We start from the raw sequence: 62,077 nt of genomic DNA, 5'->3' as shown, positions 1-62,077 counted from the left end.
TTTCTGAACCTCAGAAGTTTGTACTGGGAGGCCTGCCAGCTTCCTTGTTCTTCATCCTCTTCAGTTCTACCAAATGCTCCCTGAGCAACGAGTGATACTGGGGTTGACCTGGGCTTCTTTCTTCCCACACTCCATTCCCTTGCCTTCCTTCCTTGACTCATTCATTCATTTTTACATTTAATTTCTGTAGCACTAAAGGAACCTTCTCTTCTGAGAATATCTGTTGGGCAAGTAGTGAACAGACCAAGTGACTAAATAAAGCTGTGAAACCTGACTTTGCTTGAGCTCCGCACCAGTTCCTTAAATCAATTTAGCATTTAGCTCTTTGGTTCATCTGACTGGTTGACAACTAACTTATGAGTAGTTATCCTTTGTCACAGGAATCCTCTTCATCAAGTGTTCTGTGAGTGTAAGTGGGACTAAGGAGTGTGCTTGCAAATGGATTTAGAGAATTGTAGGTACCTTTACATTTGCAAGGTGATGACAAACAGAAGAATGCAAATTGAAAAAGAATGAGGTGATTTAGATGGTTGAGTTGGGGTTCTTCAATCAAAGATGAGGCTTTACCTAGGAAAGAAGCGGGGCGGAGCTGTGTTTCCTGTCTGAGGCCGGCTGAACGGTACAGTCAGCTTGCTGAGAGGATGTGTCCTCACACGAGGTGACCCAGCCTGACCCTCCTGTGTGTGGTTCCCCGGACTCGAATCCAGGTCTCTCCAAACCTCAGTTGTAACTTGGCTCCCAGCAGGTTTGATTCCCATGTGATAAGCCATTTGCTAATTTTATTATTTCTAGAGAATAGGAAGTGAACTAATAGCCAGAGGCTAAATAAAGCTGCACACCCCCCCCCCCCCATTCAGTTGGTGTGTAATGGGAGGTGTATGGTGTGCTGAGGAAGCAACCAAACAGCAGGGGTTTGATACTCAAATGTTCTTGCACTCTAGGTTTTGGTACTATTGTTACTGTGGTTGTCCTTATTTCTGTTTTGCCATCAATGGTGGCAGCCACCAGTGGTCATTGGATAGGCCTTGGCCAGCTTCTAGGGCAGCTGCTCTGCCCAGTGACTGGATCTTTCCTGTTAGCATGCTGATCATACTTGGAAATTATGAGTCAGTGAAATGTAGCTGTGAGCAGTGAGGGTGGGTAGATTACGAGGGAAAGTGCCGCCAAGACTTCCTGTACCGGCCCAGGGTCATTATCTTTGGGGGAAGATAGAGACTCGCTGTGGCAATAGGAACACCTAAACTCACCTGGCATCTGCTGTGTACAAAATGGATTTAGGGAGAGTGTAGGGGCACAAATTAAAAAGGTAACAGAGTTAAATCCTATTTTGCAGACATCGGGGTGGAGCGTTGAGAGTCATGTTATAATATCACAATTATTGATACCTTCAATTTGTTATTAGTTGATGAGACTCATTAACTATTCACATTTGTCTGCCCTCATTCAACTCCTAGTAACTGCAGTTACAGTCCTATTTAAAATAATAGAGTGAGATTGGTAACATTACTGATTTAACAGGAAATTAGACGACTTACATTCACAGAGCTTAGGTAATTGATACCAACAGCACTTTCCTTGTAATTTATGCACTATGATTGATTTCATTCCCCAGCTAGTCCTAAAAGAATCTCTGAAGCATATTCATATTCAGCCATCAGATTACTGTGCAAAGGAATTAAATGAGTATTACCCTGCTTGCTATCTATTCCAGAGCTGGCAAAAAGTTTCTAAGTGGTTTGGAGCTCAGAAGTCAGTCTAAAATTATAATGCTAATATAAAAGAGTTCAGCCTCAGAGCATTTCTTTGTAAGTGACAGCTGTGAATTTATATGAAGGAACCCTCTTAGTGACAACAAGGACACAATTACAAATGGGTCAATTACTTACTCTTTTAAGAGTATTTTTATAAACTCTATGTAAATATGTATTCCCTGAAATACCCTAAAAAAATTCACTCACCTATAATAGTGTTGTTATAAATGACCCATTTCCAGATGTTCATTCGTATTTGCATCTGGTATTTGTATCATAATATATGACCTTGCTTCGTGCTCCTCCGCACCCCTCCCGAGTATAATTAACAATGCTGAGTACAGGACATTTGATAAAAAAGGAGTAAACACTAAATCTATGTATTCTTCCCCAGAAATCTCAGGAAACAATAGCAAAGAAGAGATGATAAACCTACAGTGTTCAAATAAATCATTATTATTGTTTTTTGGCTATTTATTTAGCAGAGCAGGCATGGTCTGGGCTCTAACTGCCTATTCCCACAGCTTCATTTACCACCATGTTTCCTCATCTGACTTGCAGTCAACCACGTGGAACAGCCCATAGTTCCTCATGCTCATCACCCTGTTTCAGGCACCGGGGCTGCTGAGCTGGCTCTTTCTTCTCTCTGGTATGCTCTTCCTCTGCTGCTTTACCTGGTAATGACTACTCATCCATCAAAACTCAATGAAAGGGTCACTGCCCTCCAAATCCCTCCATGATGCCACAGTCTCATTCAAGCCTTCCTCCTCTGTGTTCCTTTAGCAGCCCACGATTGAGCCCATCCTAACCTTTGTCACACACTCTCATTAATGTGATTTATGTGTTTATCATTCCATCAGACTGTAAGTTCCTTGAGGGCAGAGATCACTAGTCAAGTAACTGTGAATTGCGGCATCCATAATAATACTGGACACAGAATGGTGGTTGATAAATGTTTCCCAAATGATTTGTGAATGTAGAATGCAACTCCTTGAAAGGCCACCAGTTTATGTGATGCCACCATTTTCAAGTTCATTGTAAAATTCAATCCTAAACGTTTTGCTACATACATATAAACATACAAGCACGTATGCGTGATTGATTAAATGAGCACACAGGGCTCATTAGTGACCATTTCTACAGAGTAAAACTGGTTCAAATTCTCTAAGAAACTTGACCTTAGTGTGCTCAGTACATCGCAGGGAAAAGTGGAGTCATAGTCAGAGTTCTTGGATTTCTAGAATTGCAGGGACCCCAGGAATACCCTGGGCTGAAGATTTCTCACTGTAACGACTAGGAATCAGGTAGCCTGGAGGTCTAGAGATGTCTGCAGTATGGAATGGGCACCCTCCACCTTGAAGAAAGATTGGCTTGCTCTCTAGCATCCATCCATTCTCATTTAAAAACCCTCACTACTTGCTGAGGCTAGAAAACTACATTGCTTTGAGTCCCTTGCAGCTAGGCCTCCACCAGTCAGATAAACTCCTGTGAGACTTTAATTAATTAATTTATTTTTAAAGATTTTATTTATTTATTTGACAGAGAGAGAGAGAGAGAGAGGGAACACAAGCAGGCGGAATGGGAGAGGGAGAAGCAGGCTTCCCACTGAGCAGGGAGCCCGATGTGGAGCTTGATCTCAGGACCCCCAGGACCATGACCTGAGCTGAAGGCAGACACTTAACGACTGGACCACACAGGCGCCCCCTGTGAGACTTTAATTTAGAGGCGAGATCTGCCGGTTTGTGCTGGAGGTGGCTTAATTCTGAAGCCAGCAGTTGAGCTGTAGCTTCCTGATCTGATGGGGGCAGGGGGTCTCCTGATTCAGCAGCTTCTGCACCAGTGGAGATAGGCTTCCTCCTATGGGGCAGAAGCAGTTGGTTCTGGAATCTGGGAGTTGTGCCTGGGAGATCAGCCTAGAGCAATGTTTCTCAAACAATAGGCATACCCTGGAGATATTGTAGGTTCTGTTCCAGATAACGACAATAAAGTGAATATTGGAATATCACAATAAAGTGAGTCAAATGATTTTTTTGGTTTCCCAACACATATAAAAGTTATGCTCACACTATTTTATAGTCTATTAAGTTAATTTAAAAAATACTTGAATTAAAAAATATGTTATTGCCAAAAAATTGCTAGCCATCATCTGAGCTTTCAGCGCGTCATGATCTTTTTGCTGGTGGAAGATCTCCCCTTCACGTTGCTGGCTGCTGACTGATCAGGGTGGTGATTGCTGAAAATTGGGGTGGGTGTGGCAATTTCTTAAAATAAGATAACAATGAAGTTTGCCACATTGATTGATTCTTCCTTTTACAAACTATTTCTCTGTAGCAGGTGATGGTGTTTGATAGTATTTTACCCACAGTAGAACTTCTTTCAGAATTGAAATCAATCCTCTCAAACCTGCTGCTGCTTTATCAACTAAGTTTATGTCATATTCTAAATCCTTTGTTTTCATTTCTACAATATTCACAGCGTCTTCACCAGGAGTAGCTTCCATCTCAAGAAACCACTTTCTCTGCTCTTCCATAAGAAGCAACTCCACATCTGTTCAAAGTTTCTCATGAGATTGCAGCAATTCAGTCCCAACTTCAGATTTCACTTCCAATTCTAGTTCTTTTGCTATTTTCACTACATCTGCAGTTACTTCCTCCACTGAAGTCTTGAACCCTTCGGAGTCATCCAGGAGTGTTGAAATCAACATCTTCCAAACTCCTGCTAATGTTGATATTTTGACCTCTTCCGTGGATCACAAACGTTCTTCGTATCATCTAGAATGGTGAACCCTTCCCAGAAGGTTTTTAATTTCTTCTGCCCAGATCTGTCAGAGGAATCACTATCCATGGAAACCATAGCCTTATGAAGTGTATTTCTTAAATAGTAAGACTTGAAAGTCAAAATTCTTTTTCATGGGCTACGGAAAGGATGTTGTGTCAGCAGGTGTGGAAATAACATTAATCTCATGGAGCATCTGCATCAGAGCTCCTGGGTGACCAGGTGCATTGTCAATGAGCAGTAATATTTTGAATATTTTGAAAGCAATCCTTTTTTCTGAGCAGTAGTCCTCAATAGTGGGCTTAAAATATTCAGTAAGCCATGTTGTAAACAGATGTACTGTCATCCAGGTTTTGTTGTTCTATTTATACAGCAAGGCAGAGTGGACTTAGCATACTTCTTAAGGGCCCTAGGATTTTTGGAATGGTCAGTGAGCATTGGCTTCAACTTCAAGTCACCAGCTGCTCTGGCCCCTCATGGGAGAGTCAGCCTGTACTTTGATGCTCTGAAGCCAGGCATTGACTTCTCCTCTCTGGCTACGAAAGCCTTAGATGGCATCTTCTTCCAATAGAAAGATGTTTCAGCTACATTGAAAAGCTGTTGTTTAGTGTGGCCACCTTCATGAATTATCCCAGCTAGATCTTCTGGGTAACTTGCTGCTGCTTATATATCAGCACCTGCTGCTTCACCTTGCATTTTTGTGTTATGGAGATGGCTTCTTTCCTTCAGCCTCATGAACCAGCCAGTGCTAGTTCAAACTTTTCTTCTGCAGCTTCCTCACCTCTCTCAACCTTCACAGAATTGAGGAAAGTGAGGGCCTTGCTCTGGATCAGGCTTGGGCTTAAGGGACTGTTGTGTCTGGTTTGATCTTCTATCCAGACCACTCAAACTTTCCCCACATCAGCAATAAGGCTGTTTTGCTTTCTTATCATTCGTGTGTTCCCTGGAGTAGCACTTTTAATTTCCTTCAAGAACTTTTCCTTAGTATTCACCATAGCTAAGTGTTTGGTGCCAGAAGTCTAGCTTTTGGCTTGTCTTGGCTTTTAACATGCTTTCCTCACGAAGCTGAATCATTTCTAGCTTTTGATTTAAAGTGAGAGATGTATGACTCTTCCTTTCACTTGAATACTCAGAGGCCATTGTAGGGTTGTTAATTGGCTTAACTTCAGTATTGTCATGTCTCAGGGAATAGGGAGGCCTGAGAAGAGGGAATGTGATGGGACAATGGCCAGTCTGTGAAGCAGTCAGAGCACACACACTTATTAAGTTTGCCATCTTATATGGGTGTGGTTTGTGATGCCACAAAATAATTACAATAGTAACATCAAAAACCACTGATCACAGATGGCCATAAAAAATATAGTAATAATGAAAATGTTTGAAGAATTGGGAGAATTACCAAAATGTGACACACAAACACGAAGTGAGCAAATGCTGTTGGGAAAATTGTGCCAATAGACTTGCTCAATGCAGAGTTGCCACGAACCTTCTATTTGTAAAAAATGGAATATCTTCAAAGCTCAAGAAAGCAAAGTGCAAAACTAGGTATGCCTGTATAAGTAATGAAATCTATTTAGTGCAATGAAACAAGCACCAAAAAAAAAAAAAAAAAAAAGAGAGAGAGAGAGAGAAAAGAGAAGAAAATAGAATAAATGAAAGAGCAAAAATATCCAATTACACTGTCCCTAGTAAAAGTTAATTTGTTTTAGATAATTTGTACTTTAGTTTTATGTGTGTGCATGTACATACATCTATGTATGTGTATTCTGAGTCACAATGTAAAATGTATTTCTAGCTATGAGTCTCAGTCACAGAAGTTCAAGAACATCTGGCCTAGAGACTTACCTCTAGCATTTTCAATAATCTTCTTAATCCCTTCCTGTTTAAACTATCCAGGAGCCTTTTTTTTTTTTTAATTGTAGAACATCTGTTCTCCTGCCCATCAGGCAGCATAAAGGTATATAGATTTTCTTTTTTTAAGTTGTTAGTTGTAGCGAGAGGTACATGGCATTTTATTTCAACTGACAGCTTTCCCCTATGTTTTTATGTATTTCCCTATACCTTCTTTAATAAGGACAAGATAAAAGTGTAAGGTATGAGTGTATGAGGATTCCCAACTTTCTCTGGTTCCACAGCATGATCTGGGGACCCCAGGGGGGAATTTGTGCTGGAGCCATTCTAACAAACCCCTTGGACTTCCTGCACACAACTCAGAAGGAAGGGGCTATGCCCAGAGACAGCGGGGCTCCAGGCATCCTTGGAGGGGATGACTGGGGTAACCATAAAGGTGTTGGGTGAAGTGGTCCTGCAAAATATTGTTAATGTGATAAAGAAGCGGAATAAAGATATGACAGCAATCTGTGGAAAGTAAGATCCTGTGAAGATCAAGACAGGAACAGTTTTCAACTCTCTCTTAATTACCCCTCTGGGCAAAAAGTCAGCTGATAGCCCAGGATTAAAAAAAAAAAAAAAAAAAAAAATAGGCATCCCAACAATTCTGATTCTTCTTAATTAGCTTCATCCTTCCTTTATGGCAGCCTGCCGCTCAGAGGCTTTCCTGACGAGCGAGCCTGGCTGTCTCCACAGAGCGGACTTAGATCGCTGGTGGACAGAAGCACTACAGAGAGATTTCCTCAGTTTTCTCATACCGTTTGCATTTCATACTAGACACAAGTATTACCTATTCGAAAATCAAACAGCCCCGGCACTTATTCGCCCAACCATATTCCCAGGTGATGACCTCATCTTTTACTTCAGGGACTAAACTGAACCGTCCAAAGACTTTTCCTCGGATTCCTGTGGTCAGCAAGTGCCTCGCTAACGTGGTGCCTGAAACGTGGCAGCCCGCTCCCTCAGTGTGTGCGGCATGACCGCCCGCAGGGTCCGTCCTCAGCCCGACTTGGAAATCTTCCTCTCCGGTTGCCACCACGTGCTGCCGCGACCGGCCCTCGCTGGCCTGGGACACCCTCCCCGGCTCTAGCCGCCCGCACCCCCGCCCGCGGTCCCTCAATAGGGCGCCTTGCTCGCCTCGCTGCTGCGGGGCCTGCGCTAGCTAACGCCTCCGTCCTGTCCCCTGCTCTTAACCCCCCGAGATATTAGGGAGGACCGATAGTGACCTCAGTGAAATGAATGAGAGTTGGAATTTTGTTTCATGCCAGGTTGCAGGTCCCTCAACACTGCCACGGCGCCCTATACAGAGCAGACAGTCGGTAAATGCCTTTTGACTGGCTCAGGATATCTTTATAAATTCATGTAAAATTCAGTGACTGGGAATTCTGTGGGAGAAGTGGGGCTGCCCCTCCCCCAGCCACCCTCCTGGAAATCCAAATTTCTTAAATGAAATTTAAGAGAGCCTTAGGCTGACTCTCCTTATCTCTGCCAAGTGTTAATTATGTGTGGAATCTAAGGGGACTTCCAGGTATGGATTACAAGGGATATTATGAGGGGACATTAAGAAAGACAGCTGTGCAGCAGGATGACATTCCTTTCTAAACTTTCAAAGACCTACAATTCTCTAATTTGCGTTTGGGAGATGGACCTTTTCTCTCATACATTTCATTTGTGCTTATTGAAAAAGAAGAGATTATCTCCAAGAAAAACCCTTTGTCTGATTCGCTCTTTGCGTGATCAGGATTCAAAAAAAAATGGAAAATTCTCAATCATTGTCCCTGAACTATGACAGCTATGATATTATAGGTCCTGACATTGTCGTCTGGATCATTATTCAGCCAACACTAACCAGTGTATGCGTAAGAGTATCTCATTCCAAAATATTTCTAAAAATATTGGTTATTTTAAAAACAACCTCAACATGGGCGACCATGACACAGTAGGATAAACCGGATAGATTATTTTCTGTCCTGTGTAGTCACTTGAGGGAGTACTCTCATTGACTTAAACATTTATTCCAACTTTGTTGTCATTGCTCGAAAGGAGGCTGGGCTGTACCTGAAGGCACTTTTCCAACTATTTCAGAAAAATCACACTCTTTCATAGTCACACCTCATTTTTTTACTCTTAATCTAAACTGTATTAGCTTGCTCATGTACCTCACTCATTCGCCAGATTTGGCACCAGACGATTTGGGGCTGTTTCCCAAAAATCAAATCAAATGACGAACATTTGCTCACATTAAAACTGTTTTTGAAAAGCAAGTGATACAGGCCCTGAAAGTGATTTCAAAAGAGGAGCCACAAAAAAGAGTTTTGAGTAATGAAATGAGTGTACTGTTGCCTGGGATAGCTTTTCAAATTGGGATGACACTCATTTTCATGTGGCAGAGTTCATACATCTCTTACAATCCATCTCTTCATCTTATATTCCTATTTGATATTTGAAAATGCACTCTGAACTGAGGAAATAGTCTTAGTGGATGAAGACTCTGGCCATTTCTTAAAATTTGGGGGAGAAATTACATCCTGCTAAATTGAAAGGCAGATGAGTACAAGGGAAAATATCATTAAAAAATTCCAGATTGGAAAAAAAAAATACCAGATGGTGGGAAGTATTAGAACCATATAAACCTAGATTCAAACCACCACTTTACCAGTACTTGTTTGCCACTTTGGGCTTGTCATTTAGCCTTTCTAAGAGACTGCTTCCATGTCTACACAAGGGTGGTCTGTTAAACGGCACTTAGGTAGATCCTTTCATATGGAGCCTGGCAAATAGTAGAATTTTAGGCGCTCGAAAATTGCTATCTTCTTTCTTTCTCTTGGAGAATTTAGTAGACAGAACATAGTTTGTAGAAAGAAGACTCTCTAGGACTTAAAAGTCCCAAGTTCTAGTCCCAATTAATTAGCTAGGTGACCTTGATCAAGTCACTCAAGCTTTCTGGGGACTGGTTTTCAAAGTGCATTTGTAAAATTATGATATTATTTACTGTGGCAGTTAATTTTATGTGTCAACTTGGCTGGGTCATGATGACCAGATACTTGGTCAAACATTCTGGATATTTCTGTGAGGCTGTTTTTGGATGAAATTAACATTTTAATCCGTAGACTCTGAGTAAGGCATATTGACTTTCATAAATGTAGGTGGGCTCCATCTTATCAGTTGAAGCCCAAATAGAAAAAAAAGACTGACCTCCCCCAAGCAAAAAGGAATTCTGCTAACAGATGGCCTCTGGACTTGAACAGCTATATTAGCTTTTCCCTGAATCTCAAGTCTGACTGCCCACCCTGTAGATTTTGGACTTGTAAGTCTCCATGATTATGTGAGCCAATTCCTTAAAATAAATCTCTCTCTCTCTCTGTCTCTTTCTTTCTCTGTCTCTCTCTCTCTACCTTTCTTTCTATATACATATCCTACTGGTTCTGTTTCTCTGGAGAACTTGGACTCATACACCTCCCTCAAAGGTTTCTTTTTTTGCCACGGAGAAGAATAAAGAAGTCATGTATGGAGCACAGCCTGCTGCAGTCAGGCTGATGGCCCCAGCTTAGGAAGCATCAATTTCCTTTTCCCTCCCCTTTGCTTGTTGAGCCTCAGTTTTCTCATTTGGAAAATGAAGAAGTTAGACTCACTAGATAATTTCTAAAGCTGCTTCAGCTAGGAACATTTAAGTATCTACACGAAACTAATTGCTTGGGCTGTAATATTCAAATACAGTCATGTCTAAATTGGGTTTCTGCCAAGGAAGAAAGGCATGTGGGGTGTACAAAGACTATTTATGTAGAAACAAACCCTTTCAGAGGTGTGCGAAGAGTTAGGGGGATTAAAGGGGAACTCCTGGTAGTCCTATAAATATTCTTATAAGCATTGATGCTTTCTCGGTGGTTGGAGGAAGCAAAGCATGAGCTCTTACTCTGTGCAGAAGTAACTGGGGAAAGTACCTATTTTACCTGTTAGCACATTTATGTGTGTCTCGGTGCACATATTCAAGGGACTAATTGCAGAGCGAAGAGTCATTTGATGGATTCACAAAATCTATGGCATCAAGTCGAACAACAACACTAACCTTCGATCTCTGAAAATTTAGAGTTTGACATGGTATTTGTTAGAAGGAGAAAAGAAGCGCCCCAGGTTGTGTTATAGCTATATTCTTAGCAATTCATCAGAAAAGTTCCCTAGTGTATTTTAGGACATAAGTGTTATCTCCTTTCTTAACCATGAAGTAGCGAGATACTTAAACATACTGGCTGGAGTACTCTGGGTCTTTGAGTTTTTTGATGAAATAGTTGGGAAAATCCTTTGAAAGCTCTATGGTGCTACATGAGGGCAAGTGCTTATTATTCTTACAATACACACTCAAGTGATACCCGTAGTTTGAGACTCAGGTGAAGGAAGTCTGGCTAAGAGGGCCTACTCACCCACATTGGAGTTCCATATTTTCTTTCTGGTGCATACAGGGCAATCTTTTCAGGTAGGCCAACGAGCAAAGTTAGCAACTGCTCACATAGCTTGAACTGAGAGGCTCAGACACGGCTTCTTGCTCATCAGTCCAACTGCCCACAGCCTGTCACCTGGGCTCTGGACCACCAGCCTCTATGCTACTGTACTCCATGATGCATCCAGAGCCACTTGAGGCACATTCACTGTCATGAGAGCTCATTGCTTAAAAACATTCAGTGTTAATCCATTGCATATAAGATAACATCCAAATAACTTTGCATAGCATACAAAGCCTTTGAAGTATATGACCTCTGCTTATTCTTCCAGTTCTGTCTCTGCTGTGATGATTGCCCACTCTTCTGTGGCCCAATTCTGGGCTCCAGTCTGTAAACTTTCATTCTCAAACTTCCATATTTATTCAGCAAATCTTTAGTGCAAGCCTACTAATGAGTTCTCAGTGCTGGGGACATATCAGGAAATAAAACGGAGCCCACATTACAGGGAGAGACAGATGATAAACATTATGTAGCATGTTAGAAAGTGATGAGAACTATGGGAAAAAGAGAACAAGACACGGGGACTTAGTTGTGCTGAGAATGGGAACGGGAGTTGCATTTTATATAGGGCGATCAAAGTAGGACTCTCTGGGAAGACAAAAGAACATTTCAATTATGTCACATTATTATAATGATAACTAGCTGATAGAGGAGCAAGCCATGTAAGCATCTTGGAGAACAGCCTTCCAAGCAGAGGCAACAGCTATCTTGACCCTGGAAATGGTTATTGTGTTTGAGAAACAGCAAAGATACTAATGTGCTGGAATGCAACGAGAAAGCAAGAAAGTAGAAGGAAATTGGGAGGGGGTAGGTGGTAGGACCAGACGGTAAGGTCTTGAATGGCACTATCAGGCCTTTGGCTTTAACTCTGAGTGAAATGGGAAGCCATTGGAGGGTTTTGTGCGGGAGTGACATGACCTGACAAATTTTCAAAGGACGCTTTGGCTGGTGTGCTATGTACAGACTGAGGTACAGAAGTGGGGAAACCAGCTGGGAAGCTGTTGGGGTAATCAGGTAAGAGAGCAATATGGTTTAGACCAGGGTAACAGCAACGGAAGTAGTAAGAGGTAGTCAGATAAGGGATCTATGTTAAAAGCAGAGACTACAGGATTTGTATGTGGACTGCTTCAGCATTCAGGAGACAGAAGATGGGTAGAGTGGAAGAATCAGCAAGGAGATTGGGATGGTACAACCAGTTTGGGAGTGGGGAGGGAGAGGGGACAGGTGAAGGAGGCAGTAGAGGTAGCATTTTAGATGTGAGGGGAAGAAAGTATTTCCAGAAGGAATCAGTAATCAATTATATCAGATACTGCTGCTAAGTTCACTAAGATGGTCCTGAAAACTGCCAGGTAAGTTTAACAATACGGAGATCATTGGTTACCTGGAGAAGAGCAGTTTGGCTGGAATGCGGTAGTGAGGAGTAGGGGAGAATGGGAGAAGAGGAATTGGAGACAGTGAGTCAAGACAATCCTTCTGAGCGTTGATTAGCAATAAATGGAGCAGAGTAATAAGGAATAGCTGGAGGGATAAGTGAGGTCAAGAGAGGGTTCCATGATCACACGGGGTAGTGTCATGCCTTCATGCCTCTCTTCTAGACTCTACCTGGTGGACTTCCACTTTTTCTTGAGAGCTAATTTAGCTATGTCTACACTGAGCTTTCTCTACTGTCTGTACTCATTCATCAAAAAGGACTCACTGCGTACTTGCTATGAAATAGACCCTGGTCTGTGAGCTGAACAATGAAAATGAGCAGGATAAGATCTGATCAGATCTCTGCCTTCCTGGTGGTTCTATTCCAATGGGGAGACAGAGAATACAGAATCAAGTAAGTAGAGAAATAAGAGAAGTGATCACTGTAGATTATAATAACTGTTTTATAGGCCATGAGCTGGGTCATGTGAGAGAAGGTGAGGTGCGATGGTCATGGGAGGCCTCTCTAGGGAGGTGACAACTAAACTGAAACCTGAAGAATACTGCTATGGACGGAATGATTTTGTCCCCCCCCCCAAATTTGTATGCTGAAGCCTTCATCCCCAATGTGATGGCATTTGGAGGTGGGGCCTTTGGGAGGCAATTAGGTCATAAGTGTGGAGCCCTCGTGAATGGGATTAGTGCCTTTGTAAGCTAGGACCTGAGAGAGGTGATCTCTCTCTTTACCATGTGAAGACACAGCAAGAAGGTGTGTGTCTGCAAACCAGGAAGCAGGCTCTGACTGGACACTGAATCTGCCAACACCTTGATCTCAGACTTCCCAGCCTCCAGAACTGGAAGGAATAAATTTCTGTTGTGTAAGCCATCCAGTCTGCGATGGTAGCCAGAACAGAGTAAGACAGACACTGAGGAGCCAGTCCCAGGAAGGGCCAGAAGAATCTTCCAGGCACAGAGAATCAATTCCAAAGGTAAAAGCCTTCAGGTAGGAAGGGGCGGGTGGTGGAAGAAGAAAAGGAGGTCTAGTATGGCTGGAGTGGCATGAGCTGGGAGAAGGTGGTGTGCATGCAGTACGGGACCAGATTATAGAAGGCCTAGGATGCCTGCACAGGGGTCTGAGTGTGGGGAGAGGAGGGTGGTTTTGGTGGGTCGTGGCCGTGTAGATGGGGACAAGTGCACGGGTGGCGATACTTTTGGAGGTAAAGAAGCTGGTAGATTGGATGTGGTGAAGGAGAGAAAAGAACAAATCAAGGATTGCGTCTATGGAGTGAGCAGCCAGGTGGATGTGGCACCGTTATCTGGAAGAGAAAGAGATTTACAAGCAGGAGCAGGTGGGGGATGATGTGGGGGTGGGAGGAGAGAACTGGTTGGAACACAGGCATCAACGAAACCTGGAGAGAACCTGTTTCAAGAAGCTGGAAACTGTTTAGGGGCCTGGGTGGCGCAGTCGGTTAAGCATCCGACTCTTGGTTTCAGCTCAGATCCTGAGCTCAGGGTCGTGAGATTGAGCCTGGCTTCGGGCTCCGTGGCGCAGAGTCGGCTTGGGATTCTCTCTCTCCCTCTGCCCCTCCTGCTTGTGCGCTCTCTCTTTCTCTAAAGTAAATACGTAAGTTAAAAAAAAAAAAAAGAAATTGGAAACTGTCCACCAGGTGCAGTGCTGCTGAGAAATGGTGAGGAAGGGAGAGCGGGAATCAGTCTCAGTGCTGTGGCTGAGCACTCAGTCTATGGCCCCCAAGCTAGTCTAACCTCCCTTCATTTCTGCCTTTCTCCTTCATTATTTGACAGATTGTCAGAGGCTCAGGGCTTCCTTTGATGTTCATCTTTGTATCCCTGGGCTCAACAGGGTGTCCAGGGAATGGGGTAGATTCAGGAAGAGTTCCCAGTTGGAAATAACCCTAGGAAGGAGACAGCCAAGGTGCTATCAGCTGAGAGATCAGCTGTCAGATGCCAGAGTGAGTGGGGAGGGCCCTGCCCTCTTCCCTGAAGAGCCCGCCCCAGAGCCCAGTGTAACAGATTCCACTCAGTGCCTCATAGGCTGAAAAGTGTTCCATCTTCTTGGAACTGGAAAGGTTGTTCATGATAAGGCAGGGTGGGAACCTGGCTCACTGACACACAATTAGCCAGCTTTTGTCTTGGATCTGACTGGAAGTGACTCAGAGGCTGGAAAAAACCTTTTGGAAACAAATGAGGGGGGAAAAAAGTAGGTTAAGTCACTATAGCATTTTCTCAGATAAAATGTGCGTCTGCTGTCCCATAAATGTTGAATACTATGCATTTCTTCAGCCTCTCTCCAACAAAAACCCAGGGGGAATTATTAAGCCTGATGATTCACTCATTTTCTCCAAGAATTTTATTAAATGCAATTTAGAGGGGATAAAGTTTCTTCTCTTTTGTCTTTCTATTCACTTGAATAAACCCTAATTACCACTGGGGCAGAATAAATGGGCTTCCAGAAGACTGCAGCAATTGGTAATGTTTCCCCTTTAACAGGTGGAAGGCTCCTGTTCCAACAGCTACCAGGGTACTTCCTGTCCACTCACCTTGCTCAATTCAATTTGAAGAGTATTCATAGAGCGCCTTGTCGTAAGGCACTGATACATATACTGGAGGGTGTAAAAGACACAGACAGCTTTGCCCTTTGAGGGTTTATGGTAGGGGTGGGGAGCTAGTCTTGAACTCAGCTAAGATACTGTACAAATTAGACAAATAAATGCCACGGTGGTGTATTAATTAGAACTTTTTTTCTTGTGGTTGCACATAACAAAGATGCAAACGAAGTTATAGAAAATACGGGGTTTCCACAGGAACCTGGGCAGACAGGACCGTGTCAGGGACACAGGAGCTGGTCTTGCCAACATCAGACCCCTCTCAGCCTCTCAGCTCTGCTCTCCCAGCCTGGGTATCTCTGTCTCTGTCTCCATCTCTAGCTCTCCCTTTACCTCTACCCCTATCTCTGTCTTCAAATTGGCCTTCCCTCCACATGATGGGAAACAGGGTCATAGAGAAGGTTCCCAACTTTATAATATCTTGCAGTTTTAGCCTTGGGGAGAAATGGACTTTTTCACTTCCAGTTTCAAAATTCCCCAAGAAGGCTTCTGATTGGATTAAGATGGGTCAGTTCTTCACTTCTGGACCTACCCCAGGTGGCGAGCCAGGAAAGATGCGGATTTGGAAAGCCGCAGTGAATGATCCAGCTTAGGTCAGAGCCACGTTTCCCACTCCCATCCCCACCCAGCAATCAAATGACCTTCTCAGTACCCTATGCTGAGGCAGCGGGCTCCACAAAGCCGGGAAGGTAGGGGGAAATGAAGGGTCCAGCACTTCTGCTGACTGTTGTTTTTCAGAAAACACCCCAGGGGCTCAGGCTTAAGAAGTGTAACTCTACTAAGGAAGGCAAAGGACTGGAATATTTTTTAAAAAGGAGTCCCTTATGAAACCTGGCTTTCATTTAATCCTCATGATGTGATTGAGGGGATTACTGCTACGCACTTTTTACTGCTGAGGGGTACAGAGAGGTTAAGCACTCTGTCCGCATTGACACAGCTAGTACGGGGCAGGGCAGGGGTCAGAACCCTGCGGTTCCACAGCCTCCGTGCCGTTTGACCAGGCGGGTGCTCCACAAACACAGCTCGGTAGGGAGAGAAGGCAGGAGCCCCCCAGGAGGAGCACACAGTGGGGGTGGACAGAAGCTCTGAGCCCGCCCTGGACCTGGAGGATTTCAACAGGTCTAGGAGAGGGAGGAACAGAGGGGCAGAGCTCGGCCAGCCAGCGGGCAGGGCCTGGGCACCTAGTCTCAAAGGTGAGACCCGCAAACCCCGCTGGGAAGACTGGAGGAGGTGGGGCAGAAGCTGTGTGGCCTGCAAGAAAGGTCCAGGCCCAGTGGAGAAGCCACGCCCCAATTTGGAGTGCTTCCCTCTAGATCCCGGCCTCTAAATGCAATTCCATTTAAGGGCAACTCAGCCCGGTTCACACCTAGCCTGGAAGATGACAGATTGCCCTGTGGTCAGTTTGCAGGGTGAGTGGGAGCCTCCAACTCTGCACCTGCACTGCCACCACCATAAAGGAAGACAGTCATTTTTCATAAAATGTCACCACTGCTGAGGTGCAATTTACAAGGGGGCCCTCTGCAGAGGGAAACACATTATGGAAAGCGACCCCCAGATCTGCAAATTCACTGCAGCGGGGGGCGGGGGAGGGGAGGCCCCGGGTGCAGAGTGGAGGAGGGAGCAGGGAGGCCCCCCCTTTTACCCTCTGCTCCCCGCTTTGTAACCGGCTCTGCCACGTGGTTAAAGCTTCCGGGGGTGAGAAGGCGGCCTCAATTATTTCTGCTTGGGATGTGCTGGACCAAACGTAAACAGCGGAGGAGCGGGAGCCGGGAGCCGCGCCTGGGCCAGGCTGCAGCGACCCTGCTGCCGCCGCCGCCGCCGCCGCCGCCGAGGAGCCTGAGCACCGAGCTGCCGCGGCGCCTGCGAGCCGCCCCTCCCCCGCCGGGCCCGCGAGCCCATTTTCGCTTGGCCGGTCCCCGCGCTGCCGGATGGATTGCGCCCCACCCCCGCTCCTCTGCTCAGTCATTCAGACTTGGAAAGTCAATAACACGCTGACATCATCAGGGGTTTGTGTATTATTACACGGCTACTTTCCAGAGTACCTGGCATTATCTAAGAGAGGAGCACTCCGGCTGCCCAAGAAAGGGCCCGGACTCGGGGCCTGGCGGCCTCGGGAGGGGTGGCCACCCGGAGCCAGGCCTTTTCTCAGTGGGGAGCGTCTTCGGGGCACTGATTAGAAACAGATTATGTGCTTTTGCTGCACTAAATGCAGATGCACTTTAGATATCGATACATGCTTCATTTTGGCTTGGGGTGCACTTACAAATCATTCTTAAGTGACCTCTATTTCTACCAAAGACATCTGTCCACTTGGTCTTTAAGGAGCATTTTTAGTGATCCTCACAAAGGAAAAAAAGGAAAAGTCATTTTTTAAGACAGGAAGCCAAAGGCTGATTCTTCTGAGACTCTTGGGGTTTTTTGGTGTGCAATTCTCTCTTATATAATCGCCATCACGGGTGATTAGGTCTTCTCTTTCCCTCCAGGGCTGGACTGGGTGGTTTGGTTGCTGTGTTTTTCTTAAGCCTCACGCAGAACAAACACACATAGAAAACATGTCCCAGATTTATGGTGCAAAACTGCTCTCCAAGCAAATTGCCTTAGAAGAGTGTCTCAGTTTGAAGGAGGAAAATAGATGAATTTGTTGTTAATTAAGACTCCTTATCTTACTACTCTGGCATTTCCTTTTCCTAGAACGAGTTTTTAAAAATAATTTTATGTATTTTAGATGTTCTCTTCCCTTCCTCCTTTATAATGGTACTTGTAACAGCTTCAATAACTAGTTATATAGATTACTGATATTTTTGTTCTGTTAATACACACACACACACCAGTTAAAATATGTAAAACTCAATAACTCACACAATATAGTACTTTTTCTGTTCGGCCAAAAAGGCTAGTTCTTTCTTCACCCACACTGGGCTGATCTCCTTTAAATTTTCTTAGTATCTTAAACTGCAAAAAATGTCAGCCAGGCCCAAATTGGCTACCTGCAGAATTATAGGGGGAGAGCAGTTCTTCATTGGCCTGATCTCATCACTCTGTACCTCAGGCAGGGAGAGATCACTGATTGATATAGAAGTCTTTAACCTCCCGGGGAGGAAGCCAAGGAGCCCTGTTTCTCAACAATGTAACAATTTTCCTATGTGTACTTGGTCATTTTAGGAGAATCTGTAGTAGATTACCACCACTTCCCTCCAGATGGTCTGAAGAAAAACTCCCCCACCAGGTTGCACTTCTGAAATCACCTCCCCAGGCCTGTGCTAGACTCCTCCCACCCCCACCCTCAACTTTGCCCGCCCCTCCTCCCCCCCAGGGAAATTCCCCCTTTCCGAGGCGCAGGCCCTGGTGAGGCCCAGCCCACGAGCCCTCTGAGATGGTTCAGTAGGTGTGGGGTCTGTGGAGCCTGGAGGGCTGTGGCTGAAGGAGGGACGCCCTGGGCTGTGAGGAGAAGCTCACCGCCAACCCTTGCACTATTTACTTCGGGGCTTTCCTTCAGTTCCGTAGAGAGGCGTGTGCAGACCTGTGAGTTTGTCTTTTTGGTTGTCCAACACTTCTGTTTTCTCACCTCCTGGCCTTCTGGCCTTCACCTGAACCCCTCCTAGCTGTGAGGGAGGACAAAGATCAGTGGGTCGTTTGGGCAGAAGCTGCGGGTGGGAAGTTGATTAACAGGTCCCAAAGCTCCAGAACTAGGTGGCTGACACCTTTGTCTCATAAATGGTCAGGAAGAGGAGAGAATTCAGTGGAAAGGAACCACTTCGGGGAGATAGAGAAGCAGGAGTCTTGTTCCTGGAGGAGATCCGTATGTTCGATGAAGCAGACAGGCACACACCAGCCAAGCAAGCCTTCTGCCAGGGCTCAAGGCTTTGCTTGGGTTGGTCCTCCTGTTCTGGTGGAGGGAGGAGGGACTCCCTGTGACCAATGGTATCAGGCCACTCTTTCCACAGCTGGCCCTGTGGAGGGAACTGGTAGCCTGATGGTCCTAGGAGCCTGTCACAGGAGTTCCATGATATTTCCCCCATTCCTCTGGGGAAAAGAGGTCAGTCACCTTCAGGGCCTTTACTGCTAAATATTTGTCAGCTGGTTAGAAATGGGTGCATTTTAATTCACGGGCTTGTGTCTTTTTAGGTAATCAGTGTGAAGATTCCAGAGACTGCTACGCAGGTATCAAGACTTAATTTTGGTTTAGAAAATATAACATCTTCAAGTAGATCCTTTACTTTGATGAAGACTATGGCCACGCTTAAGCTCTTGGTGGGCAAAATTACCCATCCATCGCCTGCTGAGGGTTTTGTTTTAAAAAAATTAGAGAAATTAAAAAAAAAAAACAGATACAAAGCTACAAGCCTCATTTTTTAGTAGATTCAGAAAATTATATTCACAGAACCACTCTGCCAAACTACTATGGACGTTTCCAAATGTCCTTCTCAGTTGCTGTGTGCATCTCTTTGTGGAATGTGACAAATTGAATTCAGGGCACCTGGGTGGCTCAGTCGTTAAGCGTCTGCCTTCAGCTCAGGTCATGATCCCAGGGTCCTGGGATCGAGCCCCGCATCGGGCTCCCTGCTCAGCGGGAAGCCTGCTTCTCCCTCTCCCACTCCCCCTGCTTGTGTTCCCTCTCTCGCTGTCTCTCTCTCTGTCAAATAAATAAAAATAAAATCTTAAAAAAAAAAAACCTGAATTCAGCTCACATTTGTGTTTAGGTGGCCCTAAAGAGGGTTTGTTTGTTTGTTTGTTAAATGGATTGGAAATCCAGAGATTTCACATAAAATCCAGCTTTTCGTGGAAAGTGGAAAGCGTCTGGCCACACGGGCACGGCAAGGCTTGAGTGCGCTGAGTAGCCACTGCTCCTTTTTGTCCCGCACAGCCTGAGGCGGGTCACTCAGGACTCAAGCTCCGGGCTTTGCTGCAAAAGGCCTTTGAATCTGTGTTCCCCTTTTCCAGGTGTCCCATATTTTCCTCGCCTCCTCACAGGAAAAGACCACTCTGACAGGTCCGAGGACCTGGACCAGGGCAGTGTGATGTTGGTGTGGAGATGATATGAATTCTTCAGTACCCCAAACATTCTAGATTATAATGGATAATACACTTCGAATCAGTGTCACATTAAAGTCTTTAGATGCACGCAGATGCTACTTTGATGAAGATAAAAATTCATTTAATAACTTATAAGTGTTACTACCAGTTTTTTGTTACTTTCTCTTGGTCAGTAGATATAGAAGTAAACCTACGACTGCCTCTTTTTCTTTTTTTTTTTTTTTATGTTCAAGAGGGGACGCTCCCTCATGAAAAGGTTAGGGGCCTGCTGTTTGATAATAGTTCTCATCCCCAGACTCTTGTTTACGTCCCCCCCAAAAGAATGTTGAAATATGGTGTATCCTCGGTTCTTTTTAAAATGACAGCCACAGTTTTGCATTCTAAGTTGAAGTTGTTGGCAAAGGATAATATCCAGTGTACTGCAAAAATTGACATTTTAGAATAAAGCCGTTACATCACTTTTTAAAATGTATCCAATGGGATCCAAATACCACAGCAATCAGATACCTATCATCATTCACTTAAAAAATACATGAACAAGCTCTTTTTTAATGCTGGCGGGTTTTACATGGTTTTTTTCCTTTTTCTCTTTGAATGTATTTGGCCATCCTTACAGGGCCAACAAAATAAATATAAATTTTAATTTAAAAAATCTGTGTGATTATATGGCTTGAGGTGTTAATTTTTACTGACCATATATCGTAATGAGGTGAATGTGGCTTTTTTTCCAATTAGCTTATGTATCCATGGATGACAACAGCTACCTATTGCTGGAATGAGCATTAATTCTATTTCTCATTTTTTGTTCCCACACTTGTGTGCACGTAAGAAATGTTATCCCATAAACAGGTAGATAGAAATGGAAGTAGTTTTAAAATGACAATATCATCTCTGGATTCTTCAATTGCCATTCTTTCGTTCTTCATCTCCTGAGTCATTTGCCCAAGATCTCATGGCTTGCCCCAAATCAACTGTGATTAGATCCTATTTCAATCTTGTGAGAAGCAAAGAAGTCACCCTTTGTAGACAGAATGTTTGTGTCGCCCAAAATTCGTATGTTGAAACCTAATCCCAGGGTGAAGGTATTTCGGGGTGGGGCCTTAAGGAGATGATTATGTCATGAGGGTAGAGGCCTGGTGAATGGGATTCGTGCCTTGAAAGAGACCCCAGAGAGCTCCCTCCCCCTTTCTGTCATGTGAGGACAAAGTGAGAAGATATATATATATATATATATATATATATATATATATATTTTTTTTTTTTTTTTTTTTTTTTTTTACTTGGGTGGTGATTTTACCTCCTTACTTATATTCTATTTCTTATCATTTCTATTCTATTTATTTTATTCTTGTCTACATTCTTTCTATTCTATTTATTCTATTGCTTCTCTATATTGCCCAAATTTTAAAATTGAAATATAATTGACATATAACATTATATTTGTTTCAGGTGTACAACATAATGATTTGATATTTGCATATGTTGTGAAATGATCACCACAATAAGCCTAGTTAACATCCATTACCACACATCGTAATCATTTTTTATTCTTATGATGAGATCTTTTAAGATTTATTCTTAGCAACTTTCAAATATAAAATACAGTATTATTAATGATAATTGCCATGCTGTACATTACATTCCAGGGTTGATTTATTTTGTAACTAGAAGTTTGTACATTTTGACCCCCTTCACCCATTTTGCCCACCTTCCTGAGTCCCCCAGCCCTGCCTCTGACAACTACCAATCTGTTCTCTCTATATATGAGCTCAGTTTTGTTTTCTGTTTGTAAATTCCACATATAAGTGAGATCATATGGCATTTGTCTTTCTCTGTCTGACTTATTTCACTTAGCATAATGCTCTCGGGGTCCATCCACATGGTCTCCAATGGCAAAATTTCCTTCTTTTTTATGGCTGAACAGCACTTGGTGTGCTTTTCTTTAGTAAAGTAGGAGACAGGAGATGAAGAGATCACTTTGACTCTTTTCCAGATAGACAGTACTTGTAGAAGTTGAGGAAATTGATTCTCTTAAAGCTATCCTTTTTTGTGTCCTTCTCCGAGAGTCTTTGTGTACCCACAAGAGAATATGTGTACTCCAGTTTGAAGATAGCTGCCCTAGAAAAAAGTCAGGCCTGGGTTCTTGTGGTAAAAGGGAAATACCAAGAGGTCAGGGCTGCCAATGATTGCACTAACAACATATTCATCATGTTGGCATGGTAGGCCCAGTTATGTCTGTGGCCCATTCCATAGGAACTCCCTGTCAGGGCTCCACGAAAGAAATTATGAAGGGGATCTTTGCTGAGAGCCTCTGGAGCCCTGGGAAGGCTGCTGGTGGCTCACAGCTAGACCAGCACTAGCAGCATGGACTTTTCACACAGTTACAACTTAGTCCAGGATGTCATCAGTTCGGTTCTTCCTTTTTCACTGGGATTCTAGAGAGAATGTGCTCCCTCCACTCCACCTTCACCACCTACCCCTTAGACTGATTTAAAGAACAATTCCTGTTCCTTCCTAGCTGTGGTCAGCTGTTCTGCTGCCCCCCCACCCTCCTCCTCGCACTCTATTGCACAGACCATCTTCCCAGTTTGCTGTTGTTTTGAAGAAGGTGGCTCAAAGTAAGCCAAGAATTTTTAGAGGAGATAGCTGATAATATTCTGAGCCCTCCTTTGTTCTCTACTTCCTTTTTCTTCTCCTTCCTAGTTTTGAGACTTTGTGAGAATTTCATATATGAGCTAAAATTGCCTGTGGAGCGTGAGTCAGTCTTCACTGCTCTTGGCCATTGAATCTAATCTCACCAGTGAGAATTTTGAGGGCCTCAAGAAGTTAGGTCCACTCTTGAAGTACCCTAGGGATTTGGGTCCATTATAGAGTACACCTGAGAAATTCAGTCTAGGACACTTGTAACACTTGAAATATTTTTAAACTAAATTTAATTTTCTACAGGTATATTTGTACAGTTCTGATCTGGAATCATATGGGATTTTTTTCTAGGCATATTTCATCCTGCACCAGAAGGCTTAAATTGCCTCAAAATTGGAGGAAAGGAAAGAGAAAGGTGAGAAATTTTTAAAAATAAAATGTTTGTTGAAGTTTTCCAGCACCCAGCATATGCCAGGCATTTTGCACACATTATCTCACTAAATCTCCCAACATCCATGTAAGGTAAGTATCATTATCCCGTTTTGCAGCCAAAGAAAGTCTCAGAAAGCATGGAGGCTGAATACTTGCGCCATCTTTGTTCTATGTTTGCCTGATTGCAATGCTTATTACTCAAGCACAATTTCCCAACATATAAGGAAGAGCAGAATTTGGGCATAGATCTACTTTATAAATAGTGTGTATGTAATTACATGTGAATAAGTTTTTCTAGCGCAATATCAAGGTAGCCCAAATAGGGGTCCATTTAATCCTCCTGCTGCCTAAAAGCCACTTCTTTGGATTTCTAGTGGCACTTCAGCAAGGGATTGAAAACTAAATAAAATCTCTTGAACAATTTTTTGAAATATTTTTGAAACCACTTGGGCTGTTCTATATCTTCCAAAGTAGTGAGTATGACATTTCATTTTTCAAACGTGATTGACTTTCAAAGTTACATGGGCAATAGGATGCAAAGAATAAATCTGGACTAACTGGATCAGAACAGTGATAAATAAGAGAAAAACTCTTAAGATACCAAATACATTGTTTACCCTGACACTAGTGTCCTTCAGATTAGCAAAGCTACGTAGATTGTGACATTATTCACGAGGATGAGATTCACCCAGGAGAGAGAATGAGTTTGAGCAGAAAGGTGAGTCTGGTTTTGGACACGTTGAGCTTGAGGAACTTCTGGCACAGGCAAAGGGTGATGCCCATCAGACCTGTGGTTCTGAGACTGAAGGAGAGCTGGACCTAAAATAGTCATTGACATATAGATGGTGATTGAATCCATTGGAGAGGAGGGGATCACAGGGAGAGTATGAAACAAACCCAGAGATCGAGTAGATGGTGAGGCTGAGGAGGCAGTGATCAGACACGACTTTGGAGTATAGTTTGAGTTGTGAAGGGCAGTGGTTATGTGAGGGATTGATTGATTGATTGATTGATTTAAAGAAGGGGACTGTATCAGCACGTTTATGGTGCTGACGGTGGTAAGGAGCCAGTAGAGAGGGACAGCTGGAAGATATGAAGAGAGTGGGGACAAATAATAGATTGAGGTGGGAGAAAACGTCAGAAAGGATGAGATCGAGGGGGCAGGAAAATTTAGGATGCAAGAAGGTTTGCCCTCCACTCACTGTGATGGGCACCGGGGCTTGTATGTAAGGGATGAATCACTGAATTCTACACCTGAAACCAATATTGCACGGTATGTTAACTAGTTGGAATTTAAATAAAGACTTGGGGAAGAAAAGGTTTGTGCTCTTCTTTTTACATTCTGACGAAATAACTGAATGTGGAAACTGCTATGTCTCTATCGTTGCCCTTATAGATTGGTTGTCTGTCTAACTGACTCCCTAGCTTTGGAGCTGTTGCAGGAGGGTGCTAACATATTTAGCTCTGTATTTCTACTTCTTAACTCACTGTACTCAGTAGGGATTTGGTGTAGTAGGTGAAATTTTGGTCCTTCTTTACGCCATCAAAAAAAGGTGGTTTTTTTTTTCTTTTTCTTTTCTCTCTCTCTCTTTCTTTCCTCCTTTCTTTTTCTCTTTCTTGGAAAAAGGGTAGAACATTAGCCTCTACCTATAAGAAAAAAAATCCCAAGTCAAGAGATGGAGGATGAAGGACAACAGTTCCTACCAAGTATCAGGCCTGGTTGTCAATCCATCCAGATGCATTGCAGTGAAATTAATCGATCGGGAAACAACCCAGGTACATCATTACCTGCCGTCACTTGCCAGGTCAGTTGTGCTGGTTTGGCTACATATAAACATGATTTTACATTTCTTATTTCCACAGAAAAACCCAAAGACTGACAGTTTATGTATTCAGAATTCCCAAGTTACATACACACAACCCAGAACACACGGTAGAGATATTAAAAAAAAAATACTGGCTCACAAGAGCAATAAGAAATATTTAGATGTTCTTCACAAAATTCTTTAATTTGTTTGCCAAATGTCTTTACCACTGTAGAACAATTTTGTTCTGTGCCTCCTCCCACAGAATGTGCACTAGTTATCAATCTGCCACAGTAGGAATATAGACAGTGATAGAGAATGTGTCTGAGGGAGAACTCTCCCGACACACAGGACGGTGGCGACTCTAAATGAATCCATGTATTAGGTTCCCTGGTCCGCACACGCTTCCGAAGACTATGCATGGGAATACGAATACATCTCCAGGGCTAGAAAGTTCATGCTTGTGTGTATTCAAAGAGAGTACTCTGCTTTAAAACTTGCTGTTAGAATTTTATCCATATATATTTGGCTAGAATTACGGAAAGCCTGGCAGGATGTATTCATTCAAATTGGTTTTACTGGTCAAATTTTCAATTGACGCCTATGAGAAATTTGCCAAATGATGAGTAGAAAAATCAGGCTCCAGCCCAACATATAATTTGGAACCATCCTGGGTATTCCTGTTTGTAGGCGGCTCTTTGGCTGGTAAGCAGGCCTGGTCAATTCTATTTTAAAATGCCTCTGGTACGGATCTCATTTTCTCCATGCCTTTTGTCACTGCCTGGTCCAATTCTTCGTATCTTACCTGCCAGTTACTGCCACTGTCTTCAATGGGTCCCTCCACTCTTGGTCTCTCCCAAATCCAGTTCCCAATCCAACCGTGTCAAGAGAATGCTTTGTAAATCACCACTTCCCGTGGGGCATTTCTTTCTCTGTTTGAAAATCTAAGTGCTTTGGTATTGCTTCCTGAGTCAAGTAGGGATTTTTATTTAGAATAAAAATGTTTTATTCACATAACTAAGATTGTGTGCCTTGATGAAAAGGGATGTAAAATGTAGTGAGACTGGATCCCTTCTAGGACAATGTGAAGGATGAAAGGCACTAAGGAATTGTAAGAAATGAAAGAGATCTTTGTTCAAACCAGGGTCATCTGGGGCCTGAAGCTTCTGTGACTTGAGGGACTCTCTGTAAGAGAAAGAATAGAAAATATATCATTACAGAATTAGATGTAGGCCTTGGAAGCGTCAGTACAAGTGAGGGGCCTGGAAGCTTAAGCTTTTATTAGCTTCATACTAATTGTGCTTCTGGGTCAAACAAATGCAGCCTAATAACTGAGCTTATTTATCTTGAATTGTCATATTTAGTTCAGCGTAATATGTTCACGTGGTATTAACTTAAATAGTGCAGATGAGTTTAGGATGAAAAGCAACATTCTCTGATCCCCAGTTCCATTCCCAGAAACAAGCTGTGTCAACTTCAGTTATCTTTCCTCTGGTATTTACCCCAAAAGTCTAATAATATATGCTCATGCTTAGTTTTGTTTTGTTTTGTTTTTTTTGATTCAGCAAATTGAAATACTACCTGTTGTCTCCTTGCAATGACAGATGAGGATTTCTTGTATTCCATACCACCTCCTCCCACTGTTTGGTAATGACTACTCCTGTTTTGAGTTCTAGTCTTCAGGACCTTAGACTGGTAACTAACTTTTGTTTTAGTCTTGTGTAATTTGGGGATCCTTCTGCAATCTAACGCCACTGTGGGCCAGCATGAACCTTTCCCGGGTGGGTTTCCCTGTGGCTTCCCTCTTCCCTTCCAGCCCTGCTTCCTTTTGCAGATTTCAGCCCTTTCCATCCTTCAAAGCCCAGATCAGTTCTCACCTCATCCATAAATCTCAGCTGTTCCAATATGCTTCGGTATCTCTCTTTGAATGCTTCTCACTTGACTTCCAACACGCAATTTAGCACTTAATTATAAAGCTTATTGTTTGTTCTTGAGCCCAGCTTCCTCCCCATCGCTGCAGCCAATCACTGAATCTCTTGCAAGGTTGGCTCTCAGTAACTTTATTGAGCTGAATCATTCTGTTTCTAATCGGTTCAGGTTTGTGCACCTTACCTGTTTCATTAGATTGAAAACTTTATATACTTTCACATTTTCCCCATAGCATTAAACACGGAATAGGTGTTCAGTAATAAGCAGCTGAATAATTCTGATCTTTGGCTTCATCCACATTATCCTGTAGCATTTTTGCTGCATTTACCGGAAGATAGCAGAAGGTAGTAGAAAAGTTCCTATTTAGTGTTAACTTTGGGCCATACGGTATATTTTTTTTTCCTGCATTTTCTGTGGGAGTATAATTCTTTCTCTCCATTCAATCCCTAGGCTCCAAGGATGTTGTGGCTTTAAAAAATATCCTTTAAGGCAGTTTTTGTGTGCAGAAAAGATTACTCAGAGGTTTTTGTTTGTTTGTTTTAAAATTAATAATTAATTGTTACAAATCCACAAATGTAGCTGTTCTTTAAGCTTTTAAGTTCAGTTTAAAAATCTGATTTCTCTATTTAAAAGTTCAGCAAACTTTAATAGTCACTTTTAAGGGGGCCTTTGAGTAGTACTTGGTCCCATTTACAAACTTAACCAAACAGCCTGGAACATTTTAAATTTCATTTATAATTTAAACCTGCTTGACTTTCCTTTTATAGACTATGATTGTTTTAACTAACAAAACCCTTCCTAAGTACTTAAATAACAGTTATAAATCTAACAAATCAAAGTCACAGATGTGGGAACGCTAAAATCTCTTAAATCTTTCAATAGTATAATATTTTTACAATCACAAGTTTAAATCAATAACTCAATTATATATTTTAAATTAGAGTTACAAGGCTTAACCGTGACTTAACGAGGCTGAACTCTTGTATGAATATTTGAAATTCCAAATATTCACATATTCTTTAATGCAAAATTGTAAATATTATAGGTTTGATTTTGTTAAATATTTATAATTTAAATTAAAAATGTTGGGGGCTTGAAAAATGCTTATCCATTATGGGGGAAAATGTGTTGCCTTGATGAATTTTGGGGGTTGCCTTCCCATTTGGTGTTGGGACTTGCCTTCTCTGCTTGTTGAAGGTACCTAATGCCTGGAGATACTGGCTTGGGCATAAGTAAATCCTTATCTAGGACTAAATTAGTCTGATGGAGCCCCTTTTCATCGTTGCAGGATAAACGGCCTCCATGTGGAGTAATCTCCTAGCCAATATCCACTGGACTTAACTAACAGTTTTCCTAGCTTTGTTTATGTAGGAAGTCTGCTACTTCCCTGATCTTTAGATACGCATCTGCACTGTCCAGTTGTAGCAGGCCAAGACAAGGGCTTAGGTAGCAACCATGCTTGATTGGCTATTTCATTTCTTTGCCTCTTAAAATATACACGTCTTTGCGTCTAACTCTAAAAATCTTTCGACTAGAGAGAATCATGCATTCTTTTAATTCATTTCTTATCCAAAAAATCCACAGTTTCTATACATATTAAAATATTATCCAGTCAAATTAGGGACATGTCTCTTGGCTCTGATTGGCTTTGCAGTCACAGTGTCTGAGAACATTTTACTACCAGATGGGAGCTGGGCGTAGGTTAATACAATAAAGTCTAGAAGTGGGCATTTTGTACAAACCAGTGACACTACTCGGCTGATTCTTCTGTGCTGCAGGGCGAACAGCGAGCTGGTGATAGAGCAGAATGTGGCCCCAACTAAGCTGTTTACAACTATACAAAGTCTATAAAAGGACACAGCCGTGCTTCTTCTGAAACTCTGTCTAGAGGTCAGAAAAGGGGCTTATATCCTGCAGGGTAATTTTCATAAAATGGAGTGCACGTCTGCCTTGCTTAATGGTATGCTCAATGCCCAGGACGACAAACTGTAGGCTATTAATAAAACTATTTTGAACGGATGGATGGGGGGCTGGTTGGGGGGATGGGTGGGGTGGATGTCAGGCAGTCAGGCAGGTCCTGTCCCATGCGTGTAAGGATGTATGTAGGAGACTGTCCCTCTGGCTGCCATTTGTCATGGAGCTAGATCCTGACAAACTGTGCAGTGCATGAGGAGAACGGAAAAAGCTGATGATTGGGAAAGAATTGAGATGGTTTTATAAAAATCCAAGGTAATGCAACAGAGCAACAGTAATGACAACAAAGTAAAAGCCCTAGGACCTAGCTGTCCTGGGCAAGGAGGTCCTTAATGGTGTTCTTGAGATGATGAATATGATGTATGAATTGCACTTAAAAAAATGATCCTGGTTTTCTTCAGTCATTCTCTGATATTTTCCTATGGGCATAGATGAGCCTAACTTATGCCTACAACACCAGTGGGGATAGGTGGGCAGGCAGGGCACCTTGTTCTTGCTTATCATCACTGAAACAGCAAGCTTTCAGTCTGGTTTTGCTCCTTAGACTCTCTTAAGTGCCATACCAAGTAACATTGCAGATAGGTAGCTAAACTGGCTACAGAGAGACTGACACAGCAGCTGGATTCCTATCTTCTTATTGTACTTCTTGCTGTGTAGTTATGGGGGGAAAACAGTTGATGAACAAAGATTGACATACAAAATAAAGTCTTTGTTATCCATAGGCAAAGGAGTACATTAAATATGTGGGATGTTTTGAGAAGAGGAAGCATATGAATTACCTGATAGGGTGTGTATAGGGAGACAGATTAAAGAGCATTTCTTAAGAAGAATATAGGATTTCAGGACCTGCAAATGGTGAAGTATGAGACCTTGATCAGAAAGAAGAGGACACTTTAGTTACAGGGTTGGTCTGGAGGGCTGGTGGAAGGATTGAAGGAATGGGCGCTTGGATGGTACAGGGTACTGCTGGGGGATGAGAGTTTTTGCTTTTGTTAAGAAGCATCACTCCTTAATGTTTAGGGGATTGGAGAAGACCTGGATCTTGAATCACATTAAAGATGAAATCAACAAGTATTTTTTGGTGCACCAGTTGTGTGCAAGGCGCTGGAACATTCTGTATTTTCCCCTTATGTTTGCGTTTGCTTCTCCTGAAATGTGCGTGGAAGAGAAATAAAGAGTGGGACTATTTTTGTTTATCTTGGACCATTTTTGTCCAGGGGCCACACTGAGTCAAAGACTGAGCCAGTCTTGAAAAAAAACAGTGCCTTTGTAGACTCTTCTCCATTACTATTTTTATTCTTATAAACTAAGACTTAAGTGCCGTGACACAGTAGCTTGAACACTCCCCATGGCTCTTCACAATATGGAAATTATTGAAATGGTTTCTTTCCCATTATGCAGCCCCAAAGCAGTGAGATCATGAGGAAGGCAGCAAGAGAAAACAATATTTAGTTTGTTCTCGAAGGGTGCCGTGGGAATAAAAATATTCTCCTTTTCCCCGGAGGTTTAAATACATGGACACAACAACAACAACAACAAAAATGCAGGAACGATGCTGCACACCAAACAAGCCCACACTTCACTGCCTAATTAAATCATTTGAATCTAATGAATATAAGCAACAAAATAAATTGGCGTAGCAGTGAGTCAGGGAGTGATTCCAGTTGAAGCAGCTGCAGAGCTGGCGCTTGCCCTGCTGGGACATGCCGAGCCTTTCCGCTTTCTTTCAAGTGACGCCCTCTTGCACTTGAACACCAGGCGAGTGGGCCTGAGAGGGCGGCTTTACCTGGCAGTCTCTCAAAGGGGACCGGCCCTCCTACACACCTTCCCCTTTTGCCTGGCGAAAGCTAGGTTTTAGCAACCGGAGAAGGCTGGGGCACCTCGCCCAGTTAAGTGTGCTCCCCAGGGAGTGGGTGCAGGGGTTTCCCCAGCTGGCCTGGAGTTTGGTGCTAACAGACTATTTACAAAGCTGAAGGCCAGGTTCCTTGATCTTGGTAGTGGTAGATGGAAAAAGTTCACCGTGTTATTCCCTGTTGTTTTGACGTGAGATCAAAGATGAGCTGCGCTCTGTCTCAATGTACTAAGGGATGTTTTGGAAACATTTCGAGAACAATTTTTCAGCCTTTATCATCTCATTTGAGTGAGTTTTCCCTTTAAAACCTCCTTCTTTGCTGCTTGCACCTGCCATAGGAGGAAAAGAAAAAAACACTAAGATAAGTTGACAATAGGGACAGCCTAGTGCATTTTAATGTGGGAAAGACGATGATGTTGGATTGATTCTGACAAATATGTGCTGACAAATGGGTCTGACCACTCAGCTGGTTTGGTGACCATGGGCGAGCTTAGTTTCCCCATCTGTAAAATAGGAAATAATGATGCAGATTCATGAGAAAGCTTATGAAAAGTACAGATCAAGCTGGAGAAGATCAAGGAAAGGTCTGTTTCCTTGACTGAGAGGTGCCGACTCCATTTACAATGAACATCCCTGACTTTCTAGATGCCTCTGTGGCAGGGGGTTCCCATTTTGTAATGTAGGCAGGAAAGTCCCTTCTTATTATATGGGTTGCAGGGGTGTGGGAAGATTTCTTTTCTCACTACAATGGCAGTGAGGGTTAGGGGAGTTCCTTTTCACCCCTTTAATACTGATGGAAAGGAGGGGAAAGAAACAGTAGGGAAAGTCACTTCTGGGCAATGTTGTTCAGAGTTTGATGGGACCGGAGACAGACTCTGTTCTTGCCACCCATTTCGCGCTTCTGGAGGTGGGAGTGCTGGTCTGTTTCCAAGGCACATTTCATTGTAGTCTGACCCCCACCCCCCCTGCACCATTGTCCCAGAAGTCTTTTCAAATCAGTGATATCAACACTGGACTAGGTTCTTGCTCCTGTGCCTTTCCTTGTCTTATTAGCCATGGCTCTTAATTCCTCGTTGCAGGATATGCCAATCACACAGAAACCTTCCCATTTCTAGTGAAGGGAGATTTGAGAAACTCTGCTTCAGGCCTCTCACACAGCACACAAGAGAGTAATAACCCTCATCCTCTGGGGCTTGCTGCCTGGGAGGGCAGAATTGAGTGTGTGCGCACAACTGCGATGCAGGAGAAGCTCTGGGCCTTTGGGCTACGTTGGTACTTCCAAGAGGAGATGCAGAGTTGGCTGTTGGGTTTATTTATTTATTTATTTATTTATTTTTTAAAGATTTCATTTATTTATTTAACACAGAGAGAGAGCACACAAGCAGGCAGAGCATCAGGCAGAGGGAGAGGGAGAAGCAGACTCCCCGCTGAGCAGGGAGCCCAATGTGGGACTCGATCCCAGGAGCCTGGGATCATGACCTGAGCTGAAGACAGACGCTTAACTGACTGAGCCACCCAGGTGCCCCTGGCTGTTGGATTTAAAGTGTTCATGTTTAGGAGGTGACTGTAGGCAAGACATACAGATTTTGAAGCCACTGGCCTATGTTTAGTTGAATCCAGGAGAGCTGATGACATTGCCTAGGGAGAAACTAGAGAGCTGTAGTTCTCAATGTTGGCTGCAGAGAAGAAAGCTTTGGGAATCCTCCCTCCAGAGATTCTGATCTAAAGAACAGGTATAGAATGCAATCTGGGCAGCGGGTGCTTTAAAAGCTCCTTAGGTGATTGTAGTGTGCAGCCAGCTTTGAGAATCCCTGCTCTACCCTCGCCTTCTCTCCTCTTCTCTCCTCCTCTCGTATTACTTCAGTGCGCCAACCTGAGAGCTGTGCATTACAGTCGCCTGGGAGATTTTGAAAATCCAGATGCGCATGCTGTATCCCAGATCGATCAAAAAGGAATTTCTAGGGATGAAACTCAGGCATCAGTAAACTTAAAGACTGATGACTCCATTGGGCAGCCCATGCCAAGAAGAAGATACCAAGGAAGGGGCAGGCACATGTCGTATCAGGTAGATGCTGACTTAGCAAAGTTAACTGAGACATAGGCTCAGCACAGAAACCAGGAAGACTTACTTTATTAGGCATTTGCTATTAGTGGAGCCTTCAATACAATGTTAAGAAGAAGCAATGATAGTGATCTCATTCCTGATTTTAAAGAGGATGCTTCCAGCATTTCCTTTTTTTAAATTATTTTATTTTATGATGTTGTGTTAGTCACCATACAGTACATCATTAGTTTTTGATGTAGTGTTCCATGATTCATTGTTTGCGTATAACACCCAGTGCTCCATGCAGTATGTGCCCTCCTTAATACCCATCACCAGGCTAACCTATCCCCTCCACCCCTCTCCCCTCTAGAACCCTCAGTTTGTTTCCTGGAGTCCATAGTCTCTCATGGTTCATCTCCCCCTCCGATTTTCCCCCTTCATTTTTTCCTTCCTTCTCCTAATGTCCTCCATGCTATTCCTTGTGTTCCACAAATGAGTGAAACTATATGATAATTGACTTTCTCTGCTTGACTTATTTCACTTAGCATAATCTCCTCCAGTCCCATCCATGTTGATGCAAATGTTGGGTATTCATCCTTTCTGGTGGCTGAGTAATATTCCATTGTGTATATGGACCACATCTTCTTTATCCATTTGTCTGTTGAAGGGCGTCTTGGCTCTTTCCACAGTTTGGCTATTGCAGACATTGCAGCTATGAACATTGGGGTGCATATGGCCCTTCTTTTCACTACATCTGTGTCTTTGGGGTAAATACCCTGTAGTGCAATTGGTGGGTCATAGGGTAGTCTATTTTTAATTTTCTGAGGCATCTCCACACTGTTTTCCAAAGTGGCTGTACCAACTTGCATTCCCACCAACAGTGTAAGAGGGTTCCCCTTTCTCCACAACCTCTCCAACATTTGTTGTTTCTTGCCTTGTCAATTTTTGCCATTCTAACTGGTGTAAGGTGGTATCTCACTGTGGTTTTGATTTGAATTTCCCTGATGGCTAGTGATGATGAACATTTTTTCATGTGTCTGTTAGCCATTTGTATGTCTTCTTTTGAGAAGTGTCTGTTCATGTCTTCTGCCCATTTTTTGACTTGATTATTTGTTTTTTGGGTGTTGAGTTTGAGAAGTTCTTTATAGATCTTGGATACCAGCCCTTTGTCTGTAGTGTCATTTGCAAATATCTTCTCCCATTCTGTGGGTTGCCTCTTTGTTTTTTGTTGACTGTTTCCTTTGCTGTGCAGAAGGCTTTTTATCTTGATGAAGTCCCAAAAGTTCATTTTCCCTTTTGTTTCACTAGCCTTTGGAGATGAATCTTGAAAGAAGTTGCTGTGGGTGATGTCGAAGAGGTTACTGCCTATGTTCTCCTCTAGGATTTTGATGGATTCCTGTCTCACATTGAGGTCTTTCATTCATTTTGAGTTTATCTTTGTGTATGGTGTTAGAGAATGGTCGAGTTTCATTCTTCTGTATATAGCTGTCCAATTTTCCCAGCACCATTTATTGAAGAGACTGTCTTCTTTCCATTGTATATTTTTTCCTGCTTTGTCAAAGATTATTTGACCATAGAGTTGAGGGTCCATATCTGGGCTCTCTATTCTGTTCCATTGGTCTATACGTCCTGTTTTTGTGCCAGTACCATGCTTTCTCGGTGATCACTGTTTTGTAATATAGCTTGAAATCAGGCAACATGATGCCCCCAGCTTTGTTTTTCTTTTTCAACATTTCCTTAGCGATTTGGGGTCTTTTCTGATTCCATACAAATTTTAGGATTGTTTGTTCCAGCACTTTGAAAAATGTCATTGGAATTTTGATTGGGATACTTCCAGCATTTCCTGATCATAAATATCATGCTTTTAGTCTTTTCTCCTTTTACTATGAGTTTGTATGATGATGAATTTTTATCAGATGCCTTTCTTGCATCTATTGAATTGGTCTAATGGTTTTCTTTTTTTTTTTTTTAATCTGTTAATGTGCAGAATTACATTGTAGATTTTCAAATATTGAACTATTCCTGCATTCCTGGGTTAAAAGTAACTTGATCATGGTGTATTGTTTTTTATCCACACTGTTCCATTTGACCATGTTAGTATTTTGTTTAAGGTTTTGCATCTTTATTCATGAAGTAGAAACCTGAAAGTTACCCTTTTCCTAATGTCTGCATGGTTTTAGTATCAGGACTATTCTGGTGGTGTGAAATGACTTGGGGCATATTTCCTCTTTTTCTATTTCCTGGAAGATATTGTATGAAACAGATGATTTCTTCTTTGAAAGTTTGGGAGTATTTTTGTCTAAAACCATCTGAGCCTAGTGTTTTCCCCGTGGGAATATTTTAAAATATTGCTTTAATTTCTTTAAGAGTTATAACACTATTCAGGCTTTGCATTTTTGCTTAAAACAATCTCAGACCGTTGTATTTTTCTAGTTCCCAAACTCTCTTCTTCCTGCATCTATTTCAGATGCCTATTCAGCCAAATTTCCTGCTGTCTCCATTTCCCAATTAACATTGACTCTGAATACCCTGAACAAGGTGGCTCTTGCTTCCTCTGAAGCTGCTTTGACAAGGTTGCAAATGGATCTCCATGATGCCAACTCAAAAGGATTCTTTTTAGTTCTTTTTATCTTTTGACCTTTATGCTTTATTTTGAGAGAGTTTACCAGCTGGTCCTTCCTGAAACTTTCTACTCCTTGGCTTCTGTGACAAAATTCTTTTCTAATCTTCTATCTTTCTGATTATAAACTAAAAACTCATTCATAAGCTACTTCCTTTTTCTCTCCTACCTTTTGAATATGTTTTCAGGTTTTCATTCTTTGTCCACTGTTCTTTTTATTCCCTACAATCTCCTCCTCCTCTTACGATTTGAACACCACCCAGGGGTAGATTCAGGTTTTGTGGGGTCTGAAGCTTATATATTTTGGGGGTTTCTCTTTAAGAAATAGAATATAAAATTGGGTACAGGGCCTCACCTTGTACCCAGGGAAATAAGGGGCTTAAAACTCAAAAGCTTTATTAAAACTACAGTAAATTTGTCTCTGTCTATATCTGTAGATAGATGACTCCCAAGTTGCTGTATCTTCTTTGACCTTATTCCTAAACTTAAGACTTGTAAGTTGAAATACTTACTGGACTTACCTGTTCCACAGTGGAACTTAAGGTGGAGGTTTTAGAACATGGCCCCAAGTTATTTGACATGCCTCCCATTGAGAGGTGGGGTTTATGTCCCTATCTTTGAGTCTGGGCTTGGTATCTGCTTGACCCGCAGAATACAGAGGAAGCAGCATGGGGCCAAGTTCTGGGTCCAGGCCTTAAGAAGCTGACAGCTTCCATTTCTCAGGTTTTGGAATGTTTGCTTTTGGAATCCAGATACCCTGTTGTGAAAAGGTCAAGCAGCCATGAGAGCCCACGGGGGTTCCAGGAGGCAGCTAGCACCAACTTGCTAGCCATGTGACTGAGCCATCTTGGAAGTGGGTCCTCCAGCAACCAATCAAGTGGGCTGATCTGACAGCACTTGGGCTACATACTCGATTTCCTCACTGAGCTCTGCCCCAACTGCAGAACGGTGAGACAAGAAAATGAGTATGATTTCAAACTCTTGAGTTTTGGGGTGGTTTGTTACACAGCAAGAGATAGCTAGAACACACAGACACCTGAATTTACTCCTTCCTCTGTAAGTCCAATCATATTAATGTTGGTACCAGTGACACTGTCACCCATGCATTATATGAACATTCATTCTAAAGTTTTCCTCTCCCTTCTTCCCTCATATCCAATTCATCATTAAGTTATGTAGTTTCAGATTTTACCTCATAGGTGTTTCTTTCATCTACTTCCTTTTCTCTATCACTTTGTAATGCCCTCTGTATCTCTGGATATTTTTCAGGAGACTCCTAATATATTTTCCAGTATCCATTTTTGTCCTGCCCAAGATCCATTCCCTGCACTGCCACAAAAATGCTAACAAAATAAATTCTAAACATTACTTCTCTGCTTAAATCCTTTTGATACAATAAACGGAATAATTAAAGATGGGATATAATTATCACATTTCTCAACTAAAGAAAGATGTGAGTTGCTTTGGATTTCCAATTTGCCAGTGGTAAAAAATAAAAAAAAAAAAAACCCAGTAGACCAGTCAATGTCTGTGGGACTTGAAGGGGTACAGTTGTTAGTCAAAATTTCAATACCCAGCCAAGTCATCATTTGTAAGTCAGAAATAGAAATGCAGGAAAGAAGAATATTACCCACGTATACTTTCTAGAAATAAAATGATCCTTAGTATTATTTATAGTATTGTGTTCTATTTACAATGACATTTTTCATGCCCAGTGATGTCATGAGATTGGATAACATTGCAGTAGCCACTATGCTATTGCAATGTAAATATAGTAGTGTTAACTAATACTTTTCAAAGAGCTAATAGCTCAGCAACATTATAAGGCTAGTCTCGGGGACTAGCTGCTGTTTTGAAATCTTGTTTTAACGAGAAAATTCGTTTCCAGCTTCTATGCATCTAACTTAGCAAACAATTTTTGGAGCATAATGTGGAAGTATCTGAAATGATTTGTCTTTGTGTCACACAAACGATAGCTTGAGTTTGAACATCTTATAGCCAAGATTCATACCCTTGATATTTAAAAGATGCACATATTTATGAGAATCCTGAACAATGTTTTTCTGAAAGACATTCCTTTTATTTCTTGCTGTTTCTTCAGTTCAGTAAAATGTTTGGAGATCAGATTCTGAGGCTGTTTCAAAGTGTGACACCCAAGAATTGGCTTCAGTTTGACAGGAATTGGCATTTCTTTTTGTTTTCAAGTTGCCTTGGGTCTGAATTATTATAGAAAATTACTCTCCTAAATCAACAGGAGGCAGGTATGAAGGTTTAGAAAATGATAATATCAATATTTTAGCATTTGACAAAGAATTTAACATTTGGAGTGCGGAGTAACAGGTATGCATGGTACCAGTGACTTTTCCTGAATCACATTTTAATTACAGGACTATTTGAAATACAGGAGGATTTTTCCAGAGTAGTGTGCAAGTAATTACAGTGCTGAAGCAGTTTTTTGGGGGGAGGGATATTTTAGCTATTTGTTTTCTTTTTTTCACATGTTACCACAGAAGTGGTTATGTTGGAGCATTGGTGTATGTTCGTAGAAGACAAATTCTAACCCAAATTCCACATGCAAAATGGTTACTTTGATCCAGAAATAATTGTAACAGGTAATCCAGTAGTAAGTTTAACAGGCAGGAACAAATGAAGATAGGTACTCTTACCCCCTATGGTAAGGAGGGTTGTATGTAAGTGAGTCTTAGCTTGGACTTCCTTCTTATCTTTATTTTCTCTTTTAAAATTCTTTCTCTTCAAAATCTGGGAGAAAGAGGAAAAAAGATAACTAGTTGATTCTTGCTGTACATCTTTTTAAAAAGCATGGGGAGTCATGAAAGATATTGCATGTTTTTCTAAGGACTCAAGTTACTAGAAAACTTGAGAAAGTTTGGTTTTTGGAGCACTTAGCGTTTGTTTTCCATTGAACTGATGTGAAAGAGAGAACGGTTAAAAGAACTGTGTCAAGTATCAAATGATCCTATTGTTAAGGTGTTGAGTTGAAGTGGCTGGAAAGACTGGGGACTCAGCAGGCCCAGCTCCTGAGTTAGGCATTGGTCCCATTTTTTTCGCCTTTTTGGTTCCCGAGTCTTAGAAAAAAAATAATGTGGACAGGGAAGAGCCAGGCAGGATGGATCATGTAAATAAAGGAAGATCTCATCCTACAACTTAATTTGGTTTCAACATAACCTCAGTGAAACCACGGAAGACTCATGTAACTTGAGATTTCTCTTGCCCTGGGGCCTGTTGGTCCCTCTTTCTCTGAAACCTGGAGAAAATCCTGAAGTTCTAACATTATTTTGGTAAGTCCCCACAGTCATCTCTTTACTGTGTTATGACTGAATACAACATGAATGTTGGAGAGTGTTCTGGGTTTGTCAGCTGTGGCTCATCTTCTGTTTTCCCATCTTGTCATTAATCATCTTCTTTATTACCTAATTGACTCTTTCTAGGTCTTCTACCACCTAGTCACACACAGAGTGTCTTATCGTTGGGTTGCTTGAAGACTGTGAAGCTTACAAAGTAGTTCCCTTACTCCCTTTAACCTCACCTTATTACATAAGCAAATAGTTTGCTTAATTGTTTGCTAATACAGTCTAGGGTTATCTATGAGTGGAACTGTCCTGCCAAATTTTAAGGTTAATATGATATCACCATCTTGGAACTTTGGCCAAAATCCTAGTCAATGACCTTGTGCTGATTTATTTCTGCTAACATTGAGCTTCCTGGGTCCAGAAGGTTTAAGTAACTCATTAGGGAGTCGCAAAAGCCTTCCTGACCATGAGGCATTCCTTAAAACTATTAAATGGATCAAGTAAAATTGATTAGATAAAATTCCTGTGGTTGAACTTTTATTGATACACAGTTCATAATTTTTTTTTTTTTGAACACCACAGTTCATAATTATCCAGAGAATTGCTAAGTAGATTTGTGTTTCACTGTGCTATACTTTAAAAAAGAGTCTTACCTAAGTCAACTGTGGCTTGAGCTCTCTTCCCAGCAGCACAGTAAGTGGGGCTCTGCTTGGCTGAGGATGTACGGTGTAATTGTTGGCAGGGAATTGTAGGGTTTGGGTATTCAGTTATCAGGGTGAGAGGAAACCTGTACTTTCTCTATGCCATTCTATGATCCATTACATTTATTAAGCTTGTGGAAAAAGGTGACATTCTTTTTCACTGGGCTAGCAGTTTCCAAGAGTGTCCTTGATCTAGGTAGGGTGAAGGAGATAATTGCTGTTGCTCTCACATATGGGGCACATACTCTGTGCCTTAGTATTATGGGATATATAAACATTATTTCTAAAACTTACACCAAAGTAGGTAAATAGCTCCATTGGACAGATCAAGAAGATAATCCCTGGAAAAGGGTAAGGGAGGGGCAGAATCCTGAATGTGCAAAGTCATTTCCTGAAATGACTAAGAAAGTATTATATTTTTTTAAGATTTTATTTATTTGAGAGAGAGGGAGAGAACGAGCCAGTGAGCACGAGCAGAGGAGGAGCAGAGGGAGAGGAAGAAGCAGGCTCCCCACTGAGCAGGGAGCCTGATGTGGGACTTGATCCCAGGACCCTGAGATCATGACCTGAGCCAAAGGCAGACGCTTAACCGACTGAGCCACCCAGGTGCCCTGGCTTTGAAAGTATTTACTAAATTAACTGGAAGTGATGAGCCAAAAATGACTAGATCACATTTCCTATATCAAAAAGTATGGAGCTTGACAAACAAGGATGAGCTTTAGTGGGAAAAAAAAGTCTTTATTTTTTGCATAGCAGTGGTTAAGATGTGTGAAATTAGTATCTAGTACATATATGTACCTTTATGTATCTTCACCTTGTCTAGATGGTAAGCTCATTAAATACTCACCGAGTATCTACCATGTACATCACATTGTGTTAGAGTAGGACCTTCCATGAATTGTTCATGATCAAATAATTCTGAGGGTCCTTCTCTTTCCACCTCTGTCTGGGAACTTGCATTCAAGCTTTAAGAAGCAACTATTTGGGGCGCCTGGGTGGCTCAGTAAGTTAAGTGTCTGCCTTCGCTCAGGTCATGATTTCAGGGTCCTGGGATCAAGCCCCGCCTTGCTCCCTGCTCAGCAGGGAGCCTGCTTCTCCCTTGCCCTCTGCCCCTCCCCCCTTCCTCCCCACTCATGTGCGCGCGCTCTCTCTCTCTCAAATAAATAAAGAAAATCTTAAAAAGAAAAAGAAGCAGCTCTTCATCTCCTCTATGAAGCCTTCCCTGAATGCAACAATCAGACATTAACGAGCCCCTGCTGTAAATTTCTGTGTGTAGTACATCTGCTCCAGAGTTATCCCACCGACCGTGTTTATGTGTTAATCTGCTTGTCCTTTCCTGTTGGATGGTGAGACTGACTTCCATGCTTCCCTCCTGCCCAACCCCACTGCTACCCCAGACCCCACACACTCACTCCCCAGTGGTTGTGTGAGTTTGGCTTTTAGCTGCAGTTCAATAAACCTTGCTCAATATATGAGTTAGTATATACCAGTGAAGCAGAAAGTGATTTTCCTTCAAGGTCACTCACACCCCTAAGAGGAATGACTAACTGAACATACGCTACTACACACTTTACATGTGTTATCTAATTTAATCTCACTGCAACCCTACCAGGTTGGCATTCTTTCATTGGCTCCTTCATTTATAAGACTGTGCTGTGAAGAGATAGTAAGTAGCAGGCCCAACAGCATTGAATTAGTAAGTAGTGAAACAGGAAATGAAACCTCGCCTATCCGACTCTGAAGCTACGCTTAGTCCACAAAGTTAGGCGGAGTCCCGTAAAAAAGAATGACCTACATCTTAAAATGTCATTATTGATTTGCTTCTCTCTTTTTTTTTCTTAAACAACATACAATAGAGTATTGTACAAACACTGACTTTCCCAGCTCTGGCTACGTGCCACCTTTTAGCATTGAGTTGGAGAGAAAAATCTCTCAATATCCTTCCAGTGTCATAATCAATACACTCAGCTTCCACCAAGCTTTTGGCGTGCTAAAGAGGAGAGCATACCCAGGGTCTGAGATGTCCTTAGAACTCGAGACTCTAGGCTCAAGAGAGTCCAGGAAAACGCCCAGTGTCTGGTGGATGTGACAGGCCGATCTGAGTGTATTTATTCAGATCAACTTTTCCTGAAAGATCTGAGGAAATTTCGCAGTCTCTCAGTAGAAAGGGATATATGACCTGGAAGATGAACATGGACTACCTGTGGGGAAGAATTCCTTCAGATGGAGGATATTAACTGAGGGAACTGGTGAGCTTCTCTTTGGATAAAAAGTTCCTCCAGGCCAGGGATGATGGGTCTCCTCATAATACCTGACTCAAAGGACGTGGTGCTCACCAGACCTGCTCAACAAAACCTAAGTTTTTGTTGATAAAGAGCCATCCATCATCATTTAGATAGGCTGGAGACCTATCTCTAGAGGATATATTGTCATAAAAAAATAGACTCCTCCAGATTTGAAAATAGGTTCAGATTATGCTCAGCAAGGTTGAAGGAGAGGAGAAGCTATGGGAATCAGAATGTCTGCATAAAAGTCTAGAATCTAGACAGCATGTTTTAAAGAGACTCTAGCAGCATGGGGGAGAGAGCAGCATGGCTCTATTAATAGTTCGGGACATAGCAGGGCATACATTCTGCAGAAGAGCTCCATATGGGGAGAGGGGAAGACATCTTCTCTTACCACACCTTCCCCAGCAGCCATGCAGATAGCCTCATCGGGAAGAGCTGCCAACAGCACACTGCGAAATGACAAAAGGCCCACAGCACACCGCACTGCTAGATTGTGTTCATCGTGCTCTGCACGGGGAGCAGGAAAAGCCCACTTAGAATGTAATCACATCCACGTGTTGTTCTGTGTGTGTGAAGTTCAGCCTTCTGCCTGAGACTCTACCGCTCAAATCCAGGGAACAGGGCATAGATCTGAAGGCAGAAAAGGACATGTAAGGAAAACCACAGTTTCTCATAAGCCGGCCATCAAAGGTCATTTTCCTGATCAAACCTATTAATCTATGAGTGCAACTGATTTTTTTGAAATGGGGAAAATGCTTTAGTATCTTGGAAGCAGCAAGACAAGGATCAATTTTTACCTGAATCTAAGATCATTGCAGATGATAACCAGGCAGATGATCATTGCAGACATAATTTGAAGAGAAAGACAAGACATTTTAAGAAACACTGATATTCCCACCCTAAAGAGATAACTACTCTTAACATTTTGGTGAGCATACCTGTGGTCCCATGAAAATGAGACCATGTTGTGAATATTGTTTTATAATTTTTTTCACTTATAAATATATTGGGAGCAATTCTCTGTGACAATGTTTTTTAATTATTTAAAATAAAATTACAGAAGAAAAGTGTACCTGTCATGTCAAAACATATTTTAACACCATTTTTAACATCTACAGTATTCCACGGATGTCATAATTTAATTAGTGTTTTGTTTTTAGAAATACAACATTTCCCCACATTTCCCTTTATTATTATAAACAGTGCAAAAGAATATCAATGGACATATATCTTTGCACTAATTTATTTATTTATTTTACTAAAACTGGAAATACTGGTTTAAAAGAGATGAGCTTTCTAAAGCCTTGCCTCACTGTTTTCCAGAATGGCTTATGCACTGTTTCTACTCCTACCTGCAGTGTGGGAACGTGTATGAAGGAAGAGGTGGTGTATCATTTAAACATTGCGAAGGGCTTTCTTTCTCTAGAAATTATGTGCATTTCTTCAAGCATGTATTGCCTGAATAAGTCCTTTGATTTTGTTTTTTTTCTATCGGGATATTCGCCTTTTTGTTTTAATTTACAAAATCTCTTAATGTAGTAATTAATACATCTTTTATCTGACATCTGGGAAGGCATTCTTATTTTGTCATCTGCCCTTGAAGCGTGTGTGTGTGTGTGTGTGTGTGTGTGTGTGTGTTTGCAGTCAATCCTCATTATTTGTCCTTTCTGTGCTTGCAAATTTGCCTACTCACTAAAAATTACTTGTAACCCCGAATCAATATTTGTGTTGTTTTGTGATCATTTGCGGACATGGGCAGAGCAGTGAAAAATTTGAATTGCATGACACGAACGTCCCGGCCAAGGTCCAACAATGCAACCCTTCACCTTCTCGGCTCACCTCTCGTACTGTAAACAAGTGTCCTTTCACAGCCTATGTGGTGCCACATTTTTCACATTTTTGTGCTTGTTTTGTTGGAGATTTCCCTGCTTAAAATGGCCCTCAGGGCAGTACTGGAGTGCTGTCTAGTTCCTACTGCAAGAAGGCTGTGAGGTGCCTCACCGAGAAAACGCATGAGCTTCATTCAGGCATGAGTTACAGCAGCTGTTGGCTGGGATTTCAATGTTAGCGAATCAACAATGCATATGAAATGAGGCATCTTTAAACAGAAACACACATCAAATAAGGTTACGTATTGATTGGTTTACAAAAATGTTGGGATCCAAGGCTTGCAAGAACCCCGTGCTGTATTTCCCCCAGGAGTAATGTCTCAGTCTTTGCTAATTCAGGGTTCATGATGACTTTATAGACCATACCTACAGCAAAGAACGAGAATTGAATATATCTATATGTCTTGTTATTACTATATACATGTCATATATACTTACATATATTCTTTACATGTAGACATTTTGTTTGGTCAAATACTTCAGTTTGTTCTTTATGGATTGGGCCTTGGTGTTGTCTTCGGATTGGGAGAATGTTTATTTTCTGTCCTTCCTATTTTCCGTGTGGGGGGATCTCTGCTGGAGTAACACCTGGCTTCTCTCTGGAGGGATCCTTACCGGAGTGGTGAATTTGGGAGAAGAGATGGCCCCTTCTCCGTGAATCTGCCCCCTTCCGCAAACAGCACTCATCCTCTGGTCCTTGTTTTAGAAGCCCCAGCCGTGCCAGGTGAAGGCCCACAGGTAGTTAGCACTGCCTATAACTGAGAAAGTCCACTCCTGGGATACGGGATTAGCAGGCCCGTTGTCATGGCCGACATAAGCCGTGTTCTCCGCTCTCTGCTTAATCTGTGAAAATGTTCAACATCTCCCCGACTCCTGGATCTATATCTCAACTGGTTACAAACTTAAGGCAGGAAAAGAAGGGGTGTTTTTATAATAGCCTCCTTCACTTAAAAAAGGTCAGGAAGACGGTGGCTTCTGTTTTGGGTGCCCCCTCTCTCTTGCATCACTTGCCCCGGGGCGGGGGGGGAGGGGAAGGCAGATGCCAGGCTGTGAGGCAGGCCTGTGGACAGGAGCCAGTGGTGACAGTGTCCTCACAGCTGGGCCAGCAGCCCTTGCTGACAGCCTGACCGCAACCTGAGGAGAGACTTGGAACCAGAGCTAATCCGACCCACACAAGCAGAGAGATAACATTTGTTGTTTCAAGCTGCTAGGTTTCAAGGTAATTCATTACTCAGCATTAGATAACTACCACTCACCATTAAGCCGTGGACTGAAGTAGAGATACTTTACAAAAATGTTTTCCTAGGGTTGGGAGTAAGGTGATGGGGACAGAGAAAAGGGAATTTTTTCAATGTCGTTCAGAAACATAGCACAATTTCCAGCTCAATGTACAATGTACAGCTCACCACTTCTTTCGTGGTGAAGGGGCATATCCGTAGGTAGAGGGCACTGGTCCTCACCAACACTGTGAAAGCGAAGGTTGCTGCGGTCAGCTTTCCCTCTATCCAGGTAAAGCCCCCATGGCCTGCTGAGTATCATCATCTCCGACGTCCTAAAGAGGCTGTCCACAGCCAAGGCCTCTTCCATTCAGCTGCTGGTGGAGACCACTTCCAGCCGGGGAGGGGGTGCCTCCTAGCAAGAGTGTCTCCAGATACCTGTTTTTTCTAATCCATTAGTGACCATAATGTAGAGATCTTCTAGCAATTACACATTGGGGTTGAGTGGGAGGGTGTATCTGAAGGTCAGTTCACTACTCACATCTCACAGGGATGATGGTGTTCAGTAACGTTGAAACCCACAAGTGTGTGAACCTTTACTCTCTAGGATTCTCTTCCCCTGTCCCCCCAAAAAGATCCCTTTTCCCTTTTTTTATTTTTTTATTTTATTTTATTTTTTAAAGATTTTTTAAATTTTTATTTATTTGACAGAGAGAGACACAGCGAGAGAGGGAACACAAGCAGGGGGAGAGGGAGAGGGAGAAGCAGGCTTCCCGCCGAGCAGGGAACCCGATGCGGCGCTCCATCCCGGGACCCTGGGATCATGACCTGAGCTGAAGGCAGATGCTTAACGACTGAGCCACCCAGGCGCCCCCCCTTTTCCCTTTAAAAGTGATATATTCACACAAGGTTTCTTGTAGTTCTTCTTTGGCTTATTTTTTTTTTACTCTTAACTTTTTGTTTTAGAGGAGCTGATGTTGCTGTTGAATTTCTCTGTTTCTAAAAAAGGCACCATTACCCAGGGAAAAGGGAGCCCCTTGTTAACCCCTGATATATGTGGGAGTGGGAGGGGAAGTTCTTCTCTTGTTCCTACCAGCCTTATTTTCTGGGGGCTGAGCCCAGCTCTTATTTACCGTGGCTTATTATCAGACAGAATTTTTAATCTAGATTATTTTTTAAATTTATTATTTATTTATTTTTAAAGATTATATTTATTTTTTGACAGAGAGAGAGAGACAGCGAGAGAGGGAACACAAGCAGGGGGAGTTGGAGAGGGAGAAGCAGGCTTCCGCGGAGCAGGGAGCCCAATGTGGGGCTTGATCCCAGGACCCTAGGACAATAACCTGAGCCGAAGACAGATGCTGAACAACTGAGCCACCTAGGCACTTCTCTTCATTTATTTTTTAAGATTTTATTTATTTGTTTGAGAGAGAGAAAGAGAAAAAACGTGAGTGGGGGGCGGGCAGAGGGAGAAGCAGACTCCCCATTGTGCAGGGAGCCTGATGTGGGACTCGATCTTGGGACTCCAGGATCATGACCTGAGCTGAAGGCACTTAACTGACTGAGCCACCCAGGTGCCCCATTAATCTAGCTTCTTGAAGTGTTTGACACTCAGCATATTTTGACGTGGTCATTGTCTCTTATTTCCATGGACTGTGTCCTTTTGAGTCACGTTCTACCTCTCTGATCTACCCTTTAGATCTTTGTTGTTTCACTCAGATTTGAGCCAAAGTGTAGTGACTGTTCAATCTCCGTCTCAGTTGACTAAAGTCCTGTTGACTTCACATTGATTTTTTCCACCCTCAATGCCATCACCCATCACCTCCTGTGTGCTGGGGGGCAGCAGCTGTTATACTCTCGCCTTGTAGGAAATAAACATGATGGATAGACCCAGTTTCACTCAGGTACAGCAACAGCTTTGTAGATACCATCTATCTCTCAGTACGGAGACCCAGCGGTTGGGTGTGTGGACAGGTGCCCCTCTCTAGCATGCTAGGCTGCCATGGTGGGTATCAACACTCCAGAGAAGGGGCTGGAAGGCAGAAAGGCAGTACATTAAGGAAGAACAAGCTGAGGCTATTACTCTCAATTCATCTGCTATTACCAATATTGATCCAAAGACCTAGCCTGTGGCACGTGCTAACAATAACACCAGGCATTGGTATGCTTTCTCTGCCAATCGAGCTGCACGGGCAGCCCATCAGATTGCTGACTAGAAGTGTCCTGAAAATACCACCGTCAGAGCCATGGGTGGCAACACCAGATTTAGGATGGGTTCGTGTGGCTTACCCCAGATTATGGACATTTGAGCACTCATGCATCCCTCTGTTGAGAACAGAAAAATTACTCTAAACAGAACCACCCCAACTACACCAGGAGTATGGGAGAGATATCACTGGAGCTGTGTGGTCATTCTGTCGTATTAAAGGATAGTGGCCAGTTGGCATTGACTGGTTGGGTTGCCCAGGTGTTTATTGGGTAGTCCTGAAGGGAACCCAGTGATTGCGTGGCACAGATCTTTGGCCGTGGCTTCTACCTGGGTGGTTGGGCCACTGAACCCTGGGTTTTCCCTGGGCACGGGGGGAAGAATCTGCCATCTTCCCTCCCCTCAAGTCCAGTTGGGTACATTCTATTTTTACTGGTATAATCATTTGGCCTCTGTCTTTGTTCCCTCCATCAGCCTGGAGGACATTATAGCACACATAGCAGCCTTACTAAATTCACCCAGCAAGCCTTAAATGATGGACAAAGCCCGTCTTTCCTGAACACTGAAATGTCTCTAATGAGAAAAGCTGTCCTCCAAAATAGAATGGCCTTGGACATCATTACTGCCTCACAAGTGGCCATCTGTCCCATTCTCCAAGCAGAATGCTGTGTGTTCATACCTGATGAGTCTGCTAATGTATCATCTTTATTAAATCTGGAGACACAGGTGAACACCCTGAGTGATCCGACCCCCCCAGCCTAGTAGACTTAATAAATCAGTGGTTTCGGGCGCCTGGGTGGCTCAGTTGGTTAAGCGACTGCCTTCGGCTCAGGTCATGATCCTGGAGTCCCTGGATCGAGTCCCGCATCGGGCTCCCTGCTCGGCAGGGAGTCTGCTTCTCCCTCTGACCCTCCCCCCTCTCATGTACTCGCTCTCTCTCATTCTCTCTCTCTCAAATAAATAAATAAAATATTTAAAAAAAAAAAAAAATCAGTGGTTTGGATCATGGGCTTTTGGTGGAAAAAAAAAAATCACTTGCTTGGGGAATCATTATCTTCACCTCTGTTTTCTCTTGTAGGTGCATACATTGTTGCTGTGCTATGCCTCCAGGGCAGCCTGGGAACCAGCAAAGATGCTCCTCTATGCTAGAGTAACCCTTTGCTGACCGCTTAGGGAACATTGCAGAAGAGAGGGATGTGTGAGCTTGTAAGAGTTGGCCATGAGGGGTGGTGTTGGAGGAGGTCAAGGAGAGGATGTGACCTCTTGTTGACCCAAGAGCTGGACCCAGGCGATCCGAGGCTCCTCATCCTGCCCCTGTCCTTGAAATGTATGTTCCGCCCACCATTCCCACGGCAAGAGCCGCTTTAGGGACATAGCCTTAAGAGAGTAATATGTTATTGAGACCATCTGTACTATATACATGGCTGAACCCTGTTAAGTCCTCTATATAAACTCAAGATTTTGGCAAGTGGATGAGGAAATCTATTCCTCTTGCAGCCATCCAAGACAAGCTTCACATGTAAGTTCCCCGGCTTATTAAATCTGCTACCTACAAAAAGAAAAAAATCAGAGGGGGAAATAAAATTCAATCAAAATTAGAACCAGATTAACAGTCTATTTTTCCTCCCTTACTTGGTGTGTAACCTGCCATGTTAACCTTTAAGACTGAGTTTCGTCATCATAAAATGGTGATGATAATAACAATAAATATGAACAAATGTTTGCAGGGTACCTAGCAAAGTGCTTGGAGATGATAGAAGCCTGATTAATGTTGTTGAAATGTGCACTTTATTCTGTTTCCTTCTTTTCTACCTTGGGGTGAGATAGGAGGTATAATCTTTTGGCATGTTCATAGAATAAACATCAAAGTACTTTCCATGCATCATTTGGTAAATTATTCTGTCTTATTCCATTCTGTAAACCACTGATAGGAGCAAGGAACCATAGCCTCTGTTAGGGGCCATGACTCTTCCAAGGATCTTAATAGAAATAGTTGATCCCTGATCAGCTGCTCACAGAAGGTGTGTGATCTCACGTCAACTCTTGCAATTCTCAGTGCCTGTGCTCAAGGCTGTCCTTTGGACTAGGTCATCCTTCGCTCACACCCCCCACCTTTCTCTATGCCAGCATGGTACCTGGGAAACAGTTTTTGAGACCCTGTTTCAGTAACATCTTCGTGTAGCCATTCATGCTGTCCTTCCTCGGGTGGATGGATCACTTCCTCCTCTGGGCCCACTTTGCACCCCATTAATGTGCTTCACATAGAACCTGCTATTCTCTAAGCCCCTTACTTGTTCTTGTAACCTTTCTTTCCAGTTGCTGCCCCAAGACCCAGCACAGCATTTGGCATATAGTAAGTGTTAAAGAAATGTCTGTTGAAGGCATGGGTAATGACTTAATGAATGGTGAAAGATAGAGTAGTTATGATGGAGTCGCTATGATGGATGTTCAAGACATGCTGTCCTTGGAGTGCCATAGGATGTCAAATGGGGCCTTCAGAGAAGGATGTGGACACTGCTTCCTCTGTTTTCTGCAGAGATAATCATGTGGCTGAGTAAGGTTGACAAGTGACTGGGATGTTTGCTGAACCAAAATGCTTTGGCCTAAGTTTCAAATGGCTACATTTAAAAAAAAGATTTTATTTATTTATTTATTACCATTGAGTGTGGGTTGGACTTAGTGACTTTTCTCTAAAAAAGTAAATAAAAGAAACAGTAAAATGGTAAACCTAGAGTGGAGAAACTTGGCCAACACTAGCTTCATAGAAGATGAAGGCTAATGTCAGCTGACATCATATGGGTATCAGGTACCCTGATATGGAGTGACAAGAAGGGCAATTCACCTCTGTTATTCTTTCTAAAAGCTCCTAACATTGGTCTCATCATGAGAAAAAAACAAGAGAGAAGCTCAGGTTGGAGGAAACGCTATAGGATATTGGATCAGTCGTGAAAAACAAGGAAGGACTGAGAAACTGTCACAGATTGGGGAGACTGAGGAAACGTGAAACTCGGGGCAATGTGGCAGGTACATTGGATTCTGGAACGGTGAGAGGACAGTAATACAGAAGCCAGTGGAATCCAAATAAAGTCTGGAGTTCAATTACTAGCAATCTATCAATGTTGATTTCTTAGTTTTGACAGACCTACAATAATAACGTAAGATGTAAAATATGGGGAAACTCGGAAAGGGGTATGCAGGAACTCTGTATGACCTTGCAACTTTCCGGTAAATCTCAAATTATTCCAAAATAGTTTATTTAAAAAAAAATAAAGGAGGCAGATGTCTTAGTCACTTTATTTCCTTTTTCAACCTAAAGTCAAATGACAAAAACACCTTCAGAACTAGACAGGGGAAAATGAACCTTCGTGGCTTGCTTTGTATTGAGAAATTCCTGCTGTATTACAAATGAACTATTCTACCAAAACTTTCCAAGAGAAAAACACTCAATTAAGAAAAAAAATGGAAAGGAACATGAATATTTTGCATGTACTGTACTGACATTTTCACAAGATAAAGAAAGGTAAGTTCCTTTTTACACGGTAAAGCTTAACAGCACGAAGATTGGTAGATCCGTCCACATTTTAAAAACACTGTTGCTTTGCTTTGGGGGAAGCTTTAGTTATTATTTTCCTGGATTTAACCATGAAAGCTTTGGTAATCTGTGAGGCCAATGGGTTAACTAACTCCTTTATTAGTGAACAAGTGCAATATATTTTTAAGTAAACATTCACTTTTTTATATGCAACGTGGGGGAAAAAAAAAAAGGAGAGATAGACAATTCCCTGGCAATCTACCAAGGCCTGAGGAGAGAGAAGGTGAATTTTCTTGTGTACAGACTAAAAATACTCTGAGCTCAAATCACCATTCTAGAGATGTGATTAGGCAGAGAATGAAATTTTATAATGTTTGCCTCTTTGATTTTTTCATTTGCAGTCCAGCATCAGCGCCGTCTACATATCAGTTTTCATCCTTAAATGCGCGTGAAACCAAACCGGCGTTTTGCGGGGCTCTAATTGCTATATGATTTGATGTTACTGTGCAGTGAAGCTGTGCTAGTTAATTGTTTTCCTGACTGAATTTCCACTTCTTGTTCTCCTCCTGCCCCCATTCTGCCTGAAGGAGCCTATAAAGCCAAAAACAAACAAACAAGAATCCCTCAGAAGAGCATCTTTCACTTCCTGAAGCATCGAAGCATCGTTTGCTGTGGGTAGTGGCCCCGTCATCATGTGGGTGATAATGATGACGGATCACTGTAATCCTTAAGTGGCTTCAGCTTATGGTGATGAGGGGTGGGAGCAAAGTGAGGAGGGGTATGTGGAAGAAAAACATGGTTTCCTCTGCTTTAATGGCCTTTCCAGCATTTCAAACAATAGAATGAGAGAATCATCTCTTTGCCTCTCTTGCTAGACTCCATTCTAGTCTAGTGTTGGTGTGTGGATTTGGATTACAGTCCACTGGTACCTTGTGTGATATGCAGCGTGATTACTGGAGGGAAATTCACAGAAACAGATTAGATATTTGATTAACCGCTTTAAATAATGATCGATTTATATGGCTTCCTGTACATTGCCTTTTCATACTAATCAATAGCACAGGCAATATATAAACGACAGCCTTCTGGAATGAATAATTGATTATACAATGTTAGTTAAATTTAGAAATCGCTATTTTATTGCATTTCTCACTCATAAAACATAGTGCCAAATAGTAATTGAGCTTGAGTTAGAGTCTCATAATGTTTTGCTTCACAGTCCAACCCAGGAATTGTTTCTCTCTGAAGACCTAGAGAAAGAGGTCCCTTGGGTCATGATGGATGACTGAGGAAGACCAGGATGGGGAGGTGGGGAAGGGGGGTGGGGAAAGAAAAAGTATCTAAATGAGATTGGAAAGGAGGGGGGAGGGGGAGAAAAGAAAATGACAAACGTGATGTGGCAGGTTGCCTCTTTGGGATCCCAGTAAACCGTTTTAATAGAAATGGGCGGGAGGCAAGGAAGGGCCCAATTGAAAAATGCTGAGAAACAGGCCCTGTGTCCTCCGGAGAGCAAAATGTCTCAGACAATAAGATGGGAGATTTATTATGAAGAAACACAACGTGCTGTTTCCATCTCCCTGGTGTTTCTAAAGCCCTTAGCTTGACAGGAGAATGTAGGTTCTCGCCGTTGCAGGAACATCACTGGCTGCTCAGAGACTACATGTCTACGGGCTATGAATCAATGATCTCCTTGCCCCAGGGATAGTGTATTCCCCCTTTCCTTAGATAATTCCACCATCATCTCCAAGAAAAATGAAGAGCTTCCAGGTGGCTAGAAGCAGATGGGGGGAAATGGAGCCAGATTACATTAGTTTTAGAATTAGAAGATGTACCCTCATCCCAGTGCAGAGCGTAATAAGAGTCCTTGCAACAGAATGATCTAGAAGGGCAATACTTTCTGCTGAAGAATATATGAGTAACTGTATTTTGAACATTCTTTACAAACCCCAATAAACGTGCTTTCAAAATTGTAGCTGAAAATATAAGTGGGATAGTAAGGCGCACATGGAAGGGAAAAGAATCGAATGAAATCCAAGTGGTAAACAAGGAAAGTAAAATCTAGAGCCCTTTCTGCAAAACTCTGAGGTGTGTGCTCTTGAAAGAATTGCTCTTTCTTGCCTGGAGTATCTGACAGTGTCTCTTGAGCCAGAGTGATGGGAGAAGTCCAATATCAGCTCAAAACTACTACGGCTAGTTGTGTCTAGACTTTTCTCCTCTTTGCCTCAACCTGGAACAAACTCTCTCATTTTTTGCTCTTCATTAAATTTTAGCTCCTCTTCAAGGCCAGCTCAAATTCTGCCTCTGCTTTAACAAACCCCACTCCCAGTGTTCTCTCTCTCTCTTTTTAAAATTTTTATCACTAATGCTAAATGCTTTGATTGTAAGGTTTCTTTAATTTTTAATAATGGCTTGTCTTGGGGCACCTGGGTGGCTCAGTCGTTAAGCATCTGCCTTTGGCTCGGGTCATGATCCTGGGGTCCTGGGATCGAGCCCCGCATCAGGCTCCCTGCTCAGCAGGGAGCCTGCTTCTCCCTCTCCTGCTCCCCCTGTTTGTGTTCCCTCTCTCGCTGTGTCTCTCTCTGTCAAATAAATAAATAAAAAATCTAAAAAAAAAAAAAAAAATAATGGCTTGTCTTTTCAGCTAAAGTGTAAGTCCTTTGAGGGCAGCAATCAGATCTTGGTTTCTTTTATGGTTTCACCAATAAGCTTGTCACAGTGATGAACATATGGGTGATGACCAATAAATACTTGTTGGTTGATTGATTCAGGAACATGAAGGTCTCCTCCAGGTATTTCCAATCTTGGACAGGATATTTTCTTACGGCACATATAATCATTTAAGAAAAGTATTGGAAAGATCATGTATAATTAAATTCCAGATCACTGCCCAGGCATAAGGTAATGTGCTTAATCAGTCTGTCCATCAGGATCCAACAGGGGGAATCTTGAACACAGAATTTAGAGTGTATTTGCTTTCATAGTCTAAGCAAACAGAGCTACACTCATATGATTCCTCTTTGGCCAAATTTACCTTCCTCTTAGACTCCCTCTCCTCTGTCGACCATTTGGAACAGACCAATCAACCTGGGTTTGCTAGGGCTATAATACTGAATCAACACTAGAGATTTGGATGCCTTGAATAGGCATAGTTTCAAGAGCATTTAGGGGGCCCTAAAGGCATAATAATCACTTCATGATTTGTAGATGCGAGATAAAGGTAGTACTTAAAAATATAATTATGATCTGGACCTACAAACTGCAAACCAGTGAGGCAAACCAATGCAAAAACATGGCATAATCTTACATGTGTATAATTATATCTTTAGGACACTGCAGTCTGGAACGTTGGACTCAAGAGTGTGTGGGTTATGCTAATGGAAGTCTCGGGTTCAAGCCTGGATAGCATCATGAGTGGAAACTCAGTCCTCCAAAGTTCTCTGTTTCTCATGGGCAGGGTCTTCAGGGTGGTTCAAATGCTTTTTGGGGTAGCATTAATGTTCCTCTCTTTGCTACCATGAGGTCACCATTCACCCTTTCCTCTCATTACATGGCTTTGCTAGTTTCTGTGTTGCTACTGTCTCTGTTGATCATAGGGTTCCCACAAGCACTGTCTTGTTGATCAGGGTCTGGGCTTTCCTCTGATTTGGAATTCAGGGACTTGAATAGGTGCCATGCATCTTTTCCAACTCATTGAAAAGAAGACAACTGTTTAACTATTATTCATTCATTCATTCAGCACCTCATTCCATAAAGGATTAGAGATAGTATAATAAATGAAGGAAAGCAAAAAATTCATAGCTGTGGGATCAGGACCAAAGGAGAATATAGGTAGGAAACTAATAAACAAGGAGTGAGTATAGTATACCAAAAGACATATTGCAGGTATATAGTCCTGGAGAGTTTCTAGATGTGGGATGTAAATTTGGCTTAAGAATTCCTAGAAGCCATAACAAAGATGGAAACCAAACAGGAACTGAATTTACTCTGTTCACATTTACAAACAAAGTGACTATTTAGGAGAATACAGCTTTTCCTGATACTGAGAGTAACAGGAAATGTTTCCCCACGGGTCTTGGTAAGGAGGATACTATGTCAAGGTAGTGGAGGATGCCTTCAACAACATCTTTGTGTTAGATTTGTTTTGTCCTTCAATGTTAGATTATAATGTCCTTCAATGTCAAGCTGATGGCTGTACAGCTTGCTAGAGTTCTTGCTTGATCCAAGGCTGAAATTTGAAATGTCTGGGGGGAATTGACAGACTGCATATTCTCCAGACACCCTTCCATCAATATTATTTTGGGCAAGTGTTTCCTACCTGTCTTAACTCCTAAGGAGCAGTATAGTGAGTGGTTAAGCATGCAGACTCCCCTGGGTTCAAATCCCAGCTTTACTACTATGACCCTCAGTTTCTTTGTCATGAAAAAAGAATAATGCTTTCTTCATAGAGAGGTTTTCAACATGAAATGAGATCATGTATGCAAAGTTCTGAGCATTGAGAGTGCTCAATTAATATGAGTCATTATAATTAGACCCCAAACAGAGTGGCTTTAGAGTCTCAGTGCCTTTCAAGGAGACATACTGCACTTTTAAAAAATTGGCCTCTCTCTTTTTTCTCCCAGGAGTAGGAAGAGAATCAGAATGCCACCATGAGGCGTTGACCCCTCTTGCCGACATCCAAGTAGCGTCCCGAGGCTGAAACCATGGGCTTGACCTTTTATGCAGCTGGGCGGCAACCTCTGATGTGTTCAACCAGGACAGGCTCTCATGGACGCAGAGGCCCAGAAGCAGGTGCCAGGAAAGGAAAACAGGTCAAAACCAAGAGCAAATATTGAGCTGCTGTAGTGGAGGGGAGCATATGCACATGTGCGCACAGGCTCAGAGAATTCCGCTAAAGGCTTGGTTGTTTTCCAACTGGCTTTTATTTCTGCTCTCTCCTCATAGAGCTTTAAATTCACCAAGCTACAACCTCAGAGAGAATTTCTTAGGAGAAGAAAGGTATTTTTTAGTCTATCTAGTGAATTTACAAAACCAAGATGGATAAGGATGAATCGAAGATGGAACAATTCCTGGAGAGCAAGAGCTACTGGCTCCCATTATAGTCATTAAAAGAAGATTAACTTTATATAGCAGGTAGCAGGCGAAGGGTCCTCACCAAGGAGAGCGATAGTTCAGGAATGTAGATTAGTTCAAGAAGATAAATCCAAGGCCAGTATTCCCATGAAATTGCAGGTGTTTGTAAGAATGCTCCCTACCTTTGAAAAAGTTGAGATTTTGTTTCTCTTATTGTTGCTCATTATCTTTTTTGGTGGTGGAGATAGTTCGAAGTTGGGATCAGATGACTCAAGTGCAAGTTGTGGCTTTTTTCACATACTTTGGTAGTTGTATTATTTTAAGGAGGTCACTGTATTCCCTGAGGCCTCATCTTCCTCATCTATAAAAAGGAGGAGTTGAACTTTATTAGGTTTTTTGAATTCCAAAATGTTATGATTTGTTATAATTTTTATGATGACCTGGAGGGAACACACACACTCCTATAAAGCATTTCTTGTTGCCCCTGTTCAAGTGCAGCAAAATGCCCTGGATAGGAGGAGCTGCCTCTAAAGAAATTTCCATCTTCAGTCTGGAAATGTTTGCTATGGAATTTCTCATATTATTAAGTCCTTTGGGACTATAAGAAGGCCGTTGAATTTTTGGGGGGCTAATCTGCTACATCTATAAGACAGTGTTTTTATATCTGTATCACAGTCTTGATGTTTTCTGGGTGGAATAATTACCTATTTGTTTTATCTGTGAACATGAATGCGAGTGATGGGACCTCTGTGAAGGAGGGTTCACTTAGCAGGCCAGACACAGCACTACTCCACTCCCCACCCTGCCCCCACAGGCACATCTCTTCCCCTCCATGGACCCAGGTGTCCGGAATTCCACTATTTATTCTTTGCTTTAGGGATTTCCCTATCTCTTTGGGCTGCCCTTTAACCAACAAGGCCTTGATGTTTTTGTTTGTCTTCCTTTACCGGTCAGGATGGTCTTCCTCATGATGTGTCCAAGCACACGTGCATGGCCTTCTTCCAAAGCACACTTGCATTCCGGCATATCCCACCAACCCTATACTGAGCAGACAGGCAGCATTGAGCTAACCCAGAAAGCCAGCTCCCAGATTATGGCAATTTGCTACTGAAGAGTTTCAAAAGTTGGGAGGGCCATAAAGGTTTCAAATAAAAGCACTCTCAAGAGAAGCTGTTCAAGAAGCAGCTCATTCTTTAATTTGATTGAGAGGTGATTACTAACGTTTGACTAGGTCTGCTCCTAGTCATGATCGTATAGTCTTTGCCTACCATGAACGGACACCTTAGAAAAGCTAGACTTCTCAGCACTAACTTTATATCACATTGCTGGTTTTATTTTCTAAAGAGCCTATCTATTTTAAGAATATATTTTCTCTATTCAGTCTTTGTCTCAGTGATTAGAGGGAGGTGGGAAAATAGTTACACTTGAACATAATATCTTATTTCTTAGAGGCAGCTGGTTGCCAATTAGACAGGAATACTGTAAAATAGCAGGTGGATATTTACCCACAAACAACAGAGAACTGAGAAGACAGAGAAGGGCCCCGGGAAAGAAGTTACTATCCATAAAAAATGATTAGCAACTTGGGTTGTCTTCTTGCAATGATTGTATCCCCATATTTAGCTGAAAAGTCCTGACCTGTCCTTTTTCAACTTTTCCTATATTTAAAGTAAAACCACTCACATCTCTGCTTATATTTGCATTACTTTGGATGCTCGGGACAAGTTTGTGTTGGAACATCTCTGATGTTTACATCCTTCATTGATTCAGTGTTACCTCCTCTCTGAGCCTTCTCTAACTCTCCAGGCGGAGTTTGTCCTTTTTCCTCTGTGCTTATTTCCCTCTGTGCTGATCTTGGTGTATGGTAATTGGTTCATGTGTCTTCCAGGCCAGAGAACCTGGCAAATGGAAGATTCTCAATAAACGTTCGTTTCTTCTTAATAAGCTCAAGATGTGAATGAATGTTGAAAGAATGAGCTCTCCATCAGCAGTTGTCTTTCTGAGCCACTTTCCATTGCCATGGGGACCCCCAACTTTTGGTGCTAGCGTGATTACCCTGGCTCAGCATAGTCAAAGGACTGCTCTGTCCCATGTTCTACAACGAGGCTTTGTTTGAAAGTCATAAGTGATATATTCTTACGGTCTTTCTCACAAGGGATGAGAGGGTAAATGTCCCCCCTCCATTTAGCAACATGTGGGGCATAGCCAGCTGACTTGGCACAACCACAGCTTCTGGTGAGACGTGGCCACTTCTGCCCTGGGACTTGAGGCAGAACCTTCATGGAAGCTCCTCACCCTGAGCTCCACATTTCAAGGAGAACTTGAGCTGTCGGGCCATCAATGAGGGAGGTGGCTTTGGGAGAAGATGGAGTTGGCTTTTTCAGCTGGCCCCAAAGAGGCTGCAAGCTCATAACTAACATAGCACCTAATGCCTAACAGACATTTATTAAATATTTTAGGGTGAGCGATTGAATGAATCCCAATGCAAGACCTTATCTGACAAATGACCTCATCCTACATCAAAGCAGACTTTCATTCTCTCCCACATAGCACTCAGGAATCATGTTGACCTTTGCTGACTTCTCTGCCATTGTTATTAACTGAAAGATGCTAGTGCCCAGTTTGCTGTGAGATAACATAGATTTCAATGTGGTTTATGTGGATAATGATCTCGGGCAGGGAGGTGGTCAGGGCATCCTGATTTTGCCATGTGACTTCCCCTAGGCCATACTCCTTGGAGGGTTTCTCTTGGACTCTACTTCTGGGCAGGCAAATCTTCAAACAGGTTAGCTTCAGGCCTCTGAAGGGTTTAGAGAGTGAGTGATGCCAAGAGGAGGCTGGTTTTTGTCTGGTATCTCACTTAGATGAGGATGATGTGCAGGTAAGCAGGGAACACGGAAGAAACATCATCAACACGAAGCAGGCTTAGCCTGGGTCCTGCGATCAGTTTTGGCTTTGGAAGAGCTTTTCTGCTTGATGTTCTTTTCTGCAGAAAACTCCTCCTGCAAACCTAAGTGTCCTCTGGTTGTTTTCAACCCAAGGTTTCAGAGAAATCTGATCTTTCTTTCTTTCTTTCTTTCTAGGAAGTCCTCTTTATTGTTTGCTGAGAATGGCACATTTAACTAAAAAACAAAAACTTGTCTTAATTTGTGTTAGGCCCTGAAGACTGCCAAATGAAAGGGAAAAAATGGTGCCTTAGGACAAACAACCATGCACATTTTCTCATAAGGTTGACCTTTTCCTTGATTGATTAGCTTATTTGCTGACAGCCTGTGTACAAAGCACTAGTCAGGAAATGGGGAGATGAAGAGGGGGCCAGCGTTGGACTCAGCCCTCAAGGATCTTACAGTTGAGTACAGAAAGTAAGACATAGATATGAGTGGCTATTTTACAAGACAGGACGCAGCAAGGGCCTTTATACACAGGTTTAAAGTACTATGCAATCACAGAGAAAGAGGGCAAGGCTCTTTGCTGGGAAACACAGGGATGGGCCACGGAAGACGTGGGCCTTGAAGGGTGGTGGGTGGAAGTTCCATGACAAAGTGGGAAGGCACAAACTTCTGTTTTCATTTGGCTTGAGTACTGAATGCTTGACGAGGGTAGAGAGTGGGAGAGAGAGAGAAGAGAGTCTGAGAGAGAGAGGCCTGGGGTCATGGAACCAGAGCTACTGGATTAAGCCACCTCAGAGCCCATCCTATTTCTGTCCTCCCAGTTATCTGAGAACATGAGTTCCCTTCTGTTTTGGCCAGTGTGAGTTGAGATTTCTGTTAGTTGTTTCGGAAATTATCCTAACTGATGATAAAATTTTATTGGAAAGAGAAATTGGAGACAGACGTTGAGGAATTTAGATAACATTTCAAAGACAGTGTGGAGCCATTTAAGGTTTTTCAGCTGAGGAATGAAGTAATTAAAACTGTAAGAAGATTAATCCGGCAGATGTATGTAGGGTGGTTTAGGGGAGGGAAGAGAGTGCCCACAAGGAGGTGGTACATTCCCTACAGTAAAAGTCTACACATGTGGAATTACAGTGATTAGAGAATCTAGTCTCCATCTTAAGTCAGCTGCAATTTTGCATATTAAAATGTAAAATGAATCTCTGTATAGCTAAGGAGAAATCCCAGATTAGCAAGCTCCCCCTTGGTCCTTCAATTGATTTGCATGATGCAGTTTTTGTTTGCCCTGTTCTAATCAGATCTACATATTCTTAGTTACCCTGTGCAAGGTAGAAAGGGTGATGTATGCCTGCAGACTCCTACATGCAATAGGCATCTTTTCCTCAACTAGCAGTTTTGGATTTCCAGAAGTTTCTAGGTAGACCTCTAATACCAGTGAAATTCACCAATGAATATTCACACAAGTTTTTAAAATAAACAAACAATGAATAGCAGAGCACCTGGGACCTGATTCTGCCACTTATTTTCCAACCTTGAAAAAAAATTAATTCATTTCTTTAACCCTCAGTTTTGTCAACTGTAAAATGGGGATGGTGAAAATATAAGTAAACAGAGTAAATCTCAATAAATTTAGTTGCATTTGTAGTTGCTACTTGTTTTAATTACCAATAGGCTTGGACTAGGAGGTAAAACATCTGTTTCCTCGATTGGTGATTTTATTTCTGATTCAGATACCAATTCAGTAGGCGCTAAGGAAACAAACATTTCATACCTGATTTTGAAAAAAAAAGGGGAATAATAAAGACACTTTTTGAGATATTTAAAATTCAAAGGACTTTCATCTTTAATTTTTGTTGACTCACAGGACGTGAAAAAAAGATTATTGAGATTAGAAAAGAGAATTGAACCAATGAACTGGAATGGGGAAATTATGGCTTTTGAAGAGTGACAGTTCAAAAGAGAAATGTTGAATATTGATAGTATCTGTGAATGTTCTCTGTGGCTATGTGCTAAAAACTGATATGCTACATTTCCCTATGTTTGCCTTAATCTAATTTTAACCTAGCAAGTTGTAAAAGTAATATTTTCTATTCAAATATGAGGAGATATAGGACTAAGACCTTTCCTGCCTGGGCCCTCTTGGGGACTTCCCAATAATGTCTAATTCCAGGTATCCAGGCTTATCCAGTCTTGCTTTATATTTAAACTTCTTATTTTGAAATAATTTTAGACACACAAAAAATGGCAAAAATAGTGCAAAGAGTGTCTATATACCTTTCACCCAGCTTCTTCTAGTATTAATATCTTATATAACCATAGAGCAATTATCACACCTAAGAAATTAATAGTAGGACAATCCTCTTAGCTCAACTACTGACTTTATTTGGATTCCCTAGTTCTTCCACTAGTGTCCTTTAGTTGTTCTAATAGCCAATTCAGGATCTCCCATTGCCCTTGGTTGTCATGTCACACATTGGATAGTTTCTTGGCCTTTCCTTGTCTTTTATAACCTTGACACTATTAAGGAGAACTGGTCAGTTATTTTATAGAATGTCTTTCAATTTGAGTTTGCCTGATCTGTTCTCATCGTAAGATGGAAGTCCCACCTTTTGTACAAGAATATGATAGAAGTGACATGTGCTTGCACTCAGGGCATCATCATATCAAGGGGTTCATGATGTTGATATGTCTCATTGGTGGTAATGTTAACCTTGATCATGTGGTGAACGTGCCGTCTGCCAGTCTTCTTCATTGTAAAGCTACTCTTTCCCCCTTGGTAATTAATAACTATCTTGAGGGAGATACTTTGGAATTGTGCCAGTATTCCACTCCTCAAAATTTTACCCATGATTTTAGCATCCATTGGTGGGTCTTGATTGTGGCGAGTATTACTGTGGTGTTCTAAGTGGTTTTTTATTCCCCTCATCCCTTCTACATTTTTAATTGGAATTCTTCTGTGAGGGATTTTTGATAATTACCCGATAAAATTTACCTATGTCTTCCTAAGGAGCGTTTCCAGTTTAAAAGTGACATTTTTATAAAAATTTTTTTGTGTGTGCTTATTACAAATGCAATACATATTCAATATAAAAAGCCAAAGATAAGAGAGACTTAAAAATCCATAATCTCACTTATAGGCAATGATCTTAATATCTTTTTTTTTAAAAGATTTTATTTATTTATTTGAGAGAGAGAGAATGAGAGAGAGCACATGAGAGAGGGGAGGGTCAGAGGGAGAAGCAGACTCCCCGCTGAGCAGGGAGCCCGATGCGGGACTTGATCCAGGGACTCCAGGATCATGACCCGAGCCGAAGGCAGTCGCCCAACCAGCTGAGCCACCCAGGCGCCCTGATCTTAATATCTTTAGAGTCCATCTCTCCGTATATTTTTCTATGCATATATATACATGTATAAACAAAAAGCTGATCATGCTGTACATGCTAGTTTATAAACCCGCCTCCTTCACTTAATGATATGTTGTGAACATCTTTCTATAGCAATACATATGTTTCCCTAACCTTTTTAAAGGATGGCTTAATATTCATTATCTGGACATATAATAATTTTGTTTAGTGAATCATTTATTATTAGGTATTTTCATTGCATTTTAGCTTTTCCCTTTTCCAAACAATGGTGTGATGTACCACTGTTGTTTCATCATTTCTCTGTATGTTACATAGTATGCTTCAA

General features: G+C 42.2%; 1 long non-coding RNA gene across 1 annotated transcript; it reads left to right on the top strand.

Moving 5' to 3' along the window:
• The first annotated feature begins 13,122 nt into the window (after positions 1-13,122).
• Positions 13,123-48,487, top strand: LOC144379892 (uncharacterized). Its single transcript, XR_013443383.1, has 3 exons — positions 13,123-13,311; positions 22,975-23,038; positions 47,970-48,487. It is a non-coding gene; the product is annotated as an uncharacterized LOC144379892 (long non-coding RNA).
• The last annotated feature ends 13,590 nt before the right edge of the window (positions 48,488-62,077 follow it).

The sequence above is a fragment of the Halichoerus grypus genome, chromosome 1 (genome assembly GCF_964656455.1).
Source record: "Halichoerus grypus chromosome 1, mHalGry1.hap1.1, whole genome shotgun sequence".
Taxonomy (NCBI): Eukaryota; Metazoa; Chordata; class Mammalia; order Carnivora; family Phocidae; genus Halichoerus; species Halichoerus grypus.
The sequence above is the reverse complement of the archived record's forward strand: the minus strand, read 5'-3'. Positions and strand labels throughout refer to the sequence as shown.